General features: G+C 51.4%; 3 protein-coding genes across 3 annotated transcripts; 1 reads left to right on the forward strand and 2 right to left on the reverse strand.

The window, feature by feature from the left end:
- Positions 1 to 4,749: 4,749 nt before the first annotated feature.
- On the reverse strand, positions 4,750 to 16,225 carry LOC130043364 (poliovirus receptor-like). Its single transcript, XM_056135619.1, has 4 exons — positions 16,139 to 16,225; positions 8,896 to 9,258; positions 5,834 to 6,124; positions 4,750 to 4,793 (listed from the first exon to the last, which is right to left on the reverse strand). The coding sequence occupies exons 1-4, from the start codon at positions 16,218 to 16,220 to the stop codon at positions 4,750 to 4,752; spliced, it is 780 nt and encodes a 259-aa protein (XP_055991594.1). The 5' UTR covers positions 16,221 to 16,225.
- A 702-nt stretch (positions 16,226 to 16,927) lies between these two features.
- IGSF23 (immunoglobulin superfamily member 23) lies at positions 16,928 to 42,757 on the reverse strand. Its single transcript, XM_056135620.1, has 5 exons — positions 42,688 to 42,757; positions 34,046 to 34,321; positions 31,723 to 31,992; positions 28,814 to 28,961; positions 16,928 to 16,943 (listed from the first exon to the last, which is right to left on the reverse strand). Exons 1-5 carry the CDS (start codon positions 42,755 to 42,757, stop codon positions 16,928 to 16,930), a joined length of 780 nt encoding a protein of 259 aa, XP_055991595.1.
- A 17,478-nt stretch (positions 42,758 to 60,235) lies between these two features.
- On the forward strand, positions 60,236 to 69,805 carry CEACAM20 (CEA cell adhesion molecule 20). Its single transcript, XM_056135622.1, has 7 exons — positions 60,236 to 60,350; positions 60,672 to 60,950; positions 62,186 to 62,467; positions 62,557 to 62,841; positions 63,773 to 64,045; positions 65,904 to 66,009; positions 69,760 to 69,805. The coding sequence occupies exons 1-7, from the start codon at positions 60,236 to 60,238 to the stop codon at positions 69,803 to 69,805; spliced, it is 1,386 nt and encodes a 461-aa protein (XP_055991597.1).
- The last annotated feature ends 97 nt before the right edge of the window (positions 69,806 to 69,902 follow it).

A 69,902-nucleotide genomic window follows, 5' to 3' on the forward strand; every position in this document is an offset into this window, starting at 1 on the left:
GAGTCCTGAGAGAAAGATGTGGGTGGGACTCAGCAGAGCCTCAGCTGGTCCCCGGGACGCGCCTATGATTCTCCCTCTGCAGACCCCAATCCTACCCAGTCAGGTGAGGACCCACCTAGCTCTCCCGAGTTCCATGAGTCCTTCCAGCCATGACAGAGCCTGAGGGCAGTGCTGGTACCCCAAGCTCGCACCTGCCCACTGTGTTAGAATGCAGAGGGGAATCCTAAGGGATGGCTGGGGCAGGGCGGAGGTGGGGGGTGGGAGGTGGCCTGGGGTTAAGCTTTGTCCTCCGGATAGTGCCAAGCCTGGACCTCATCCTCCCAGCCCATCTCTCAAGTCTCCAGGTCGGTCCGTCTGTCCCCTGGCGCCATCTGTCGGTGGGTCCTGGGAAGCGCTGGCTTCTGTTTCCACAGCTATGTAGGAGACAGCCTAGAAAGGGAAGATTCGAACCTGACCTGCAAGTTCCTTTCAGACAAAACCAGTGACTCCCCATGAAGCCCTGCGACCCAGAGGTGAAGCCTGTGGGACCTTCTCCCGAAGGCCAGGCAGTTTCCCCAGAGCAGCATGAGGGACCGTCATGGAACACCCACTAAAATGCAGATCCCACGTTTGAGAGACAGTTCTGGGGTTGTATTTCTTGCTCACATGCAGGGAGCCTGGGCTTTATTCCTGGTTCCACCTGGTCCCTTGACCACCATTGGGACTCATTCTGAGCAGTTTCAGGAGAGGTGCAAAAAACACAACACAAAGCAGCCCACTGGGGACATCCTTGGTGGGAAATGTACCCTGGTGAACTGTCAGATGCTGGAACATTGTATGATTGAAACCCAGTCAGGAACAACTTTGTAACTGTCTCATTGTGGTTAAAAAAAAAAAAAAGCAGACCCAGGTACCACAGACCAAGCTGATGAGACTCAGGCTGTGACCACACAGGGGCATCTGCCCCCACAGGGGCTGGTTTTGGTGCAGCACAGGGGGTGCTTCTTGGAGAGCCCACCACAATGGAGCAGTGTTTTATGCAGATCCCTCGCCCCCACCTCAGCACCCCACCTCACACTTACCCCATTAGCTGAGTTTCTGTGAGGGTCCTGACCTGGGGACAAAAGGAGATGCTTCAGGAAATCGTGGGCAGTCACGGACAGACACCAGGCCCATGGGGCCCCCTCTTCCATTCAGGGTCCCATAGTTATAACACAAGGCCGGGGAGAGGCTTCATTCCTTTACTCCTTGGGATTCACTTTTCTTTGGGTGTTTTGCAATTTCAGGGCTCAAACCCAGTGTTTCACACATATGTGTCATGAGCTTCACCACAAAGCCCAGTTCGGTCTGCTATTATCAGTCAATATTCTCAATCCTGCCTAAGCCCCATCCTATCCCTGTCATTGATTATAAATCAATATAACCAATACTAGTTGAGGCTCAGCCAGTCTATTATTCATCATGAATCAATATGGCAGAGCATGACCTCAGGAGTCAGGTGGGGGTCCAGGTCTGGCCCTGATCCTAAGGAGCTGAGTGACTTGCACCCCGGGCTCCCCTACCTGGGCCTCAATTTCTTACTCCCAGGGACTCCCCAGCCAGTCCTGAGTGTTTCCTCCTGCTAGGGGCATTCCCAGGGCAGGAGACCCAGTTGGGCACTAACCCTCCATATCTCCTCTCCCTGCCCAGCTGATGCGACACCCAGAGAGTGAACATCAGAGTAACGCAGTTGGGGTGGGGAATGGGTGATAACATGCCCCATGCAGGGCTCCGTGCTGCCCCTAGTGCTCAGGGAAGCCCCACTTTACAGATGAGGAGACTGAGTCATAGGGAGCCCGTCTTCTGCCGGTGACTTATAAGTAAGGCTGGGAGTGATCGAGCACAGGCTGCTGGGCTCTGGGGATGACTCACGTGGGGTCACCTGCTACAACACCTGAGTTCAGCCTGGTGCTGGGATGCAGAGTACACAGACCCTGAGAGTCCTGCCCCCAGGTCTCACAGTCCATGGGAGACATAGACATGGGCCCACATAGAGTGACCCAGATTGGGCACAGTTGGGGTAAGCAGCCCAAAGCAGGCAGTTACACATTCTGGGACACCAGGGAGAACTCCATGGAAGAGGATGTCTCAAGTGAAAGTGAGAGAAGACAGTTTCATTGAGGGCAAAGGAGCACTGTAGGTCCACATATGATGGGACCTCCAGCTACTAATACTTCATAGGTCCCACTTCTTTCTCCTTGGCCCCTGCAGAGGGCTCCAGAGTTCCGGTTTCTGCTGCCCCCCTCCTTTCTGTAGGAGCATTAGGGGGTCTCTCCTAGCAAGGGACGTGAGGGACAGCTGGGGGTGTCACTCTGCCCTCGGTTCCCCTGTGTCCCTGGAGGCTGCCCAGTGCTGACAACCCTGGAATCGGGGGGCGTCCCTCCCTCGGGTGGGAGACCAGCCCCTGCCTCAGTGTCCATGTCTGCAGGGTCGGGGCCGCCCAGCTGTGAGGACACGCAGGACAAGCTGCCTGAGGTACGAGTACAGAGCCTCGCACGGGGTCGGGCTCAGGGATCGGGGCTCGGGATAATCAGTATCGAAACACGGGTGGGGAATGTTGCAGAGAGGAGACACTCACGGGCCTGTCTTCGACACCGGAAATAAACCAGGACCCCCACCACAACCACCAAGAGGATTCCCACAATCGCAATAGGCAAGACGATCTGGAGAGCGGGGTTTGAATGTGACGGCTCTCTGGTTTCTGAAAGAAGAGAAGAAAGGACTTAGGAGCGAAGACATTGAGGTCCCCGCCAAGTAATATTGACCCTCATTTGGATGGGTAGCCCCCACTGCCCCTCTGAAGAGCGCTACGGTCCAAGCCTAACCAATCAGAGCGTTCCATTTGTGAGGTTGCTTTGATAGGGTCCTGGTGGTCACGTGACCTCATCTGAGCCGATGAGAGGCACATTAGGGCTTTGGGCGAAGCTATGGAATGCACTGATGTCTTTCCCACTCCACTATTGAACCACCGTGTGACGGGAACCTGTAAAGCCCACAGGTCCCCTGCCTTGTGAGGAATGATCCAGAAGAATAAAGCTAGCATAGAGAAAATGGTGAGGAAAAAAAAAAAGATCCTTAGGGTACCTAGACTATGTCAAACCTGAAGCTGCATTTTAAATCATATGCCATTTTTCTGGACAATTTTGGTATTTCTAGCAAGTGCAATAACCAGAATTCTGCCTCAAAACCCTGAAAAGGCCTGTCTGAGTCTTTGGGGTAGAGGCTTCAGCAGGAGTTTATAAGCATCTCATGGGGCCCAGGCGACAGTACAGTAGGTAGGGCGTTTGCCTTGCATGTGGCCTAGTCAGGTTCAATCTCCGGCATCCCATATGGTCCCCCAAGCACCGCCTGTAGTAATTCCTGAGTGCAGAGTCAGGAGTAACCCCTGAGCATTGCTGGGTGTGACCCAAAAAGCAAAAAAAAAAAAAAAGAAAAGTAAAGAAAAGAAAAGCATCTTATGGCTGAGGGGCTCCACTAGGGAATCCCCATCCCTCCTCAGAGGCAATCCTATTTGGCACCTCCTGAGGTGTCTCCGTGTTCCCCACAGGTTCTCACCTGGGAGCTGGACTCTCTTGGCTGCCTGGCCCATCCCCAGGTCATTGGAGACACGGCAGATGAAGGTCATGTTGGTGGACTCCTCAGAGGGCTGGATCAGGAGCCGGGAGCCCTGGGGTACAGCATAGGGGGGCAGGGGGCCCGTGGTCCTGGGGGACACAGGTGGTTGAGAATGTGGCCTCTGCTGGAGCCCAGAGTGACAGGGACTGAGGAACCCCCCAGCAGCTCTCCTAACTATGACTCAAGTTGGGAGGTGCCTGGAGTCCCCCTGATTCTCCCTCTCACTCCCCCATAATTTCTCAGAGGTCCTGAGACTGGGCCTTCAGAATCCACCCAGAATGTTTCAGTCTTCAGGGCTTGTGTAGCCCCACCCTGACCCTCCTCCTCTTAGCTCCCCTGTCACCCTGCCCTCTGTCTCTACCCAGTGACCTTAGAGAACTTGCTAGAACAGAGCCAAAGGTCTTCCTCTGCTCAACCTTCCCTTGAGATCCTGCCTCACTCAGAGGAAGCCCAGCCAGCCCTTTGCTTGGGTCTCCAGAGCTGACCTGATCCCTCAGAGTCTGTTATTAGTTACCACCACATTTGCTCTTGTGTCAGGTTCTCAGGGCTCTGACTGAGCAGATGATTCACCCTTTGGGGTGCAGGTCAGCAGGTGATCTGTGACCTGAGCATAGCTCAGTGCTGAGAGAGGAGAAGATAAAGAGCAGGGAACCTGAAGCTTGGGCTGAACCCCCAGAAACGGTGTTTTTTATTGAAAACTTTATTTTATTAAAAAATGTTGTGCGTTGAGGAGGGTGAATAAATCCTAATATCACACCTGTGGGCATCTTTTTCACCACTGACCTTTGTTTTCTGCCCACATCAATGTAATTTTAGTGCTGGCCAAAGGTGACTTTCTCTAGGTCCATCCTGCTTTTCTCTCCTCCCTCAGATCAGAAGTCCATCTCCCAGCCTCCCCACTTAGACCCAGATCAGCCTCAGGACTCACGTGCTCCAGTCATATCTCTTGGGCTCCGGGTTGCTGCGGGCGTTACAGGTCAGGGTGGTCTTCCTGTGGCCCTCCTGCTCAATGTCAGAGAGAGAGACGGAGACCTGGGGGGCATCTGGGGAAGGGACAGGGATGGGCTCAGGGACAGGAGCCCCGAGGAGCCCACACTCGGGCGGGGGGCAGGCCCCTCAGGAACAGTTGAGATGGGAGGCCTGGAGGAGCTGGCAGTTCCCTGGAAGAACAGAAGCTCGAAGGTTGTGGGGATGGGAGACAGCAGGGCACAGAGGAGCTCGGGTCCCCACCCCAGGCTCCTGGGTAACATGTGGGGGCACTATGGCACAGTAAAGAAAGGCTAAAACATTCAATGTTCTGACAAGTCCTGTAGGGCCATGACTGCTTGTCTATTCCAAAGGTGACCTGTAGTGTGGTCTGGGGATGTGGGACTCTGAGACAGAGTTGGGTTCTGTGTGAGGGGGCAGGTGGGGCAGTCCATGTAGCCACTTTCCTCTCTTGGACCAGGGACAACACCCAAGTGTCCAGTGTAGACAGTGTCCATGAGAACAGTGAAGCCATTCCCACCCTCAGGAATGTCGAGTGACCAGTGTAGACAGTGTGGGAAGAAGTAGGTGGATAGTGTCCAGCAAAGCTGTGTAAACACTCCTGATGGATTCCATGTCGACTGGGGCAATGCAGGGAGTTGTTGTAATAGAGACAGTGGATTACGGCTCCCTGGAGAAGCTGTTGACTGCAGCAGTGTTTTTCTGGTTGGTGTTGGTGGCCTGGAGTGTTGGTGTTAATGGTGGCCAGTTATGGCTGTTGGCAACCATGTTGGTGGCAGTAGATGTGCATTTCTGGTTGGAATCAGTGGGGCAAGGGTGTCTTGTTACTATTATTGGGGTGTCGGCTTGGTGATGGTGTTAGTGGTGGTGAGTGGGTGTGTAGACAATAGTGAAAGCACTGGTGCAAAGAACAGGGATAAAGATGATAGTCGCCTGGGGTGTCTTTATAGACCAGAGGTTCCCACATTTATTTGGCGTCCTTGCCCCCTTTCAGGCCAACACCCCTGCAAAAAATATCCACTCAGTTGGTTGCCTATCCAAGAATCTACCTTCTTTAAGCAAATAAAAAGAAAGCAGTCCTCAATTGCTTCCAAGGCTACCACAGCCCCTCTAATATTCCAGTGCCCCCCTAACCCCCACCCCAGCATCTCCCACTGTGGGAAACCGTGGTGTAGACATTAGGGTTGGGGAGCGGCAAGCAGCACCCACTTACAGTGCACGCTGAGGTTCACCGGCAGCCGGGCAGGCGTATCCAGTGTCTCATGCTCCACCTGGCAGGTGACCGTCTTGCCGTCCTCCTGGCTTGAAGGAGTTAAGATTAAGACGCTGGTGACAGTGACAGTGCCGTACAGGTGCTCCTGGCTCTCGTTGATCTTCCCTCCCAGGTCCGGGACCCAAGAAATGCGAGGTGATGGGCGGCCCCCTGAGGAGATGCAGCGCGCCATGGGCACCGGCTTGGGACTCTGCTCGACCAGCAGGGACTCAGCCTCGTTCTGCGGCCGCGCTGCGGAGAAAAGCAAAGGGGACGGGTCATGCCTGACTGGTGGTCAGCGCCTGGGGTGTGGGAGGATTGGATTCCGCCCCAGCTCTGACCCTGTGCAGGAGGGTGGAGACAGGCAGGCATGTGCCTCAGTTTCCTTGTCTGTTCGCCAGGGCTGATGATAGGTCCTGGGCAAGGAGATTGTTGAAGGGTCCCTGCACGCAGAAGCTGCTCAGTCAAGGTCTCTGCAGAGACTATTCAGTACTTTGCCTAGTTCAGTGACTGGCTGAGGATGGGTGTATCCCTGTCCTGTCTTCCTGGGGTTTCCAGTCCAAGACAAAGGTAGTGAGGTCCCAGAATGGGAATGACTAGAAAAGGTACTTGAGTCTGGAAGAGTAATAGGAAGGGCTTCCTGGAGGTGAGAAATGCTAACCTGAGCCTGGTAGTTGAGGGGGAAGGAACTGGCCAAAGTTTATGTAGTTGTAAATGACTTTCTGCTGGGGATTCCCAGCCCTGAGACTCCACAAAACTTCTTCCCCGTCGTCCCTTTTACTAATTGGGTCATTATTTACAGACAATTCTCTTTACATTGATTTGATGTTCCTGGTTATTTTGGGGGGTTTGGGGTTTTTTTTTAGGTATGTGTGGTGGTGATGGTGGTGGTGGTGTGTGTATATGTGTGGGGGAATATTTCTGGTGGTGCTTAGGGGCTCTTACTGACTTTGTGCTCAGAAGTGACCCCTGAAGGTGTTCCAAGGATGGAGGCTGGCATATGTGATGCTGGGAAAGGAATCAGATTGGTCCATGCCAGGCACTCGCCTTCCATGGCCCTGCTGTTCCTGCTTTACCAACAGCCTAAATCATGCCACCTGAGGTCCCAGGTCAATTGGAATGCCAGGCGCTGCCTTTGGTTGAGGCCATGAGTCAGCACTGTTTCAAATGCTTAATCTGATGTGGGTTGTAGCATCTCCACTGCCTCCTTGGGGCCATGGCTCTCCCATGGTTTACACAGTGGTCTAGGCCCTTGGCTCTCGGGAACTGACACTTTCCCTGAGTTGTCCTGTGGTTCACATGAACACCTTTTACTGTCTCTGCTTTTTGTTTTGTTTGTTTATTCAGGGTGAGGGGGGAGCCCACTTGGCAATGCTCAGGGCTTACTCCTGGTTCTGTGTTGAGGAAATGCTCCTGGTGGGCCTCAGGGGACCATATGGGTTGCAGGGATAGAACCAAAGTTGATTGCGCGCAAGGCAAGTGCCCTACCCTCTGTTTTTTTGTGATTTTTTTTTAAATTGGGAGGGGGTGGCACACCCTGTGTGCTCAGGGCTTACTCCTGGCTCTGAGATCAAGGACATTCCTGGCAGACTTAGGAGACCCTATGGGGTTCTAGGGATTGAACCCAGGTCAACTGCCTGCTCTACTTATTATACTACCACTCAGGTCCCACCTTTCACTGTCTACTCTGAATATAGTGACCCACAGAACTGTCAGTTCATGCAAAGACCTGGGATGGTTCCAGGCACACAGTGGTTCCAGTACACACAAGAAAAGTCAGTTCTTAATAATCCTAAGCATTCCACAGAGGCACAGAGCTTTCCACTAAGGTTCCCAGGGGAGGACTTGTTATTTTTCTCCCCAGATCTCAAGAAAACTAGAGAGGCTGGAGAGAGAGTTCAAAGGGCTGGGTGCAAGCTTTGCAGTGAATAGGGCGCCCAGGTGCCATTCCTGGTACCTCGTGGTCCCTGTAGCTAGAGTAGCTGGAGTAGCCCCTGCCCCATAGCATGCAAGGTGCAAGGAAGGGAAGGATGTGGCCCATGTTTTGAAAACAATGCCAAATGCCAGGGGGCACTTTTGCATCCTCTGCTGGTTCCTCAATCTCTCTCTTCCAGATGGGTTTCAAGTCCCATCTGTTTAGAATTTTCCTTCCTCAACAAAGGGCATGTGACAAGGACTGAGCATGCACATCTCAGTTGTAAGCTTTTCAAATAAACTATAAACTTCGAGACCTACCTGGAGCAAGCATCAAACACAGGCCCCAAGTTTGTCTCCCAATAACTGTCCCAGCCTGAACCAAGACTAAAGAAAAAAATCCAGCTCTCAATATCCAATATAGTAGTATGGCCACCCCAGTACCCCATTGCCGCCCCATCTTCAGTGCACTCTTTTCTCTTTTGTACCCATAGAATCTCAGCAGGGTGACTGGAGAGATAGATAGTACAGCCGGGCACTTGCACGCTTCCGACCCGGGTTTTATCCTTGGCATCCCATAGAGTCCCCAGAGCCTTCCAGGAATGATTCCTGAGTACAGAGCCAGAAATAACCCCTGAGCAACGCAGGGTGTGGCCTCCAAACAAAAGAAAACAAAAACCTCAGCTGAGAAAACCACCTTTGCCCTTCCCATTGTGCATGCTGCCCTGACCAGGAGCCCATCCCACACGCCCACGCCCACACAACCAAACCATGCTTCCAACAACCACAACCAAGCCATGCCCCAACAACCATGCCCTACCTGATCCACATTTAAGCCACGCCTCTCTAGGCCACACCCCTAAAACTATGCCCTTGACACACCCACACCCCCTCAAGCCACACCCTAACAACCACACTCAGGACCTCTTCAAGCCACACCCCTAGCGCCCACTGTCACACCCCTAAAGCCACGCCCTAACAACCACGCCTCATCACACAAACCACGCCCCATCACACAAACCACGCCCATCAAGCCTTGCCCCCAAGCCCTGCCCCATCACAACCCCGCCCCTCGAGCCACGCCCCAAGCCACGCCCCCTTGCACTCACAGAACACACGGAGCCAGATGTGTTTGCTCCCACTCCCCCGCGGGAACGTGGCGATCTCGCAGGTGTAGTTGGCTTCGTCCTGGGCTCGCAGCCCGCGCACCATTATCGAGGCGTTCAGCAGATCCGTGCCCTGTTGGACGCCCAGGAACTCCACACGGTCGGACTCCGGGATGTGGGAGCCCTGCACTGGATGGAAGACCGCCACCCTGCTGAGATCCCCTGACGCTTCCCGCCGCATCCACGTTATCTGCGTCACTTTCGGGGGTTTGGACTCGGGAGATAGCAGCTTACAGGGCAGCGTCACGTTGTCGCCCACGAAGCCGTGCACTTGAGAGGGCGCCTGCACCGTCACCTTCTCGATCCCTGCGCGGGGTGGGAGGTGGGAGGGAAGGAGAGAAATGGATGGGTGAGTTGACACTCAGATCCCCACTGTCCAGTTCTCGATGGGGAGGACCCTCTGGGATCATCTGCAGGAAAGGAGGATCTAGAGAAGAGCTGAGGAATGGACTGGAAGTGAGTAAACAGCCTGTGTGCACTTGCATCTACTTGCAGTTACCATTTTTTAATCCTTTATCATTACAGTTGGCTGCGTGCAAGGAAAACACCCTACTGCTGGAGCGATAGCACATTGGTAGGGCGTTTGCCCTGCCCGCAGCCAACATGGTCGACCTGAGTTCGATTCCTCCGCCCCTCTCGGCGAGCCCAGCAACCTACCAAGAGTATCTCGCCCACACGGCAGAGCCTGGCAAGCCACCCGTGATGTATTCGATATGCCAAACACAGTAACAACAAAATCTCCAATGGAGACGTTACTGGGCCCGCTCGAGCAAATCGATGAACAACGGGAGAGCCTTTACTTTACTTTACTTTACTTTATCATTACAGTATTTCCTCGGTGACAGTGGCAACAGTATTTTATGTATTTGGTTTCAAAAAGTTCAGGGGTATGTGGGTGCTCTGGGATTGCTCCTGGAGGTGCTTAAGGTACTGTACGAGTCAGGGATCCAACCATTCCCCACCCGAGTGTGCAAATCATGCACCCAGCCTATTGAGCAATCTCTCCTGCCCTGTGAGAATGAGGTTAGTTTTTTAAAAATTAATTTTAATTTAACTCAGGGTGAATTGTCAAGCAAAAGAGGCTGCAAACCACTGAAATCTGCTGGCAGTTACTAATTGCTAGCCTGTGGACCCCTGGTGGCTGGCGGGTGTGTAAAGGACAAAACCACTGATTACAATATTTTATGCTCACAGTTAGGGGCAGTAAGTATATTCACGAGGTTGTGCTGTCAGAGGGTAACCCTGTCATTTACTGCAGATTTGGCACCCCGCCCCCACTTAAAGGTGTGTAAAGGGATGATTTGTTAGTTCTTAGAATCAATGACAAAGGGAATACCAGGAATGAAAGAAGGGTGGGGGGATCTTGGCACAAGAAGGGGCCGATTACAGCCTTCAAACTCTGCTGGGAGGCTGGAGTGACAGTACAGCGGGTAGGGCATTTACTTTGCACACGGTCAGTTGGGGTTCAATCCCCGGCACCCCATATGGTCCCTCAAGCCCACCAGGAGTGATCCTTGAGTGAAGAGCCAGGAGTAATCCCTGAGCACTGCTGGGTGTGGCCCCCAAACAACAACAACAACAGGAAGATTTCTGGTAACATAACACACAGAAGAGCAGAAGAATGGGGTTTCTTGATTGGTTAGTTGGTGACAGTACACTGAGACCAGAGGGGTACAGCATGACATTTCAATGGGGGCCCTTGTTGCTGAGAATTTTTGTGGTGGACACTTTCTGTTTTCAATCTCAATATAGACACTTAATAGTCTATGAGTTGTTTCTGTGGCCAGCTCTCCTTCTTGTCTAGGTAACAGGTTGGTTGGGTCCTTCTGTCCTGGTCAGTTTTATGATTTATGACTTACACATCTTTGCCCAGTTCCCAGAATGGTCCACTCTGAGCTCCTGCCTCTGTGCCTCTCTAGCCACCTGTGTTTAGCTACCAGCTTACGTTTCCAACTTTCCCATCACTATAACAGTACATCAAGATAAGGCTTTTTAAAAAATTATTATTGTTTGGGGTTCACACCGGCGATGCTCAGGTTGTTTACTCCTGACTCTGTACTTAGGAATCACTCCTGGCAGGCCCAGGGGACCATTTGGCAGACCAGGGTGCCACGTCTGATCAAACCTGGGTCAGACGCAAGGCAAATGCCCTACCTGCTGTACTATTGTTTTAGCCCCAATATAAGTCATTTCTTAATTCACAGGGTACAGGGAGATCAGAGCAAAAAATAGCAATTTAACCCTTACATATCATACAGTAGTCCACTTCCAAGATGCTCCCACAGATCAGGGCTATTCTGAGGGGTCCCCACATATCAGTTTGCCAGCAGCTCCTGAGCCAAGTTCTATTGTCAATCTTGCTTCATAGAGGGGGAAAGGAAACTTGAGGCACAATCTTTTGCTGCAGTCACACAACAGGGAAGGGCCATGGTGGATTTGAACCTGGACCATATGCAAAGTCCTGGGGCCTATGAAAATCTTCTTTGTAGCAAAACTCCACAGCATCAGTAGTGGGTAGGGTGCTTGCTTTTTCTCACTTCTTTCTTGTTTTCTTTTGTTATTGTTGTCATTGTTTATTTGCTCATTGAGTGAGGGTGCTGTTTTAGTTTCTGGGCCATTCCAGGCAGTGGTCAGGGGCTACCCCTGGCTCAGTGTTGGGGGTCATTCTCAAGGCTGCTCAGTAAGTATTGCAGTGTCAGGGAGCAAACTGGAAGTGGTCAGGACATTCACCTTGCATGTGGCCAGCCCCAGGTTTGATCCCTGGCATTCCGCATGGTTCCCCGAGCCCCATGAGGAGTGATCCCTGAGCTCAAAGCCAGGAAAAAGACCTGAGAATGTTGGTTGACCCAAATATTCCAAAAGAAAAAGAAAGAAACCATTAAAAAGTGTCAAGGAACGCACAACAAACACTTTCTTGCTTGGTTTTGGGTCTCACCAAGCAGTGCTCAGAGGCTGGCTTAGTGCTCTGGAGACCATAACATGCCGGAGTGCTCCAGGACCCCCAGCAGACACTTGTCCAAACAGATCATCCAGAAGGTCTGCAGACATGTGGCAAAATGCTCCTCATTGTGGATGGATTATAGGGAAATGCACATCAAAATAGCTCTGACCTATCACATCCCACCATGGGGGCCTGTAGCAGAAAGGTCAGTGGCAGGGCTAGATAGTACAGCGGGGAGGGTGCTTGCCTTGCACGCAGCCATCCCAGGTTCGACTGAGCACTGCCAGGAGTAATTTCTGAGTGCAGAGCCAGGAGTCACACCTTGAGCATCCTTGGGTGTGGCCCAACACACACACACACACACACACACACACACACACACAGAAAAAAAAAGAAAAAAAAAGAAAAAGAAAGGTCAATGACAGCTAGTGAAAAAGAAGAGAAAAAAATAAGGGAAAAAGAAGCCTTATTTCCACCGTCGGGCTTCTTTGGAAGACAGTAAGGACATTTCTCAAAAACTTAAAAATAGAACTGATTCAGCATGACCCGGGCATCTGGCCAGAGAACACTAGACCACAAATTGGAAAATCCAAACAGACACCTGTTCCCTGTGACTTTATTAATCTGATCTCCCAGATCTGGTAACACCTGAGTGTCCAGTCTTAGGTCTAAATCACAAAGCTCTGGTTTCTGGTTGCCTTGGCTCTGAGGAACCATGAACTCTTGCCCATTTGACAGGGATGGGGCTGGGGCTGGGGTGGGGGTGGGGAGGTTCATGCTAAGGGAACTAATCAGAAGGAGAAGCCAAATGGCAAAATGATAATCCTCATGTGGTGGATATAAATAAACCAAGCCAGGAGACTGCATCCATAGACACAGAGCCAGGGGCAATAGTCCAGAGGGTAAGGCATTTGCCTTGCATACGACCACTGGCTTCAGTCCTTGGGGGTCCCATACTCCCATATGTACTCCCAAGCCCTGCCTGGAGTGATTCCTAAGCACAGAGTCAGGAGTAAGCACTGAACACTGCAGGGTGTGGCCCAAAAACCAAAACCAAAACCAAAACCAAAACCAAAATCAAAACAAAGACACAGACCCTTAGTAAGACTTTTGCCTTACATGTAGCAGATCTGGGTTTAATCCCTGGTGGTTTAACTCCATATGGTTCCCTGAGTCTGTTAGGCATGATCCCCTGAGTGCAGAGCCAGGAATAAGCCCTGAGTACCACCAGGTGTGACCCAAAAACCCAAACAAAGACACAGACCTTCAGACTCAAACTACAGGATTGAGGTGGGAGGGGATTGAAAGGGTCTGTTGGATATTGTGGGACTGAAAGGGTCTGCTGGACATTAGGGGGGGCTGAGAGGGTCTGCTGGACATTGGCATTTTCACGGTGGGTGTGACGTGGATAGTAGGAGGACAGCAAGAGGGTGATGAGAGGCTGGGTGCAGAAGGAAGGCACACTCTCAACACTGGGGTTGATGGAATATGAGAGTGCCACCAACTCCTGACTGCTGTGCTGCTCTGAGCAAGTGAATCTTCCTCTCTGAGCTTTCTTCTACCCTAAGCTCCTCCCTGGCTACCGTGAGGATGTTGTTGGATGACATTTATTCCTTGTACTTCAGACACACTCCAGAAGCTTCTCTGCATCAGGCCCCAGCTGCTCCCTTCTCCTGGCCCTCTTTCACCACCCATAGCCCTCCCCCCACCCCGGCCAGGTAAGCAGTAGGGTTTAACCCCTTCACACAGAGCAGGTCTGGGCAGTTCTAATCCAGGGTTTCCCAAAGGTGGGGAGTGACTGCTCCCCTAGGGGGCACTGGAAGGGCCTCAGTGGTGGGAGTAGCCTCTGTTGCAATTGCAGGTGGGGGCACTTTCTGTGTCTTCCCTTAAAGCAGGCAGATCGGAGTCAGTGAGAGAGGGCTGGACTAAAGCGCTTGCCCTGCATGTGGTAACTCGAGTTGGTTCAATCTCTGGCACTGTATAGGGTCCCCAGAGCACCAGCAGGAGTCACTTCTGAGCATAGAACCAGCAGGAATAACCCCTGAGCACTGCTAGATATGGCCCTAACCACCCCCTCCCCCCCCAAAAAAAAAACATAAAAAATAAATTTCTGGGGCGGGAGCAAGATAGTAAAGCAGGTAAGGTGCTTGCCTTGCATGTGGCCCAAACCCCCCACCCAGCCCCCTCCCCCCAAAAAATGGAAGGTAGATTTCTAGGGGGACATGCTGAGTGATATTTTTTCTCTGATTTGGCTGGTAGGTCAAATAGTTTAGGGAACCTCTGATCTGATCACTCACCCAGACTGGGCTAGTGGGGAGCAGAGCCAAGACCCCTTCCCAGCTCCCTAGCAGTTTCCCCTGCTCTGCTAGAGGCTGTGCCACTATTTCATTCATTCATTCATTCATTCATTTCCCACTGTCACTGCCTGCTTGTGCATTTGAGGCAAGTAACTGTGCTTCAGTCTCCTCTGTAAATTGGGTTCATAGCAGGGCCCTAGTCTGGACACTGCACTGAGGGGGGATTAGGTTGGTGATTCTCTGTGAACTTTTTAAGCCCAGATGCCCCTTTTCTGGAGCAGCCCCCTTGGAAAGCAGCAGCTGGCACCAGGGAGCAATAATCATTTCTTCCTGGTTATTGGGGTCTGCACCTCTCCAACAGCTCAGCACCCACTCACAGCCCTATCCCAGCCTTATAAGGTCGGGTCAGTGGCAGGGGTAAGGGTGGGGCATCCTTTGGCTCTGCCATCAGGGCTTTACCTATCTACGTAAAAAGGAAGTGCTTGACTCACTCCTGGGGTGGTGACTCAGAGACACCCCCCCCCACCACCAGTCCTCCCCAGGGGGTGGGGGGTCACACGGGAAGGCCCAAGCTGAAGGCGTGCCATACCTCCCTGAAAAGAAGCCTGTCAGTCAACCTCAAACTTGCAAACAAATGACCTAAACTCACCTATGTCCTTTCTCAGCTAGGGAGGTGAGGGGGGTGCATAGGGTTCCCAGGAATGTCGAAAGGTGTCACTGTCACTGTCACTGTCCTCCCGTTGTTCATCGATTTGCTCGAGTGGGCCCAGTAACGTCTCCAATGTGACAATTGTTACTGTGTTTGGCATATCAAATACATCATGGCTAGCTTGCCAAGCTTTGTCGTGCGGGCGAGATATTCTCAGTAGCTTGCCGGGCTCTCCGAGAGGGGCGGAGGAATCGAACTCGGGTCAGCCATGTTGGCCGCTTGCAAGGCAAACGCCCTACCCAAAAATCATGGTGGCATTGGTGGTGGGAAATGGGCACTGGTGGAGGGATGGGTGTTGGGTCATTGTATGACTGAAACCCAGTCATGAACAGCTTTATAATTGTGCATCTCACAGCAGTGACTCCATTCTCACCTTGACTCCATTAAAAAAAATTAAAATTAAAAAAATTATGGTGTCAGGGAGGACATGGGCGAAGTTTAGGGAGCCAACTACTGAGACTGGGGTCCTTGGGAAGGGGCAACTGGTGTGGAAAGGGCAAGAAACAGACGCAGAGTTAGATCATGAGTTAGTTGGGGAGGGGGTGTCTTATTATTTTTTTTGTTTTGTTTTGTTTTGGGCACATACCTGGCAATGCTCAGGGATTACTCCTGGCTCTGTGCTCAGGAATTACTCCTGGCAGTGCTCAGGGCACCATGGAGACTGGGGTGTTATAAATTTCCCGGTCCTGAGTCATGGCCCTGAGCAAACATATCCCCCCACCCCCCCACACACACACCCTTGCCTTGGTTACGGGACCTGGCGCTGACCCCTACTCTCCAATAAGAGCGTCTGCATTAACAGTCTGGCTCTGTCTACACATCCTTCCCATTTCCCTGGAAACTACTGAGATGCTTTTCTCAAAACTGCTGTGAGCTCAGACTGATCCGGTGGCCCGGGTATCTGTCCCTTCTGGGCCAGCAGCAGGTGGCCACCGCGAGGGGTGACGGTAGGAGTGCATGCATGGCCACCCTTAGAGCCACATATTGGAGGGCAGAAGTGGACCGGAGTTCTGTGTCCCCCATACTCAGCGCCCGCGGACTTCGGGGAAAGGGCAGGGAATGCCCGGAGGTGACTCAGCTTCCACGGATTTTCCTCTGCTTACTGACCGAGGACTGGCCGAAGCGGCCGCGTCTCTCCTTCCCGGACCGGCGGCCAGGAATCTGGGGGGACCAGGAGGCAGCCCGGGGGGACCTCAGGGACCCGGTGCGCGGGGACACGGGGAGCGCGGGGTCACTCACCGGCCTCGGTGGGCGCCCCCATCAACGTCAGCGCCAGCAGCAGCGGCGGCCACAGCAGGGCCAGGGCCGGGACGCGGGCCATGCTGGGGTCCTCCTGGGTGTACGCACGGGGACTTCAGGCGTCTGTGATGAGTCGATCCCCTGGCAGGGTCTCGGGATTCGCGGGGCAGGGAGGGACGAGAAGGGGGCGGGAAGAGGAAGTTTCATTCATTCGCTTCCAGATGTGACGCAGCCGGCCAGGGCCGGGTCTCTGCAGCCACCGGCCGCACCCCCAGCTGGATGATCCTCACCCCCGCCCCGCAGTGAGTCAGCGAGGAAACTGAGGCACGCCGAAGGGACGAACCGGAGCCTGCACTAAACGCAGCTCCCACAGTTAATCGTCCACCAACTCACCCCGCCTCCCCACCCCCTGCAGCTGAGAGCTAGAATTACTCACATGGTTTCTGGGAAAAGACTGGCTCTCAGAGGAGTTTGCAAGGTGGAATTCCGCTCCTGGTCAGCCAGATGCTGGCCAGTGGGTCCCGCTTCGTCAGCTGCCAGGACCCCCCAAACAATCAGCCTATTGTCGCTCTGACTTTTTATAGACGTAGCAACTTGCTGAGGAGGAGAAGGGGTCATTCTGCCCAGGGGCATGGGGGGTGGCGGGAAGGGTTATGGGGGTGCAGCAGAAACAACCCAGGCTCCCTGGGTGACTCGGGGACGAACCCAAAACATTCCTAGGAAACCCACAGAATGTTTCCGAAGGTCAGGGGGAACAGAAAGCAGGAGACAGACAGATAGAAACGTCTCTCATGACATGAGGAAACTGAATGGGGACAGAGACTCATACTCAGCAACAGAACTGGGGAGATTTCCAGATGTGCTGGCTTCCTGGTTCTCTGTAATGTCCATCGTGCCCTTAGTCACTGACTAGGTCCACGAGAAACTCTGCCCTGGACTCTGGAACATCTATCTTTCTGGAATGTCCCCCCTTTGGACTCGGTACCGCTGGGAAGGTTCTGTCTCTCTCATTTCATTTCATTTCATTTCATTTCATTTCATTTCATCATCCTGTTATTCGTCGATTGCCTCGAGCAGGCCCCAGTAACGTCTCCTTCATCCTAGCCCTGAGATTATATTCAAGGCTCTTTAGGAGAATGAGACCCATCATTGTTACTGGTATTTGGCATATTTGGTACGCCACGGGGAGTTTGCCAGACTCTGCCCTGTGGGCAGGCTACATTCGATAGCCTGCAAGTTTGTCCAAAGTAGGAATGAGACAATAAGATGTCAGATCCCTCTTATTCAAACCCCATGGCCCCCTAGTGACACAAAGCCTGGGGTGGGCATCTCTCCCCCCAAAGTATTGGGGTGAATTTCTCAGTGAGAACGTGCGGCTGATCTCTGGGGAAGCTCTGGGTTTTCCAGACCCCGGTTCCCAGCTGCTGAGTGATCTCAGCACCTGGAAGGGGTAGCTGCGGTCCTGTTCCTCCTCTGGGCTATGTTGTCATCTTTGGGGTTTTCCCTTCCTCCTTCCCAAGAGGCCCCCAGTGCTGTGGCTCCAGTAGCCTCCTCTCTTTGAGCTGGATAGCCAGAGGCCGTCCCTCCTCAACTTATGCTCACACATAAGATATGGGCCCACCTTACTCCATTCTCTGCCTCTTGCACCCCAGACGCTGAGGACAAACTAGGCAAGGGGGGGTGAGTGGTCCTGTGTCAGCTATAAAAGATTGTGAGAGTTGAAAGATGTGGAAAGCACCAATGTAGACTTAAATGTAAGTGAATGAGGAGAAGAGATTTCCCTCTGTCAGAGGAAGGCATGTGCAAAGGCCCTGAGGCTGAGAGCAGCCTAATAAGCAGAGGTGAATCCCAGTGCAGAAGACACGGAGCTATTCAAAAAGTCAGGAGGAGCACCTACAAATTTTGTGGGTGTTTCTTGGTTGTTAGTTGATGGACTGCCGTGAAGTCTTTAGTTTTTATGGAGATGGGCAAATTTGAAGGTTTGAGGTAAGGATGCATCCTGAATTCATGTTTTACTTGTTTGTTTGGAGGCCACACCTGGTGGTGCTCAGAACTTACTCCTGGCTCTGAGTTCAGGGATCACACCTGGTGAGATTAGAGGACAATGTGGGGTGTCAGGGATTGAACCCAGGTCAATGACACACAAGACAAGCACTTTACCTGGTGTATTGTCCCCTTTTAAAAAATTATTTGGGGATGGGGCGGTCCGGTCAGCTGTTCCTGGAGCCCAACAAAGGAGCAGCCACTGGCTTTGGAGCAGGAGGCTGTGGGCTATTCCTGGCAAGCCAAACCAGCCAAGCGGGGCTAGGCTGAGCCAAGCTGAGCCACCTGTGAAGCCTGACACCAACTTTTCAAATATGAGGAAAGGGGGGGGGGAGTGAGAGAGAGAGAAAGAAAGAGAGAAAGAGAGAGAGAGAGATCCATAAATGAAAGATCAGAGGACCCAGAATCAGCGCACATCAGCGTACATGAGGCAAGTGTCCTGCTGGCTTGTAGTATCACTCCAGTCCAAGAGGCCCCTGGTTTGGTCCCCAACACTTCATGGTTTCTGATCAGCCATGAGAGTGACCCCCAAACACCAGGTCAGCAGTAGCCACTAAGCACTGCTTGGCATGGCCCAGAAACAAATTTTAAAAAGCCACCTCCCCCCACCAAAATATAAAATAAATAAAAATAAAATAAAGAGAAATGATGAGACAAAGCCAGGATGCAGAGATCCAGGCAGGAGGTGGCATCTCAGTTCAGTGGGGCCATGGAGGAACAGTATCAGGGTTGAAAGGGCCCTGGGAGGTGGGTCCCCAGCACTTGCTGACAGACAGGGTGCAGCAGGATAGAAATCCCCATTTCTCTGCCAGGAAGTTTAGGTCTGTGGTGAGGGAGGGTGAGGGAGGCAGAAAGACGTATGTCCCAGCAGGTAAGGAAGTCCAGCTTATGGGAGGGGTGATGGAGGAGGGGGGAGCATCCCCCTGGGCAGCTGCTCCTTTCCTGGAATTCAACCCATTGGAAGACACTCTCCAACATCCTGGTCAGAGGATCCCACAAGTGTGTGTAATTAATAACCCCAAGTCATTTCCCTCTCCTTCCTGTCCGCTTTGAAGAAACAAATAGAAGTATTGTTTTACTTGTTTCTGATTTTCAGCCTTCTACAAATCGCTGTTTTTCCCCAATACAGACCTGGCCCACAGCTTCATTCATTCATTCATTCATTTGCTGTTCATTTGCTTATTCCTTCAAGTGAATGCACCAGAATTGACCTCAGCAGGGGTGGGGTCAGGTGTTCCGGGGAGTTTCCAGCCCCCTGGGCGCTGGCAGTCTGCTCCTCCTGACCCTCACCCTCCCAGTCTTCCTTTCTAGGAGCTGATGGTGGGTAGCAGAACAACCTATGATAAACACCAGGGCTCTGGGAGGATATTGGTAATTTGTTATCAGCTACTCTTGGCAGCAAAGTGGAATGTGGTGGGTGTTTTCCTACCCAGGGAAACCAGGCAGCAGAACAAAGCTTTAGGATATTTCCGATGTGGAACATTGTCCTAAAGGAGCTCAGGGTGAAGTATGGAGGTATGAAGTATGAAGTTGGTGGGGGAGGGAGCAAAGGTGGAGACTGGGATCTGGGGGTGTGCAGCCAGCGGGGTGGGAGGATGCACTCCCGGCTAGTGACTCTGGGTTCAAATCCTGGTTTCACCCATCAATAACTGATGATCCCAAGCACTGGTGATCAATTCTCTTGCCTCTTTTCCTCTGAACCAGTAGGGCATCTTAAAATCTTCTGATGGTTGAAAGAAATGTCACACATTTATTGTTTTTTTTCCTTGTATATGCGTGTATGTGTGTGTGTGTTTGTGTGGGGTGTGTGTGTGTGTGTGTGTGTGTGTGTGTTCGGTGTGTGGGGGGGAATGCGCGCGTATGTGTTTTTTTGGTGTGTGTATGTGCTGTGGTGTGTGTGTATGTGTGTGCGTGTGTGTGTTGGACCACACCTTGGGGGTGCTCAGAACTTACTCCTGCCTTCACACTCAGGGTTACTCCTGGCAGAGCTCGGGGAACCCTATGGAATGCTGGGGTTCAACCCAGGTCAACTGTGTGCAAGGAAAGCGCCCTACCCACTGCACTATCTCTCTGGCACCCAAAACGCTGCACAATTTTGAAAAGTGCTTGATTGATCTGCTGGATAAATGGCAGCAATCATGAGTGGTGCCTGAGGCTGGTAAGATCCCCCAATAACTCCAGGGCATCCCGGCCAGACTGGGTAGGTGGGAGCCCTGGAGTGCCATGTGCAGAGCAAGACCCTCAGTGTATCCCCTCCTTCCAGGGAGCAGCAGAGACAAGCCTGGTCCTCCCCATGAGGATGCGGCAAGAGGGTGAGCAGACGCGAGGTGATGTGAGCACAGGTGAGACTGTCCCAAAGCTCCGCCACAGTTTTGGGATGGCAACGGAAGCCCAGGAGACAGTTGTCACTCCACTTTCATGTCACCCCACAGCTGGCTGGCTGCCAGGCTGACACTTCCTCTCCCTCCTGTCCCCTAGCCTTTGGGGGAGAGCCTCTTAGGGGTTGTTTCCTGCCTGATCTCCTTAGGAACCCCCAAAACCCAGGGGAGGAAGTAAAACCGACCTCCTGCAGCCACTATATTTTTTAAGTAAACAGATTTTATTTGGAGGTTTTTAAAGGTGAAGAGGGAGGGAAAATGAGAGAGTATAGCACTCAAGAGAGGTCGGAGAGAGCTCCTACACACATCCCAGTGTTGTGCTGCTGGGAACAGAGAGAGACAGTTCAGGATAGGATAGTGAGTTTATTAGAAGCTCAGCACTGAGGACCCCAAGTCAGAAGAGGAAGAGACTTGGAGCCCGGTTTGCTAGGAGGGTCTCTCTTTTATCCTCTAAAAGTGGTCTACCTCCTGAAAGAGAGTGCCGCAGAATCTCCTAACACCACTCCAGGCTATCTTCACGGGGGCACCTTGGAGGGGGGCAGGTTGAGTTTCCCTCCCCACCCCAAGCAGAACCCCAGCAGCCAAAAACCTTCAGAACCCAACCACACAGCCATGCGCAAGGCCACTCTCCACATGCTTGGACGGCCCCACCCAAGAGGGAACGAGCCTCACCCAAGATGGGAAGTACCTCATTTGAGAGCAGACCAGCAGGAAAACCCAGGTACGCGGGAACTCATGACTGAGACCTCCAAGACCACTCAGATCGGGACTGGGCCTCCTCCTCCCAGCTCCCCAGTTTTCCAGTAGCTTGGCAGTCACACGCACAAACCCCCCTAGCGCCATGTAATCTCATCTATGGCCAAGACCCAGAGACTATAAACTAAAGCTCCTGGAAGAGAGCTCCACAGAATTTCACGGAGCACACAGCCACATTTGTGGCCACGTGACCTCTTATACTCTACCTCACTTACTTATCAAAAGTATCACACATTTGTTTGGTTTCTAACATAACTTGCTTGTATTCTCTTACATTCGGGCTTAAATGGCTCCAGAATGAAATACAACAACTCTCACACCTTACCTCTTATTGTGGTGGGAAGGTGGTCGGTGGTGGGATTGGTGTTTGAATATTATCTGTAATGAACTATTGTGAACTACTCTTGGAGTGATGAAAATAAAATTTGTATTTAAAGGTAAAGGTAAAGGCCCTCCCGTTGATCGTCGATTTGCTCGAGCGGGCCCAGTAACGTCTCCATTGGAGACTTTGTTGTTACTGTGTCTGGCATATCGAATACTCTCGGTAGCTTGCCGGGCTCTCCGAGAGGGGCGGAGGAATCGAACTCGGGTCGGCCATGTTGGCCGCTTGTAAGGCGAACGCCCTACCCGCTGTGCTATCGCTCCAGCCCTGGGCTATAATCTATGTACATTATTATCAGTGAAACAGGGGATACAGAGGTAATAGGCAAAAGAAAACAACCAATGCATTTTTCCTTCATGGTACAACCTTCAGGTACCCCAGTGAAAAACAGTCAGTGTCAGTATCTCCTGCCCATTTGGTGCGGACTTCGGGTGCCATCTCCCGTGTGCTCCCATCAATCTGTTGGGCCCAGTGTGCTCCCATCAATCTGGTGGGCTGGTGGGCCCTTAACTCAGTTGACTGGGGTCATACAAGGAATGCTTCTCCCTCCCTTCTCTTGTTTAACTTAGGGGTCCGTTCCAGTTTCCCAGTCCCCATCAAATTTTCTTAATTCGCATTACAGTTTCATAATTCTCATGACATACAACTTCTTATTTGTCATTACATCCAGCATTAGATATGGAAGTGTGAAAGTACACACCTCAAGAGGGGAGATGCGGGTGACACATGTGCTGGGGTAACACATGTACTTGACCATGTGGGCACAAACAGTGCATGGGCTCAGACAGCACATGCCCCTACTGCAACCACTTGTACTGGGTGATATACCCCACCCTGTTTCTCCTGAAACTGTCCAAAGTTCACCTTCTGGAGCCCTGTCCTCAGCCTTGGCCCTTGGCCCACAGAGTCATGTGACACTCTCGGTAGGGCCATTCCTAGAGGCCTCGTCCTGCTTCACTATTAAAGAGGAAATGAGTTTTGGGTGCTAAGGAGATAGTACGGTTTGTAAGGCACTTGCCTTGCACACGACAGACCCGAGTTCGATCCCTGGAATCCTATGTGGTCCCTGAACACCCCCAGGAGTGATCCCGGAGTGCAGATCCAGGAGTAAACCCTGAGCACTGTTGAGTGAGCCCAAAAACAAGCAATCAAAAACCAAAGGGTGGGGAATGAATTTCATTTCATGAATAGCTTAGCTGTCTCTTTATTTTTTAGTGGGGAGGGGTCTGACCCATACTTTGCAGTGCTCAGGGGTGTGCCCTGCTCTGTGCTCTGAGTGACCCCTGGAAGTGGTGAGAGGGTCTTATGTGGTGCCAGGAATCAAACCAGGGTTGTCAGAACACAAGGAGAACACTCTACCCTCTATATTCTCTCTCTGCCTTCCCTTGTTCCCAAGCTTGGGCCTACGCAGCCTCTTCTGCCTCTGAGCTTTTGCATGTGCTGTCCCCTCAGCCCAGCACATCTCATTCACTTCATCACACCCCACTAATTCTCACTATTTATTATCTTCTGTGGAGGGAACCAATCCTGGAATTGCTCAGTGAACCATGCGGTGCTGGGATTCGAACCCAGAGTTCCTGCATGCAAAAGTACACGCCCCAGACTGTTGCACCACCTCCCTGATCACCACTATTTTGTAAAATTCCAACTCAGTCATCAGCTTCCCAGGTTTTCTTGGTTTGGGTTCTGCTATTTTTAAATTTATTTTTATTTAGTTAGTTTTGGCTTTTGGCTTTTTGGTCACACCCAGCGATGCTCAGGGGTTACACCTGGCTCTGTACTCAGGAATTGCTCCTGGTGGTGCTCAGGGGACCATAAAGGATGCTGGGAGTTAAACGCAGTTTGGCCACGTGCAAGGAAAATGCCCTAGTTGTTATACTATTGCTCTGACCCTTCTGCTATATATTTTTTAGGCCACACCTGGCCCTGCACTCAGGATTCATACCTAGTGGTGCTCAGAAGACCCTATGGGGTTCTGGGGATCGAGACCAGGTCAGGTGTGTGCAGACAAGCACCTTACCTGCTGTATTTTCACTCTAGCCCCAGTGCTCATATTGGTGGAAGTCACACTTCCTGGACCTAGCCCCTTCCCATGGGATGTTGAAATAATTTTTTAAATTTTGTTTTGGGGCCATACCTTGCTGTGCTCAGGGCTTAATCCAGGCTGCGTGCTCAGAGATCACTCCCGGTGGTGCTCAGGGGACCCTCTGTGGTGCCAGGAAAGGAACCAAGGTCGGCTGCATGTAAGGCAATTGCCTTCCTGCTGCTCTCTGGTTCCCATGTTGGGACAATCGTTTACTTGTTCTGGGCTCAGACTTTCCTTTCTAAATTTTTTTTGAGGGTCACACCCAGTAATGCTCAGGGGTTACTCCTGGCTCTGCACTCAGGAATTACCCCTGGCAGTGCTCAGGGGACAATATGGGTTGCTGGGAATCGAATTTGGGTCGGCCACGTACAAGGCAAACGCCCTACCCGCTGTGCTATCACTCCAGCCCCAGACTTTCTTTTCTAGTGGCTGACTCATTCATGCCTGAAATGTTCCCTTCCTGATCTTTGGCTACACAGTATTTGAAATCTTTATGATTTGTGGTTTCAGCCCCAGCACTCACTGTATAAATAAGGATTAGACCAGGCTAGGGCATACTACAGTGGCCTAAGAAGAAAATTTATTTCTTCTTCCACCTATAGGTGATCCACAGGGATTCAAGATGGAATGAGGGGCTGGGTAGGAGGCTCAGTGGTAGAGCACTTGCTTTGCTTGTACGAGGTCCTAGGTTCAATCTCTTGCACCACCAAAAATAAGTTAAAGACAGAATAGTTTGGGTACCTCAAGATATGTCAAGATGTCCATTTTCCAGGGGTGTGTTAGTAAATCAGCTATCTGAATCGGCATACACTGGTTCTAGCTCACTTCTGATTTATCATTCTGCTCCCCTCCATAGTTACCACATTACTCAGCATGGCTGCTTGGATTCCAGCCATCACATACCTATTCTTGCCAGTAGGGAACACACACACACACACACACACACACACACACACACACACACACATGGCCATGTGCTGTAAATCACACTTAGTGCTCTCACATCTTACTGATGGAATCATTCTTATTTTCTTCACTCTTGGTCATTATGTACCCAGTGCTGACCAAATGAACAATTCTACTGAGGTAACGGGAATGTTTATGTTTTCCCTGGGGATAGGGCAAGGGCCTCAGGCTGCCTACACCATTTTACTGCCAGAAAGAGGAAAGGTGTCTGGCACCCAAACTCTCCTTGTTAAACCCAGCTCAGAAATGAGTTTGTAAGCAAGTCATTGCATTGTTTTGTTCTTTGGATCTCCCAGGTAAAGTTCAAAATCTTGGATACCGCTCCAGCAACTCTGAGCTAACTGAGCCAGGACTGGTGAATGACATTGCTTGGACACTGCAGAACTGGAGGCCACTAGGAATACCTTGTTAGTGCTTGTACCCACATGGTAACAGAGACTGAACCTGGGGCCCAAGCAAATGCTCTGGCCTTTGGAAAATTTTCCCTGATGCCTACATCAATTAAAAAAAAATTGTTTGTTTGTTTGGTTGGTTGGTTTAGGGCCACACCCAGCAATGCCCAGAGGTTACTCCTGGCTCAGGAATCACTCCTGGCAGTGCTTCGGGATTACTCCTAGCTCTGCACTCAGGATTGACTCCTGGGGGTGCTTGGGGGACCCTACAGGATGGAGGGGATGGAGCCTGCATCAGCTGCATGAAAGGCAAATGCTCTACCCACTGTACAATTGCTCCAGCTCTCCTATATCAATTTCTGAGACTCTGACTTGTGGTCCTGTGGATTTAACATCTTATCCATCCCTCTCTCCCTCCCTCCAACCTTCCATCCCTCTCTCCCAATGTTTCTCTCTCTCTCCCTCCATCATCCTCGTAGCCTTTACTGTGCACACACAGTGTGACAGATACATTCTTGCTCCCGCAGAGCTGAGGGCCTGGGAGGCGAGATGAGGGGCTGGATAGCAGATGGCGCTCGCAAATGGGCCAGCAGCTGGATTCCAACCCAGGGACATCAACCCAGTGGCTCTCTGAAGTCACTGATGTTCAGGCAGGAGAACCATCTCATCTTGCCACTGTTCCAAGGGCTTGCCACAACTGACCAGTCACAAGTGGACACTATCTGGTCACTGCTTTGTCACTGCTGAGAACCAGGAGGACCTGGACTTGGCTATGGACACTCCCAGGCAGGAAATGACTAATTTCTCTGCTGGTAGAGGTGAGTGAGGAAGGAAGGGTGAATCAGCAAGCCTTATTCACAGAACTGCTCCTCCCCGTGCTCATGGGCTGCTCCTGGCAGTGCTTGGGGGACCGTGTGGGGATGGGTTTAAATCTGGGCCTTCAGCATGCAACCATCTGAGCTATTTCCCATGTCTCTAAATAACCCCTTTCTGCAGGACTTGCATCACACTTTACAGTGCTCAGGGGTTACTTCTGTCTCCATGCTCAGGAATCATTTCTGACAGTGCTTGGGGGGCCCTATATAAGTTCAGGGGATCAAACTGAGTTCTACTGCAATGCAAAACAAATGCTTCACTCCTGTACTCTTTCTACAACTTGAAATAATTTATATTTGCTTTCTTTGTTTGAGGGGCTACACCGGGTGGTGCTCAGGGCTTACTCCTGGCTCTGTGCTCAGGTATCACTTGTGGTAGTGCTCTGGGACCCTAAGGGATGCTAGGAATGGAGCCTGGGTCGGCTGCACACAAGGTAAATGCCCTTCCCACAGTACTATAATTCAGGCCCCAGTGGTTGTTTTTAAGATACAAAGTTTGGTAAGGAGTTGAGGGTGTGGAAGAGATGTGGTCACTCATGGCACAGCAAGAGTTAACAGATGACTTGCTGGAGTGATAGTAGAGCAGGTAGGGCGTTTATCTTGCAAGAAGCCAACCAGAGTTTAACCCCCAGCATCCCATATGGTTCCCAAAGTACCACCAGGAGTAATACCTGAGTGCAGAAACAGGAGTAATCCCTGAGCATTATTGGCTGTGACCCCAAAAGCAAAAAAAAAAAAAAAAAGAGTTAACAGATGACTCTTGGGTTCTTGGAGAACTTTCTGGACCCTTTGATTGAATTCATCCACAAGGCACTACAGTGTACTGCACTTGCTTGGAGCTCAAGAGATTTGAGACCCTAGAGGTGTGGAAGGGTGGAAGGATGTTGAAAGAAGCCATGCCAGCTGCTGTGACTAATCCCACTTGGGGCTGGCCCATCCTACAATTTTGGCTTCCTGAAAATTCCTGGGCTTTTTCTGAAAAATAGGAAGTTAACAATTGTTCATCATAAAATCTTGTCCCGATCTTAGGCTCAGAGGGAGACTAAGATAATGAGCAATACCCAAGGCAGGTGACCAGAAAGACAAACCAGCCAGACCACCCTGTAGGTTCCCTGCATTCCCTGTCACACAAAGACTTGGTTTTCCTATAACAATCTCACCAAAAGAGTCATAGTTAACTTAGTCCTATACTAAGTTCCTCCCCACTAGGCAGCTCCTTTTCTTTTCTCTTCTACGTTCCAATAAACTTTTCTACTTTCCAACTCTGAGACTGAGCATCTTTATTACTCAACATTTTCATTTTTGAAAATATTGAAGAACCTCGAAATAGCGAACAGAGACTCGCTGCTCTTTCTGCCTCACCTGCATCAGTGTTGGCAGCTGGCAAGAGAATCGACCCCCCCCAACCCCCAAGGAGATGGGGAAAAAGGATCAGTCAACGGCGGGGTTTGAGGGGCTGGCAAATCCCCCTTGCAACTTTATCTTGTCTCCAGTCCGACGTTTTTTTCCCCACTCTCACAGTGCAGACTCGCAGACAAGTGCTCCTGTTTCCACAGCACTCGCCTTATCTTCTGTTTCCCCTCCTGTGGATGGTGTAAGAGAGAAAGAATAAGACTCGTTCATCCCCACAGTGGGTTCACAGGAGCAGCCACTGTACCTGCACTGTCCTATGTCCCCTTACACCGCCCCTTTGAGATGCTATCACGAGTCCTGCTTCCAGATGGGGCATGGATCCATAAGACTTCCCTCTGCACCCCCCCAAACCCACAAGCCAGCAGATGGGCAGAGTTGGGGGGCTCCTGGGCTTATGATGAACCACAGGGATCGTTTCTGGTTTCACCCATGTAAGGCACGTGCCCTTCTCCTGCAGCCCTGTGCCCAGTTGGCTGAGGCTGATTTTTGTTTTATTCAACTTGGGGGTGGAGTGGGGCATGCCTGGCAGTGTTCAGGGCTTCTTCCTGGCTCTGCATTCAGGGATCACGCCTGCAGCTCGGGGGACCCTGTGAGGTGCTGGGGATAGAACAGGGTCTTCAGGGTGCTTGGAACAAATGCCCTCCCTGCTGAACTGTCTCTCCAGCCCCATCAAGTTATTGTCAGTATGAGGGGTGAAAGAAGATGGGGGAGGGGACTGTTGGTTTCCCCTGGGACCCCCACCCCATGGATATGGTGAACACAGTGCTTCCTGTGCTGCCCTCCTCCCCCCACTGCCCCCAAGTCAAGTCAACATCTGCTTCAGATGTTTTTCAAATTCATTTCTGGACTTGGGCGAGAGCTCGGCAGGCTGGAGCCTTATCCTTCCTGTTCAGGAAGGAGGCAGCAGGAACACCACTGGGTGTAATTCCAAACCAAAAAAGGAAAAAGAAATCTCCTTCTTGTGGCCAAAGTGACAGCACTGCAGGTAAGGTGTTTGCTTTTCTTGCAGCTGACCTGGGTTCAATCCCCAGCAGCCCATATGATCCTCTGAACACTGCCAGGAGTGATCCCTGAGTGCAAAACCAGAAGTAACCCTGAGCATCCATCACCTGGGGTTACACAGCTGGGTCTGACCCTAAAACCAATTAAGAGAAAAAGGAATAAAATCTTCATGCCCTGCCACAGTCCAGGAAGCAGGAGCTTTTAGTGTCATCCCCATTTTGCTGATGGGCACACATCGGTTACTCTTCTCCTCTGATCCCCTGGGACCTCATCATCCTCTCTGAGGAAGCCCCAAGGCCCTAGGCACGCCTTTGGCTTGGCTTCTGTGGCGCGGGGACCCCAGGGGAGTCTGGCGAGAGATGGTAGAGGGGGCTGGAGGTACCTTTTCCACTGGTGGGCGGCGAAGCCTGCGCTCACAACCAACGCCACAGCCCCCAGAATTCCCGCCACGAGTGTGCCAATGGCTGGTCCTCCGGTCAAGTAATAGTTCTCAAACGGGTCCGGTCCTGCAGGGTTGATGGGCTCGCCCTCTGCAGACAAAGCAGAGGTGCAACTGGGTTAGACTCCTTCTGCCAGCCCTCCCCCACCTGCTCTCCTGCCTCGGTTTCCCCCGCAGAAGCCAAAGTTTCATCCTGACTCTGTCCTCCCTCCCTAGGGAGAAGGTCCCTCGACTTTGCCTTCAAGTCCCTGCCACCACAAGACCAGTTTTGTCTCCCTCCATGCCTGCTCCCCCCACTGCCTTTTGTTAACACAACCCACCAGCCCTGTTCTACTGTGGCACTGCACTGTAGCACTGTCCTGTCGTTCATCGATTTGCTCAAGTGGGCACCAGTAATATCTCCATTGTGAGACTTGTTGTTACTGTTTTTAGCATATCAAATACGCCACAGGGAGCCTGCCAAACTCTGCCGTGAGGGCAGGATGATACTCTTGGTAGCTTACCGGGCTCTCCGAAAGGGGTGGAGGAATTGAACTTGGGCCAGCCGTGTGCAAGGCAAATGCCCTACCTGCTGTGCTATTGCTCCAGACCACCTGTTCTACTAAAGTCTCTAAACTCATTCCTTTTTCTTCTTACCTACTTCCAAGACTTTGGCTCCTGCAAGGACATGCATGCCTTACCCTTGACTTAGATAATTCTTATGTATTTTAAGCTAGCTTGATACCCCACCACCACCACCACCACCAGAAAGCCCTCCCTGACTTCTTTGTTGGACCCAGTGCTTCCCCATTGAGTCCCTCGATGGATCAAGAGTCTTCCAAAAGTGACTGGGGCCTTCTTGGTCACCAGAGGGTTCCAAACACCATGAATCGTAGCTGGGGTCATTTTAGCATTCAATAAACACTTTTTTTTGAGGGGTTGGCGGGTGGGGTGGGTTGGGATCACACCCAGAAGTGCTCAGGGCTTACTTCTGAGTCTGCTCTGGAATCACTCCTGGCAGGGCTCAGGAGACCATATGGGGTTCTGGAGGTTGAACCCAAATTGACCACGTGCAAGGCAAATGCCCTGCCTACTGTACTATGGCTCCAGGCCTCTATAAACAATTCTTGAAAGAATTATTTACTGAACAATGTGTGGGGGTTAGTCCTGGCTCAGGTGCCAACCTCAGAAATGCTCCTGAGGACCACGCGGTGCCTGGAATTGAACCTGGGCCTCCAGCATGAAAGTCTACACCCAGCCCACTGAGCTCTCTGCAGGCCCACTTCTGCATTATTTTCTCTTCCTCATAAGCACCCCGCAGAGAAATACATGGTGACCCACATTATACAGGGACACCCACTTTATGCACAGGAGGAAACCAGCTCCAAGAAAGAGCTGCACTAGTCTTAGGTCTCTGATCCGGAAAGGCACAGGCATGTAAACCCACTTTCAACCTGCTCCCCAATTTCATTTCTTTCCCTTTTTCTTTGCTAGTGACTAAACCCAGGTCTCACACAAGTAAAACATGCATGAATCACCGAGTCCCATCCTGGTCCCTCCAGGCCCGTTTCTGTGATGACTCAGGGCTCCCCACAGGCCGCTGCACAGGGTAACAGACGTGACACTGATAAAGACAATAATCTGGTGTGTGGTAGCAATGGCACCAGCTCTCCCTTACTGAGCCTGCTGATGTCTCTTCTAAGCCATGTCCTGTGGAGCTCCGTGGATGCTCCCTATTGCACTTTGAGGTGGGTGCTATTGTCTACCTGCCACCCTGCCCCCCACAATTTTGCAGATGAGGAGACCCAGAGGAGTCAAAGTCTGGAGTCACCCAGCCTGGAAGTGGTGGAGCCAGAACTCAGTCCCAAAACCGATGCTTGGAACCATGTGTCCAGGTATGATGGTCTGCATCTATACTTCCTTCTAGAGGCAGGGCTGACAAAGAGGGACCAGGGTCTTCTCAAGATCGCACACAGCCAGCACACGGTTGGGACAGGAGTCAAACAGCCAGGGTCAGTCCCTAGTCTGAGTTGTAGTTTTATCCTAGGCTGAGCTGTAGTTTTCTTGAGATCATCTTTTTGGACCACAGACTCCCATCTATAAAAGGAGCTAATAAACCTCACTGTCTCTTGAGTGGAAGGATCAGATTTCCTTTTTTAAAATTTTTGTTTGCTGGTTTGCGGGCCACATGTAGTGATGCTCAGGACTTCCTCCCCCTTTTTTATTTGTGGGGGGACACACCTGACGATGCTCAGGAATTACTGCTGGCTCTGCAATCAGGGATCACTCCTGGTAGTGGTCAGGGGACCATATAGGATGCCGGGGATTGAACCCAGGTTGGCTGCATGCAAGGCAAGTAAGTGCCTTACCTGCTGTACTATCACTCCAGCCTCCTCAGGGCATCCTCCTGGCTCTGCACTTAGGAATCATTCCTGGTGGTGCTCAGGGAACTATATGGGATGCCGGGAATTGAAACCTGGGTTGGCCACACGAAAGGTAAATGTCCTTCCTGCTATCCTATCTCTCCAGACCCAGGCTGGGGCGATTTCTGAGTTACATTGGGTCTCATGGGCAGCTGTGTGGCTCCAGGGTCCAGCCAGGTGAGAGAGAGGCAAAATCACAACTCCCCAGAATTTGATCCCCACCATTCCATGATCGCCTGAGTCTCACCAGAGGGTAGCTCCGGGGACCCCTGAGTACTGTGGGGTCCAAGAAGCATTGGCTTCTCAGGTTCTTGCATTAAATCTCTAACCCAGTGGGCTGGGAAAGGCCTTCAGCCCCCTAAGCACCATGAGAACCCCCAAGTAAAAGGCCCTGGCAAGCTGGTTCTTGGCCTGTGTGTTGCAAGGGTCTGGGTGGGGCTGAAAACTCACCCAGCAGCATGAGGTTCAGAGGGGCTGAGGAAAACTGCTCCATGCCATTCTTGGCCTCACACACGTAGCTTCCCAGATGCTCCTGGGTCAGCCTCCGGATGAGCAGAAGCCCACCGGTCTGGCACAGCCGCCCATTCAAGGTCCACTTCAGCACGGCCTGGGGGCCGTTCATGAGCTCACATTTCAGCACCACTGTGTAGTTGGCCTCGCTCTGGATGACGCCATTGACATTCTTTGGGAATGTTGTCAGGAAAAACCTGGATGAGGAGGCTGTGCCCACAGGGAAGACACAGGATTGGACAACACTGAGCACTCTGCCAGCCCTCATCATTCATTCATTCACTTATTCATTTATTCAACAGAGTCAGAGAGAAAGGACGGGGGCGGGGTGGGAGTAAGGCACTTGCCTCACAGGGAGCGGACCCTGATTTGAACCCCAACATCATACATAACCCCCTGAGCACTGCAGGGGTCACTTCTGAGCACAGAGTCAATAACATCTGAGCACTGCTGGGGTAGCCCAGGCCCCAGAATCATTCATTCCGTACACCCGGGGCCTGGAGTGCCTCTGAGGCTAGAGGTCAGTTACAGCAAAATGTGTGTATATCTGTATGTTTGTGTGCATGTATGCACATGTATGTGTATATGTGTATATATGTGCATGTATATATGTTTTCATGTATGCATATGTGTGCTTGTTTGTATGTATATGTGTGTGCATATGTGTGTATGTACCTATGTGTGCATGTATTTGCATGTGTGATATGTGTATATGTGCTTGTGTTCATATGTATGCATGTAAACATATGCATGTGTGTGTGCATGTTTGGGGGGTTCTTGCCTCACACCCTCCCCCTATCACTTCCAACCCCCAGCACTGCTTCTGTGAACCGAGGCCTGGTGCTGCCCGCAGAGTCCCTCCACTCATGGAGCAGTATTCAGTGTGGTGGGGAATAAGCATCAATTGGTGCACATGGGCCGGCAGGCAGACTTCCCAAGGACTGACCTGGGCTGGTGTAGCAATACCCTGGCTCCCCGCCCCTGGCTGGACTAACTCTACATGTGTCCTACCCAGGCACCCTAAGGGTTCTGGTAAGTGCTGTGATGAAAAAGGAAGAGAAGGCAGGGTTGGCCAGAGGTGGTGTAAGCCTGTCATAGGCAAGGTGGATCAAGGAGGACTTCTTGTAGCAGGTGGCATTGGTGCAGATTTCTTCTTTTGTTTGTCTTTGGGTCGTGCCAGTGGTGCTCAGGGCTTACTCCCTGCTCTGCACACAGGGATTACTCCTGGCAGTGCTTGGGGGACCACATGTGATGTTCGGGATGGAACCTGGATGGTCACATGCAAGACAAGTTCTACCCACTGTACTATCTTTGGTACTCTGGCAAGGATAGATACTTGTAGATGGTGTAAAAAAAAAAAAAAACAGGGGCCCAGGGCTGGAGGGAGCTGGGAGCTGAAGTGTACAGAGACAGGAGAGGGATGGGGGAGAGAGCATCAGCAGGGAGGGGACCAACTGGTCAGGACTAGGGGGAACAGCAGGACCCAGACACAGAAAAAGGATTTTACCAGCTTCAATGAGATGACATCATCTGCAAGCCTGACAGAGTTCCCTGAGGAGAGCAAAGCAGCCAACACCCCGGTCACTGGCAAGCATGGTGGGGACGGGAACACCAGGACCACAAGACTGTCCATGGCAGTTGTTTAGGTCACGCCATCTGTGGCACAATAGGAGGATGGTGTGGGGGACTTCGGGGCTTTGTTTTACTGACTCAGATCTGAAAGCTCAAGTCTAGGATCAAAGAGGTCTTAAAAACGCAGACGAACTCAAAGGCTACTCCCCACAGAGAATGAATAAAAGTTAATTGATTGCAAATTGTGACAGAGGCGCCCCCAAAGGCCCTGGACACTTGGAAACTCACCAGGGGGTGGAGCCTACCCCAACCCCACCCACTCCTCCCTGCGGGGCCAATCACGTAGCTTGTCTTGGGCCAATCAGGGATGGCGGATGTGACGTCATGCCACCACTAAGCCTACCAACGAGGCTCGCTGGCTGGAGGCGAGGTCACGTGCTCTGGTCACTCGGGGCACGTGAAAGAAGACGTGCAGTCCAGCCAGCACGCAGGCACACTGGGGCTGAGACATGTGATTAACGACGGATGAAAGCTGCTGGGCTGTGGTGCTGAGAGGTGAGCTCGAAAAGTGGGTTCTGCCTTGGTGAGATTGGGGTGGGCCGCCCTGGGGACACGGATCACTTGGGCACAGGCTGCATCCGGGTGGGCCTGCTGCCCGCGAGCCTGCGCTCCCCGCCCATGCCCCACTCACCACGAACATGGGGCTGCGCCCTGGCACTCCTGCGTGCCCTCCGAACGTCCACGCTCACCGAGTCACTCTCTGGGTCTTGAGCCGTGCGGGCATCAGGAATGAAGAAGGTGGCCGGGAGCTGGGTGTCGTGCCCTTGGAACCAGGCTCCGGAGAGGGCGCCATCGAGACCGCCAGGCAGGGGCAGGTGGGCGCCGGCGCCTTGGCTGAAGGGGGTCAGCGACCCGGGGTTGGGCAGGTCGGAGGAGACGCAGCAGGCGCTGACCGCCAGCAGAAGGCCTTGGAGGAGGTGGGAAGAGAGAAAAGGAGACTTTTTCAGGTCTGGCGAGACCTTCCTGGGGTTGCCTTTGAGATCTGAACCATGGGAACGTAGACTCTATTCACAAAGGTAAGAGACTTTTGAAAAAGGGTACGAGTCTAACCAGGTAATCTGGGCCTTTTTATTTGACTCCCCGTTCCCCCCATCCCTTTTTCTTGCTGTTGAGAGATTGGAGGTCAGAGGTTGCACACAGTTGCTGTGTCCTGTGATCCCTGCGCTTGGTGGTGGGACTGGGGAGCCCACATGGCAGTGCTGGCCTTGAAGCACTTGTCTTGCATGTGGCAGACCAGGGTTTGGTCCTAGGCACTGCATACAGTCCCCTCTGCTGGGAGCGACCCCTAAGCACAGAATCAAGAAGAGCCCCTGAGCACTGCTACTGTGGCCAAGCCTCCCCCCCTCCCCATCCTCACCCCAATAAATAGAATGATCAAAACTTATGGCAGTGCTCAGGCTTTTGACAGACTGTACCAGAGTAAGCCCAGGCCCTAAAATAGGTTCTTTATTATGTTGTTGTTTTTCTGTTTGGGTGCCACACCTGGCAGTGCTCAGGGCTTAATCCTGTTTCTGTACCCAGGGGTCATTCTTGGCAGGTCTCGGGGGACCATCCAGGGTGCTGGGGATCAAACCCAAAACAGCCACAGGCAAGGCAAGCACTCTGCCCACAGTACTATTGTTCCAGCCCACTAGATTCTTCTTTTTTTTTTTTTTTTGGTGGGGGAGGAGGGGGTCCCTCAGCAGGGCTAACCCTGGTGGTGCTTGGAAGGTCAGGGGGTGCCGGAGATTGAATGGCGCCCTGTGGATGCCATCCATGATGCCCAGCCCTCTGAGCCTTTTCCTGGCCGCCCAAGCTAAGTTATTATTATTAAAAGGTAAAGGTAAATGTCCTCCCGTTGATCGTCGATTTGCTCGAGCGGGCCCAGTAACGTCTCCATTGGAGACTTTGTTGTTACTGTGTCTGGCATATCAAATACTCTCGGTAGCTTGCCGGGCTCTCCGAGAGGGGCGGAGGAATCGAACTCGGGTCGGCCATGTTGGCCGCTTGTAAGGCGAACACCCTACCGCTGTGCTATCGCTCCGTTATTATTTTACTTTGGTTTGTTTTCATTTTGAAGTCACACTCAGTAATGTTTAGGGATTGTCCTGGTGGGCTCAGGGCACCAGGTGGTTTGTCCTACAGATAGTAAGGAATCCAGTCCTTTGAACTGTCACCATCACAGGCAGATGCTGGGCTAGTCCTTTCCCCTCTTTAGTTGTCTTTTTGTTGTTTTCTGTTTGGGGTCACACCCAGTGGTGCTCTGGGCTTACTCCTGGCAGTGCTTGGGGACCATATAGAATGGCAGGGATCAAACCTGTGTCAGCAGCAAGCAAGGCAGGTTCCCTACTTGCTATGCGGTTGCTCTGGCCCCTCTTTACTAGTCTTTTACACACACACACACACACACACACACACACACACACACAGGCGCTTGCCCATACAACTGCATGCACTGCAGATTGTAGACTCCAAATGGATTAACTCTGGGGACTTTGGGATAATGACTCCCCCTCTCTGCCTCTCAGAGCCTCAGTCACCTAGACAATAAAATGGGGATAATAGTGTGGTCACCTTCAGTGACTCTTAACCAGGGACAATTTTATCACTCTGCTCATCTACCACCAAGTCCCACTGGACTTTGATGCAGTGACTGGCAATCTTCTTAGTCATCACATGTGTATGTTGATGTGTGTGTGTGTGTGTGTGTGTGAGAGTGAGAGAGAGAGAGAGACAGAGAGAGAGAGAGAGAGAGAGTCTGTATGTGTCTGAGTGTTGTTGATCTAGTTGTTAGAGTTTGAAGATGTCACAAACAACATTTCTTTTCCTTTTTAAAAAATTTTTTATTTATTTATTTTTGACTTTTTGAGCCACACTTGGTGATGCTCAGGGATTAACTCTTGCTTCTGTGCTCAGGACTCACTCCTGGTGATGTTTGGGGAACCATATGGGGTGCCAGGGATCAAGCCTGGGTCAGCCACATGCAAAGCAAGCTATACTTACCTGCTGTACCATGTCACTCTTCTTCCTTTTCCCTTTTGGCTTCCCAAGTGGAATTCAGAGGGCACAGGGGCTCCCTTAGCTGTTCTCAGACAACTGACAGTTCAATGCAGAGACCCAAGGCCATGGAAATATTTGGGTCCTGTGGTGCCAGAAACCACCAGGGTCCCCCTTGCAGTGCCCTGTTTCCTCCAAGGCAGAACTCATTGATGTCCATGGGGGTGGATATAGAGCTTGGGATCAAACCCGGTCCTGCCCTAACCCAGTGCTTCATCTCCAGCTCCCCAAATCTCCTTCCTAGACTGTGGATCAAGAATATGAGGGAGGGGTCAAGAAAAATTTTGCAACAGAAAGTTTTTCTGAATAAGAAGCAACTAGAAAAAAAATTAAAAATCTGCCTTTTCATGCATCCTAGCTGTTTCTGGCACCACTGGACCCTATTGCATCTGTTAGGTGAAAAGGGGGTCTCAGCTCCAAGTGGAAAAGGTTTAAGCTGACCTGGTCCCTCTTAACAAGGGATTCTTTAGCCCAGAAGGTTAGTGATGTCAATGTGAAATAGCCCTGATGCAAAACAATACAATGCTTTGAAGTACTTTGAGCAGGGCTGGAGCAATATAGTACAGCAGGTAGAGCATTTGCCTATATGTGGCTGCAGGTTCAAGCCGCTACACTCCATAGGATCTCCCAAGCACTGCCAGGAGTGATCCCTGAACACAGAGCCAGGAGTCAGATCTGAAACAAACAAACAAAAAAAGGTTTCAAAAATAAATTGAATTAAAGATAAAGTAATTTGAGGGGCTGGAGTGATAGTTTAGTGGTAGGGCACTTGTCTTGCATGTGGCTGACCCCGGTTCAATTTCCAGCATTCCATACGGTCCCTCAAGCAATACCAGGAGTGATTATTGAGTGCAGAGCCAGGAATAACTCTGAGCACCACTGGGTGTGCCTCACCCCAGAAAAAAAAAAGTACTTTGAACAGTGTCCTGAGAGATGGTCTCCAGAAAAATGCCATATCGTAATGAGCCTTTGATCATGCTGGGTCCATAGAAGTAGGGTGGGCACATTGTAAATATGCCCTTTGAGATAAAAGGGCAATAGAAGAAGCTGTTTGCATGAGCAGGATCAGAAGTTCCCATTTGGAAAACAGCTGTGACCATGTCAGCTTGGTTCTGGCAACCGAGCAGGATCACCACTGCTGGGCGTGGCATTAAACAGCATATAAACAGTCTGGCAGGCTCTGGAGAGGGGTGTGTGGGTCTCAGAGTGGGGTGGGGCTCCTTGGGAACTACTGACTGTCAGGGACTGTGCCAGACATTCCCCCTGCCATCAGCTCCACCATCCCCTCCACATGGCTGAAGTTGGCCACAGGCAGGGAAACTGAGGCATGGCAAGCTTGAATTTTAGATCCAAGAGTCTAAGGGGGATGGATAAGAAGTGCATGCTGGTAAAGGTAAAGATAAAGGCCCTCCCGTTGATCGTCGATTTGCTCGAGCGGGCCCAGTAACGTCTCCATTGGAGACTTTGTTGTTACTGTGTTTGGCATATCGAATACTCTCGGTAGCTTGCTGGGCTCTCTGAGAGGGGCGGAGGAATCGAACTTGGGCCGGCCATGTTGGCCGCTTGTAAGGCGAACGCCCTACCCGCTGTGCTATCGCTCCAGCCCTGGTAAAGGAATAAATATGATAGCCTCTGAGTATCTGTATTGTAAACCATAATGCCCAAAAGGAGAGAGAGAGAGAGAGAGAGAGAGAGAGAGAGAGAGAGAGAGAGAGAGAGAGAAGAAAAGTGCCTTCTGTTGAGGCATGCAGGGGGTGGGGGTTGGGATGGGCTGGAGGGAAACTGGGGGCATTGGTGGTGGAAAATGCACGCTGGTGAAGGGATGGATGTTGGAACAGTTGTATGACTGAAACCCAATCATGAACAGCTTTGTAACTGTTTAACTCATGGTGGTTCAATTTTTAAGAATAAATTAATAAATATACAATTTTAAAAGTTTAAATGTAAAACAAACAAAACTAATAAAAAAGAACCTTGTTCCATTCGAGGTGCCCTGTCATCCTTCCGACCAGCCCCAACTGCTATGCGCTGGGCCCCACCGCTGCCTGACTCATGGGCCAGAGGAGACAGGCAGCGTGGCTTTGGGGGAGGGCACCCGAAGTATATGGGACAGTGAAGATGAAGAGACCAGTGGACGCTGCAGAGAGTAGAGGGGCTGAGACGGGACTTTGGACCAGGGGTGGGGCTTAGGGCCAGGGGCCGGGCGTGGGGCTAGCCATTTCTAGGGTTGGGGCCACAGCAAAGGTGTCTGTGGGGTTCCCAGGGACCAGGGCCTGGGCAGTCTTCAGCCACCCACTTCCTGGCACTTCGGGAACCATCTCTGGTGACAAGAACCCTGAGCACCCTCCACTCTGGGGGTGTTGTCTCCTGAGCCCCAGCAAAACCAAAATTCTTGCCCCCACTTCCCAAGCCCTGCAGACAAGCTGAGACTTTCCTGGCCTGGTTCTTGCTCATCACCCCGGTGCCCAGAGCGGAGGGGCACTGGCGCAGCTCTGTAGAAAAAGACTGGCACGAGAGAACTAGAAACAGGGCCCCGGATGGCCGCGGCCCACCTGCAGCAGGAGCTGGGGGAGGTGCATTGAGGTTCGAAGCTGCCTGAATTTAGGGTTGTGCCATGTTACTGAACTGGGTTTTTTTTTTGGGGGGGTGTATATACCCAACAGTGCTCAGGACTCATTTCAGGCTACGTGCTCAGGGGTCACTCCTGGTAGGCTCAGGGGACAATATGGGATGCAGAGAATTGAACCTGGGTCAGCCTCATGCAAGGCATGCCATTTACCTGCTGTACTATCTAGCCCCAAACTGGATTTTTAAAAGTGGATAGCTGGCCGGAGAGATAATAAGAGAGTCTGGTGCTTCCTTGCATGCAACTGACTCCATTTTGATCCCAGGAACTGTAGAGGGTCCCCAGAACATTGCCAGGAGTGATCCTTGAGCACAGTCAGGTGCGGCCCCCCCAAACCCCCCCCCACACACACACCAACAATCCCCAAACAAATAAAAGTGGATAGAAAAAGGCTTCTTGGAGAGGTGGATGCATGTGGTCTGGAGAGTATGGCCTTAGAGTCAAATCCTCTTTTTGCTACTTCCAGCCTTGTGGCCTAGGGAGAGCAGTGTGCCTCAGTTTCCCCTGCGATGGAATGGGACTCACATAGCACTGCTGGGAGTGATCTCTGAGCATAGGTGGCTGTGCCCTGTAGGATTAAAGTTCTAAGCATTCTAAGAAGTAACATTGGTTGGTCCTTGCGCCTCCCGCAGGGAGCTTAGATTTATGAATTACACCCAGTGTAGTGCTCCTGAGGCACACCCAATTCCATAGGGCACTCCCAGTCCTCTGTGTTTCTCTTTAACTTCTCCTTTGTGTTCTTCTTCCCCTGTTAGTCACAAATACCCCCAAATCAGATCCTGTAACCTGTAGGTCAAATCTTCTGAGGGCTCTGGATTTTGTATATGTCAGTGAAATACTGCTTTTCTCTTTCCTTTGTATCCTTTGCATAGTTTAGAACATGTCCCCACATGTAGATGTTTGTCTGTATCTTCCTGTATAGACACAGAAAGTCAGTGCTATGCTTTTTTTAACTTTGGAGTTAGTTGACTGAAAAATATTTACTCCTGGGCATTCGTCACATTTACTTGACTTAAGCCTCCATTGCCCTTACTTCTTAACACCCCCAAAAGGAGGGTCCTGGAAAGGGACTTGGATGGACTCAGGGCAAGCTGTAAGCCAACATAAAAAGGAGACAGGCTAAGCACAATAGAAGTAAAATAAGTTAAGAGCATGGTCATGGAACAAACTCTCTTGTCACCCAAAAAGAGGTAACTGAGTAAGGACCCTCTGGGATTAGGAAAGACTAACCTGGCCTGAGGACTGTAGTCTGGGATCTATAGCGAGATGTCCCCAGGAGAGACACCCTTTAAGCTTAATATAGCTCTTACTGTGTCCATACAAAATGACTAGAAATATTATTAAGAAGTAAATTTAAGATGATTGTTTAAATGGATACTGGCTAAGGAGAGGAGAAAGCAATACACCCTAGATGGAATTCTGCCCTTGGGCAGGTATCCTAGCATGAATCTAGAGTGCTGAGAACCTATATTAGATTTGTCTTTGAGTATATATCCTAGAAGAACTTCCCCTGAAGGAAAGACTTTACATATGTTCATTGTTTATGACAATGTTCTACCACACCTATGTGTGTGGGTATGGTAGAACATTGCTACCCCAGCCCTTCATGATTTCTCTGTAGTTAATGCTGTGAGACTTGAATAAATGGCCACTGATTACCAACCTGCCTGGTATCCCCCATTCCTTCATTCACCCATCACCATCAGCCAGCCAGGGGGACAGTGATTCGGTCCCAAAAGCATCAAGTGGACCCTCAGGTCACCGTGGGCAAGCCAGTGATCATCCCAAGAACAGTGACTGTGCCCCCAAACAAATAATTTAATATGAAACTATTTAGAGCCCAGAGGGATTGTGCAGAGGCTTCAAGCAGGTGCCTTGCAAGTGTTTGATCTGAGTTCAAATCCCTGATGCCCCAAATGTGCCCTACATTTAATCCTGGCAGCTCAACCACCTGTGATCCCTAATCCCTGAGAGCATTCCAGAGTATTGGAATTAAATGTAGCACTGTAGCACTGTCCTCCCGTTGTTCATCTATTTGCTTGAGCGGGTCCAGTAACGTCTTCATTGTAAGACTTGTTGTTTTGTTGTTACTGTGTTTGGCATATCGAATACCTCACGGGGAGCTTGCCAGTCTTTGCTGTGCAGGCGAGATACTCTCGGTAGCTTGCGGGGCTCTCCGAGAGGGGCAGAGGAATCGAACCCAGCTTGGCCGGGTCGGCCACGTGCAAGTCAAATGCCCTACCACTGTGCTATCGCTCCAGCCCCGGAATCAAAGAATCAAATGTAAGCATTTTTTAAAAAAGGGTGGGGTGCAGAGGCTAGAGTGATAGCACAGCAAGCAGGATGCTTGCTTTGTACGCGATTCACCCATATTTCATCCTTGGCACCTCATCTGGTTCCCTGAGCCTTGCAAGGAATGATCGCTGAGCACAGAGCCTGGATTAAGTCCTGAGCATAGCGGGTGTCCCCAAAACAAACAAAAAAAGGGTGCAACTCCTTTGGAGCTGCACAACTAAAGACACTGACACGCTGAGCCAGGAATTGAGCACCACAGCCAAGAGGATGACCCTTGATGAGCAGGTGTACAAATAAGGGGATGCAAGCCCGGGTGAGCACCATGACTGAGGGTGCAGGCACTACAGCCTGATGTGCCTGCGACCCTGGGCATCACCACAGTAAAAAATAAGTGTCTGGGCAGGAGAGATAGTACAGTGGGTAGGGCGTTTGCCTTGCACACAGCCAATCTGGGTTCAATCTACATCCCATATGGTCCCCCAAGCACTGCCAGGAGTAATTCCTGAGTGCAGAGCCAGGATAACCCCTGATCATCACTGGGTGTGACTCAAAAAGAAAAAAAAATAAGTGTCAACACCTCCTCCCATCTGAGGTGCAACTTGGGGAAGGGGAGCTTGAGTCTGGCGCCTTAGACCACTCAGTCATCCTGACACCCTTGAGGTGCAACTTGGAATCCTCACCAAATGACAATGGAAACGGCAAGGGGAGAGGAAAAATACCTTAAAAAAAAAAAAGTAGTGGGCCATGGACTTGCATGGCTTAGAAGATTAGAGCTCATGCCTTGAAATCGAGCATCTTGAGTTTGATCTCTGCACTGCATGGTCTCCCAGCATTGCATGGAGTGACCCCTCCCCACCTCTCAGTACAACTGGGAATGGTCCCAGAGAAGCAAACCAAAAAAGCACTTAAGGGAAGCTTGCACGCGGAAATCCTCCGTCTGTATGATGGCTAAGTGCCTGTTACTAGACACCCCCCCCCCCGCTCCCCTTCCCCCCCATCCTCATTGAGTGTGGTGGGCCCCAATAGACCAGGAAACCCAGGATGCTCTGGGAGCCAGGAGGCAGTTGATCCTGATTCTGATACTTCTCGGGCCAGCTCTGTGTTTTGGAACCAGTAAACCTCTCACGTCCCTGAGCCCCCCCGCCCCCCGCGCCCCCTTTTTTTGGCGAAAAAAGGTCAACAGCATGGTCCCTTGCAGCTGCCGAGTGCCTGAGCTTTTCATAGTCCAGTGTCGAACTCGGATGCGGCTTATCAGACGTCCTGGGCGTCCTCTCCCGCTTCCCGGCCCTTGGGGGGACCCCCTGTCCCTCACGCACCTGTGAGATGCAGCCGCTTCCAGGCAGGGCTGGAGCCGTAGTAATCTGCAGCTTCCAGAGACCTCCACATGCCGTGATCAGTCCAGGGACAGAATGAGCCCGGGCTGGGAGGAGTATGCAGCCTGGCCTCGCCCCGCCCCGCTCTGGCCCCGCCCAGTCTCGGCCCAGGCTCCAGCTATTGGCTGCGATGTTGCCTCCAGCCCTCCCCCTTCTCTCTAAGAACCTATAGAAGTGGCGGGTGGGGAGTGGGCTGGGCCAGGGCTCCAGCTCAGGGCGCTCCCGACTCTGCTGGGGCTGGCAACAGGAAGGGAGGGGACAGAAGATGCAGATGGTGGGGACCAATTCTCCTGCTCCTCGTCCCATTAGCTGCAGGAGCAAAGGCCAAAGGTCCTCAGGAAAGAGGGAACAGCGCTGATCCAGGAGTTTGCTCGCCGTTCTCTAACAACCAAGCCACGAGTCTCTGTTTACACTCCCATTGATGAGTGGGATTGTAAAGAGAAGTGCTCCTTCGGGAGAGAGAGGGGCGGTGAGGTGCCACCCTGTGCAGCGTTGGACGTATAGTGGGTGCCGAGTGAATGAATGGCGACAGCTATCAAAATCATGCTTATTGAGGACGCAGCGATATACAGCGGGGAGGGCGCTTGCCTTGCATTTGGCCAACCTGGGTTCTATCCCCACCATCCCATATGGTCCCTTGAGCCCCTCCAGGAATGATACCTGAGTGCAGAGCCAGGAGAAAACCCTGAATACTTCCAGTTGTGGTCCTTTACCTATTTTCAACATTCAGTGCCTATGGGCCGGAGCAATATTACAGTAGGTAGAGTGTCTACCTTGCATGCGCTGACTTGGGTTCGATCCCTCTGCATCCTATATGGTTCCTTAAGCACCACCAGGAGTAATTCCTGAGTGCAGAGCCAGGAGTAATTGCCTGAGCATTGCCGGTGTGACCCAAAAACAAACAAAAGAATTCCCAGTCAACATTCAGTGCCTGTCCAAAGTGATCACTTCCAACTATTATTATCATACTGATCCCTTCTCTATCCTAACTGTCTTTCACCCCTCACATACTGTGGCAAACTTCCAACCATTGACCAGTCCTTCTGGCTCCTGTTTTTCCTGACCTTAGTATAAGGTCAGGAAAAATTCCTTTCCTTAATTAGTATATTAATCTAATACTGTTGTTTTTATATCCCACAAATGAATGTAGTCATTCTATATCTGTCTCTCTCCTTCTGACTCATTGTACTCAGCATGATAATCTCCATGTCCATACATTTATAAGCAAATTTTACGACTTTAGTTTTCCTAACAGCTGCTCAGTATTGCATTGTGTAGTTGTACCATATTTTTCTTTACACAGTTGTCTGTTCTCAGGAACTCAGGTTTTTTTCCGGATTCTGGCTATCGTGAATAGTGCTGCAATGAACATAGAAGTGCAGGTGATGTTTCTGCTGCGTGTTTTGGTCTCCTCCTTTGGTTATTTCTGGGTCAAATGGGAGCTCAATTTCTAATTATTTGAGAAATGCCCATATTGTTTTCAAAAAAGACTGGAGCAGTTGGCATTTCCACCAACAATGAATGAGAGTTTTTGTTCCTCTCCCTGCATCTGCGCCAGTGCTGGTTGTTCTTATTCTTTTCGATGTGTGCCAATCTCTGTGGTCTGAAATGGTATCTCATTGTTGTTCTAATTTGCATCTCCCTAATGATTAGTGATGTAGAGAATTTTTTCCTGTGCCTTTTGGCTATTTGGATTTCTTCTTTGAGGAAGTTTCTGTTTATTTCTTCTCCCCATTTTTTGATGGGGTTGGATTTTTTTATGGAAAAAATATTTCTTATTGCTTGGCTAATAAAGTCAAAATGTTGGTCTCTTGTTGCTCCTTTCCTGCTGTATCTGTCTGTCACAGGCTTCATCTACCCAGGAGGGAGACCAGCTCTGAGTTTCCCTGACCAGTTGTAGAAAGTTAAAGGGTTTTGACTGGGAATTTATTGGCTCACCATTAGGTATTCCTCCTCCTGGAGGTGCCTTCCCATGCTATGAAGCTGAAAAACTTTGATTTAACAGCCCCACCTCTGTTCAAGCAAGGGGTCTGCTGATATGACATATAAGAATGTAGGAAGTGACTCAGAGACTCAGACTGTCTCTGCCACTTACTTTGCCATAACAATTGAGGAGGGGGGCCTTGTTTCTCTTGGGCTCCTCTGGGTACAAGCTCTGTGTGTGTAAGTGCACATGTGTGTGTGTGTTTATACATGTGTATATGTGTTTATGCATGTGCATGCATTGCGTGTGCATGTGCATATGTGTATTTGCAGAGAGGCTGTTCCCTGCATGTTCCCAGCCAGTGCGGTGTGGTTCAGTCTGCAGACCAGGTGGGGCAGTTCTGGGTTTCCCCACCTTTCCAGGATGCATAGGCACGAGCTCCCCAGGAGGGTCCATCCTGCAGCCTTGGGCCACTCAGAGGGCCAGAGGGACTCAGTGATCTTCTTCTCAGTAAGAAAGAACCAGCACTGACCTAGCCCATTTTCCCCATGGGTCAGTCTACTCTGCCACTGAGTGAAATGAATACAGGTGGGCACCCAAAAATGTCACAGGGCCAGCGTAGCTGAGATGGGGAACTGTGGCTCTGCAGGACTGCCGATGCTTCCTGGAAGCGGAGGTGGGTGCAGGACTGCCGATGCTTCCTGGAGGCAGAGGCAGGTGAGCACTCTAGGGGTGTGTGTGCATGTCCAGAGGAGCAGTGCTGGATCTCCTATCTCTGGACAGCAGTTTTCTGGAGGGACACTCCATCCATAGCTCTGAGGGTAGCAAGTAAATGCTGGATAGGCCCCCGGGGGGTGGGAGGGTGTGAGTCAGGCAGAAACCTTGCCCAGGGTGGGGCAGGAATAATTGTTCTCCTGTTAAGAAGGGAGAGGCCAGGGTCGCCAAGGAGAATAACAGCTCTCATGGGCTTGCACCTGCTCCTCAAGAGCACCTGCCCAGCCCTGCTGCCATCAGAGCAGGCCCACTGTTGGCAGAAACCCTGTGTATCTCAGGGTTGGAGATACAGCCTACCCTTCCCCCCATACCCTCATCAACCACATCTTTGTCAAAGAAATAGGTTTTGGATGCACCCCCACCACCCACTCCCGATATCCATATATTATTATTCTTTGGTCCTTAAAACCTCAAATTTTATGAAATGAAAAAAAATGGGGGGCCGGGATGATAGTACAACAGGGAGGGCATTTGCCTTGCATGCAGCCGACCTGGGTTTGATCCCCAGCATCCCATATGGTCCCCCAAGCACTGCAAGGAGTGATTCCTGTGTGCAGAGCCAGGAGTAACCACCGAGCATTGCCAGGTGAGACCCTCCCCTTCCAAAAAAAAGCAAAAAATAAAAATAAAACAAAATCTGAGGGGAGGCGGCAGAGCAATAGTACAGCAGATCCGGCGCTTGTACCAGTCAACCTAGGTTCAGTCCCCGGCACTGCATAAGCCCCCCGCTGAATCCCTTCAGCAGTAACCTCTGAGTGCAGAGCCACGACTAAACCCTGAGTATTGCCCAAAAACCAAAAAGAAAAAAGAAAAAAAAATTTTGAGCTTCTCAAGACAGTGGTTTGGTGCAAGAGCCCAAGGAGGCGATGGTGCTTGGGCCCACGGTGTAGGTATCTGGCTCACTTCCTGGCAGTGATGGGGGCCTCAGGGGCTGCTCCTGGCACTACTCTGGGGACCAGGGAGGTTGGGGGGACTGGGAATTGAACCCAAGGCAGATGCATACCAGGCTGGTGTGCTAAGTGTCCTGGACACTTATAGTGTCCTGTTCCTCACTACAGCCTTGCCTTCTTTACGATCCCAAGATATGGAAACAGCCCAAATGTCGAATCATGGAGGGATGGATAAAAAATGGGAGTCCATTTACCCCCACTCACAACGAGATCCCATTCAGCCATTCCAAAAAAAAAAGTTAAGTTCTTGTGACAAGTTTGAACCCTGAGATCTCTTTCTCTCTCTCTCTCTCTCTGTCTCTCTCTCTCTGTCTCTCTCTCTCTCTCTCTTTCTCTCTCTGTGTGTGTGTGTGTGTGTGTGTGTGTGTGTGTGTGTTATGGAGCCACTTTCAGCATTGCTCAGAAATATGCTCAGGTACTCAGGAAGGTGTTCAGGGCCACTCCTGGAAGTGCTTGAGGGATCGGATGGGATGCCTGGGATCGAACCTAGGTTCGAACCCAGTGCAAACACCCCCCACACTGTACTATCACTCCCACCCCCAAACCCCTGAAATCTTTATACTGCATGAAATAGAGATACAGTTGCTGTCCAAGCTCACATCCACACCACGTCAGGTCCTTTGGTACCACCAAGCGGCTCATCGAAGCAGAGAGCAGATTGGAGATTGCCAGAGGTGGATGATGGGAGAAATGGGCCTAAGGGTGCCAGAGGGTCGTGGCCTCCAGTTGTCAAACAGGTAAACCTGGGGTGGAATGTACAGCATGGAGACAGAGCTCATGCCTAGTGTACATCTGAAAGATGTTAAGACCGTTGGTGTTTTGAAAATTTTACTTTTACTGCAGTATCATCATTGCAGTATTTGGGTGGGGGCCCACACCGGCTATGCTCAGGGCTTACTCTTGGTTCTGAGCTTAGGGATCCCTCCTAGAAGGGTTCAGGAGACCCTAAGGGTTGCCAGCAATTGAATTCAGGTTGGCCATGTGCAAGGCAAGTGCTTACCCACTGTACAATCTCTCTGGACCCTGCATTCATTGTCTTAGTGTTCCAAGACCCCTACATCAATCTCTCTACCAGTGTTTCACTTAATCACTTAACTTCCCGTTAGTCGTCGATTTGCTCGAGCGGGCGCCAGTAACGTCTCCATTTGTCCCTGTCGCGTGCTAGTGTAGCCCAATGGCATCTCTTCGCTCCGGGAACATGGAGGGCCTCAAACCGATCGTTCATGATCTTGACAAAGAAGTCTGACCATCTGGTAGGTGGGCGGCCACGCGGTCTCTTGACATCCCGTGGAATCCAATCAGTAACAGCTCTAGTCCAACGGTCGTCTTTAAATCTCATTACGTGACCAGCCCATCTGATTTTCGACACCTTGGCATATGAGACAGCGTCCCTGATCCTTGATCGTCGACGGATGTCAGAACTCCGTATTCGTTCTCTCATTTGAGTAAAACGTGATATTCCAAGCATAGCTCTTTCTATTCTTCTTTGGGAGACCTGAATGGCGTTCTCATCTTGTTTGCGTAGGGCCCAGATCTCTGAGGCATATGTTAATGCAGGAAGAACAGTGGAATCAAAGAGATGTGCCCGGAGCCGGAGGTTCTTCGTCCTCTTAGCTATTTCTTCGACGTTCTTGAAGGCGTTCCAAGCCGCTCTCTTCCTCCTGCGCAGCTCGGGTGCCAGGTCATTTGTCATGTTGACCTCTCGACCTAGGTACACATAGCTGTTGCATTCGGAGATGGTCGTTCCATTGAGAGCGAATGGGGCGTCAGGAACAAGGCTGTTTCTCATAAACATTGTCTTCGTAAGATTCAGCTGTAGTCCTACCTTTCCACACTCACGGTCAAAGTCAGCCAGCATTTGTGCCGCTTGGCTGATGTTTGGTGTTATTAAAACAATGTCATCAGCAAAGCGGAGGTGGTGTAGTTGCCGACCATCTATCTTCACTCCCATTCCTTCCCATTCCAGTCGTCGCATGATGTTCTCGAGGGTGGCACTGAAGAGTTTCGGTGAAATGGTATCACCCTGCCGCACCCCTCTCTTGACATCAACGATCACTTCTTTGTAGAATGGTGAGATCCTGGTAGTGAATCCGCAATACAGCTCACGGAGGATCCTGATGTATTGGGCTTGAATGCCCTGATTGGCTAGGGCTTCAATGACCGCTTCCGTCTCAACAGAATCAAAGGCCTTCTTTAAATCAATGAACGTTAAGCAGAGCGGCATCTTGAACTCCCGAGAAACCTCAATGAGCTTGGTTACCGTGTGGATATGGTCGATGGTGCTGAATCCTTTGCGGAACCCTGCTTGCTCGCATGGTTGTCCTTCATCTAGTGTTCTGCCAATCCTATTGAGGATGACTCGAGTGAACAGCTTGTAGATGACAGACAATAGGCAGATCGGGCGATAGTTGCCAATGTCATGGATGTCTCCCTTCTTGAACAGTAGTACGGTCCTGCTGGTTTTCCATTGGGACGGAACCTTGCATTCAAACAGGTAGCGAGTGAAGAGCCGAGCCAGTGTATTGATGAGTACTGACGGCAGGTTCTTCAGGTGTTCAGGTCTGACCTTGTCTGGGCCGGGTGCTGTTTGCTTCTTTACCAACGAAATGGCGTGTCGGATTTCGGAAGGGAGAACGTTAGGAACGACATACCCATCCTGTGGAATTTGGTATGTCGGCAAGTGGACATGGCTATCGAAGAGATTTGAGTAGAAGTCATGGATAATCTTCTCCATTGCCGTTCTGGAGGATGTGATGGATCCATCAGGACGTCGGAGGGCAGTCATCTTAGTCTTATAGTTGGCGAAGGACAGGCGGGCGTTACGAATTTTTAAAAAACGGTTCTCATTACAAGAGGAAAAATGAATGTGGTGGTAGATGGGGACTGCAGTGGCCACTTTGACTGTGTGCGTCAACTCTGACTCAGTCTGTACACCTGGAACCCATACAGATCTCAGTCGCGGCTATATCATTATATCTTTTATAATGATAAATGAGGGGGCAGTTTAGTTTTATTTTTTTATTGGGCTCACGCCCAAATGCCAGGGCTCTGGGGTCATCCTGTCAACACACAGCCCACAGGGCCTATGGTGCTCAGGTTCTGTGGTACCCTGGTGACTGGGCCCCTCTGGTGACGGGGTGGAGGGGCATGTGTAATGACAAATAAACTGTACGTAATGAGAGTTTTGAAACTGTAATGAAAATTAAGAAAATGTGATGGGGACTGGGAAACTGGAACTGATCCCTAAGCTAAACAAAAGAAGGGAGGGAGAAGCATTCCTTTTATGACCCCAATAAACCGAGTTAAGGGCCCACCAGATTGATGGGAGTACACTGCGCCTGACAGATTGATGGCAGAGCATGGGAGATGGCACTTGAAGGCCGCACCGAATGGGCAGGAGACACTGACACTGACTGTTCGCCTTTTGAGCACCTGAAGGCCGTACCATGTGGGAACGATGCATTGACTGTTTCTCTCTTACTTATTACCTCTGTATCCCCTGCTTCACTGATAAGAATGTGCGTAGATTGTAACCCACCTTTAGAGGATAAAAGAGAGACCCTCTCAACAAACGGGGCTCCGAGTCTCTTTCTCTTCTGACTTGGAGTCCTCAACACTGAACCTCTCATAAACTCACTGTCCTATCCTGAGCTGTCTCTCCCTCTCTCTGTTCCTTCGTGGCTCATGCCAGCACAACAGTGTGCATGTCAGGTGTGGCCCCCACTCCAACCATGTCTCTGCTACTTAGAGAGTCAGTTTTAACTCGTTGTTTTCTTTCTGGGCCACCTCAGGCAGTGCTCAGGGCCGCCTTCTGCTTTTCAATTTCAACGCTGAAGGAGTTGAAAGCGCTTCTCCCCCTGTCTGGCCCCCACCAAAAAAAAAAAAAAAAAGGTACCTGGCTGCCACTCTTTCTGGGTTTTTTTTTTTTTTTGGTTTTGGAGTTTGTTTTGGATCTCTTTCTCTTCTTCTTCTTCTTCTTCTTCTTCTTCTTCTTCTTCTTCTTCTTCTTCTTCTTCTTCTCCTCCTCCTCCTCCTCCTCCTCCTCCTCCTCCTCCTTCTCCTCCTCCTCCTCCTCCTCCTCCTCCTCCTCCTCCTCCTTCTCCTTCTCCTTCTCCTCCTTTTTTTTGTGTCACACTCAGTAATGCTCAGGGCTTACTCCTGGCTCTGCTCTCAGGAATTATTCCTAGCATTGCTCGGGGGGGGGGGGGGGACCCTATTCCCATAGGATGCCGGGAATTGAACCCGGGTTGGCTGCGTTCAAGGCAAACACCCTCCCTGCTGTACTGTCACTCCGGTTACTGTTACTCTTCCTGACAAAGCACTCTGGTTTCAGTGTCTCCTGTCCTCTCCCATGGAATTGCTATTCTAGAGTCAGTCCCCCCAATGTTTCCAGGGTATCAGTAAAACAACGGAGCCCCTGGGAATAAATTTGGCCCAGCTCAGCCTCGTGGAGTGGAATATTTTCACAGCCAGAACACAGGCTGATAGTGTGAGAGAGGGGTGGGCAGCCCCGACACCCCAATGTCCCAGCACGTGCTCCCTACCTGAGGCCTCCTGGTCCTCAAGTAGACGTCTGGGGGTGGGGGAGAAGGGGTGATGTGCCCACCTGAGTGCAGGTGGTTCCAGCGTACTAATGCCAGGGAGGGCAATGTATTAACATCTGGACAGGGGGTGGCTGCCCAGGAGAATGAATGCAGCCACCATCTCCCAACCCCGCACAGGGCTCCCCCATCCTGTGTCACTAGGTCTTTTTGTGGGGATCTTTTCAGAGCATGCGGCAAGATGTTTTTACCATTCTGAGGCTCTGGCTTTTGGTACATGTATGTTTCTTTCCAATTACTAGTCTGTTTTTGGGGGGGTTCTCTTTATATCAGCAGACCGAGCCCATTATTCGTAAGGACTTTGTAATAGTCCATACTAGGAATTTACCAGTTTATGTCGCCACTCTGCTCTCAATCAACATTTAGTGTGATATTTTTTCTTTCTTTCTTTCTTTCTTTCTTTCTTTCTTTCTCTTTCTCTCTCTCTCTCTCTCTCTCTCTCTCTTTCTAATTAGTGAATCACCGTGGGGTACAGTTACAAACTTACGAACTTTCATGTTTGCATTACAGTCATACAATGATTAGTGTGATTTTTAATCCTTTGCCATGAAGAAAAATCACTCAACGCTGGATAGATGCTACCAAGAGGTGGGACGCTTGCCTTGTGTTGTGGAGAAGCCTGCTTCCATTCCTGGCACCATATGTGGTTCCCTGAGCACTGCCAGAACTGACTGCTGAGCACAGAACCAGGAGAACCCCCTGAGTACTGCCGTGTGTGCCCCTTAAAAAAAAACTTCATTGGTCATCAGGGTTCAAATATGTTTGTGTGTGAATATTTCTGTTTCCTAGATTGACCCCCTATTCTGTGCCACGGCCCCATTGATGCAATTTACAAGGGATCCCTTGAATTATCCTGGCATCTACCTGACTGCATGTGACCTCAGATGAGAAAAGCCAAGCTAGACTCACAGCCATATAATTCCTGATACTCTGGGGTCCACGTGATGTGTATGATGTATGTTTAAATTTAATTTAATTTAATTTTGGCTTTTTGGATCACATCTGGAAGTACACAGGGTAACTCCTGGCTCTGCGCTTAGGAATAACTCCTAGCGGGTTCCAGGGACCATATGGGATGCCAGGAATCAAACCCTATTCACTGTACTATTGCGTTGGTCCCAGTGCATATTTTAATAAGTACTATCATCTCAAAGACTTAACCCATGTAAGCGTCTATGGAAACACTTCTTTTCCCATTGTAGTTTAGCTAATTAATGTCATTGTTTGCCTTTTATTTGCCTGCCCGGGCAAGAACATGGATGTTTCAGTTCTGCTTTTACTGCATATTATTTTTAGTTTTAATTTCTTTTGGGGGGGGGTTATTCCCCCATCGATGCTTCAGAGTTACTCTGCATTCAGTAATTACTCCTGGTGGTGCTCAGGGGACAAAATGGGATACTGGGGATCGAACCCAGGTCGGCCACATGCAAGGCAAGCGCCCTGCCAGATAAACTATCACTCCAGAAATAGCCTCTTCAAAGCTGTATGTATCTTCTTAGGTTGACAAATCAGTTGTCAGTGAGGTCTTTTGTGAGTGACTTTTCCCCTAATTGCCCATGTAAGAAATTGCTTCTCTGGGACCAGAGAGAGAGAGAGAGAGAGTACAGTGGGTAAGGCGCTTACCTTGCACGTGGCTGACCCAGTTTTAATCCCTGGCATCCCATAGGGCCTCCTGAGCACTTTTAGGAGTGATTCTTTTTTTTTTAATTTTTTTTAAATTTTTTCCCAGTGGTATAACATTAGATTGCAGGCTATCGAATGTAGCCTGCCCACAGGGCAGAGTCTGGCAAACTCCCCGTGGCATACCAAATATGCCAAATACCAGTAACAATGATGGGTCTCATTCTCCTAAATAGCCTTGAATATAATCTCAGGGCTAGGATGAAGGAGACATTACTGGGGCCTGCTCGAGGCAATCGACGAATAACAGGATGATGAAATGAAAAAAAAAATGAAATGGTATAACATTTATTTCATCATTTCAGTCAAATTACTTTTTTTTAGACTTACAAATTTTTGTGCTTGGGTTTCAGTTATACAATGATCAAGTACCCATCCCTCCACCAGTGCCCATCCTCCACCACCACGGGTCCCAGCATCCCTCCCAGCCCCCCATTCCCCCATCCCACCCTGCCTCTGTGGCAGGGCATTCCCTTTTGTTCTCTTTCTCTCCTTTTGGGTCATGTGGTTTGCAAGAGAGACATTGAGTGGCAATCATGTTTGGTCTATAGTCTACTTTCAGCATGTTTCTCCTATCCTGGGAGGATCCTCCCAACACCCTTTGTTTGGTGCTCCCTTCTCTATCTGGATGCTCCAAATTCCAGTAGGCGGGGGTCACACCCACCACCTGGCCCCCTGGCGCCGTGTAATCCCATCAATGGCCAAGACTCAGAGACTATTAAATCCAGCTCCCGGACGAGAACAATGCAGTCTTCTGCCCCCGCGCCTGGCTGTTCCTCGCCGGGGCCCGTTGGAGGGGAGCGGGTTGAGCTTTCCTCCCTGCCCCGACCAGGGCTCTGGCAGCCGAAGACCTCCAGGACCAGCTACCACCATGCTGAGACCACTCTCCGCACACATGAAGGTACTGGCAGAGGGACAAAGCCACGCGGGTTCCGGGGCCGAGACCTCCAAGCCTACTCGAATTGGAGTCGAGCATCTTCCATCCAGATCCTCCAAATTCCAGTAGGTGGGGTCACACCCACCACCTGGCCCCCTGGCGCCGTGTAATCCCATCAACGGCCAAGACTCAGAGACTATTAAATCCAGCTCCCGGACGAGAACAATGCAGTCTTCTGCCCCCGCGCCTGGCTGTTCCTCGCCGGGGCCCGTTGGAGGGGAGCGGGTTGAGCTTTCCTCCCTGCCCCGACCAGGGCTCTGGCAGCCGAAGACCTCCAGGACCAGCTACCACCATGCTGAGACCACTCTCTGCACACATAAAGGTATGGGCAGAGGGAAAAATCCACGCGGGTTCCGGGGCCGAGATCTCCCAGCCTACTCGGATTGGAGTCGAGCATCCTCCACCCAGATCCTCCAAATTCCAGTAGGCGGGGTCACACCCACCACCTGGCCCCCTGGCGCCGTGTAATCCCATCAGTGGCCAAGATTCAGAGACTATAAAATCCAGCTCCCGGAACCGCGAATGCGGCCGTGCGACATCTTATCAGGACATCTTTTATGACATATTATCATCTCATTCCTACTTTGGACAAACTTGCAGGCTATCGAATGTAGCCTGCCCACAGGGCAGAGTCTGGCAAACTCCCCATGGCGTACCAAATATGCCAAATACCAGTAACAATGATGGGTCTCATTCTCCTAAAGAGCCTTGAATATAATCTCAGGGCTAGGATGAAGGAGACGTTACTGGGGCCTGCTCGAGGCAATCGACGAATAACAGGAAAGAAGAAGAAGATTTCTATCTGAGCTTCCTTTTCCCCTAGCACATGTGGCTGGCCTCAGCAGTGATTCTTACTGCAGAGCCGGAGGAAGCCTTGAGCATCCCAGGTGTGACCCCCAAACCAAACAAAACCAAACAAATCACTTCTCTTGGAGTTTCCCAGTTTTTATGTAGCAGCACTTGCACTGGCTGGGGCAGTGCTGGAAAATGGCCACCAGGTGGCGTAACTGCCCATTGCCAAGTGGTGTTGGGTCATGTGGTTTGCAAGAGAGACATTGAGTGGCAATCATGTTTGGTTACTGATTACTGTCCTCCCGTTCTAAGTGGTGTTTGCTGATTACTGATTACTGTCCTCCCGTTGTTCATCGATTTGCTCGAGTGGGCCCAGTAATGTCTCCATTGTGAGACTTCTTCTTACTGTGTTTGGCATATTGAATACTCTCAGTAGCTTGCCAGGCTCTCCGAGAGGGGCAGAGGAATCGAACCCCGCTCGGCCAGGCTGGCTGAACACAAGGCAAACGCCCTACCGCTGTGCTATCACTCCAGCAAATAGTGGTGTTTGCTATTGGAGAAAAAAACTTAGGGATGATAGTATGCCAGGCTTTGGCTGAGGGACTAAAAGCCTTTGCTCATGTAACTAGTTAACTGAGGGATTGCCCAAGGGCATTTTTCCTGGGCCTTACTACAACATCTCTAGGTGCTCTGTCAGTTTTGCACAGTGGTTAAGAACTGGGGCCTTCAGTAACTGTTGCAAGCCAGGGTGCCTGTAAGGAAAAAACATGGGGGAAAAGAGAGAGAAGAAAAGTGTCTGCCATAGAGTTAGACTGGGATGGAGTGAGGTCAGGGAAATGGAGATGGTGGTGGTGGGAAATGTGTATGGTGAAGAGATGGGTGTTGGAACATTGTATGACTGAAAGCAAATCATGAACAATTTTGTAACGGTATTATTTCACAGTGATTTAAAAAATAATAAAAGGAACATAGGTATCCCTGGGGTGAAGAGATATTATTGTGAAGGCACTTGCCTTGAACACAGCTAACCCTGGTCCCATCCCCAGTATCCCATCTGAGCACTACAGGGACCGTTCCTGAGTATCACTAGGTGAGACCCAAACTCTCTTCCTCCTCCCGACCCCCCAACAAAAAAAAAACGACAAAAGTAAGGGTTTTGGAAGACAACAGAACTAGAGAATAAGTCTAGAGAACTGAGCTTACAAGTGGGGAGGGGATGGAGGCTAAGGGGGTCTTTGGGGCGTTGATGAAGGGAAGCAGGCACCTCGCGGTGGGTTTGGTGCTGGATAGGTGAGTGCACGAATGGTTGTTAAATGATGTGTGCAGGAAACGGTCATGAACGGTGTGTGTCTGAAATGGTCACTATCATTATTTGTGCTCAGGGCTGACTCCTGCTTCTGCGCTCAGGAATCACTCCTGGGGGTGCTTGAGGGACCATTGGAGATGCCAAGGACTGAGCCCAGGTCAGCTCTGTGTGCTTGTCAGCTCTTGCCGCTGAGTAAGTGCCCTACCCACCGCCTTATTGCTCAGCCCCCTCATTAACAGTACTGTAAAACAGAGTACTGCAATAAAAAAGAAAACAAATGGGCAGGAGGGGGTGGTAATCAAATGGAAACCAAAACAGAACATGAGCTTTGCCTTGACATGGCTCCCGCTCCTGATTCCAGGTTCCTCCAAGACACTGTGGGCTGGAAAGTGTCGTGGCCTCATGCATCCCACACTCCTGCCAAGGTCCCACTCATGTGTGAGTGATGGACAGAGGAGGCACCTGCGTATGCTAGATGCCGTCCTGGGCCTGGGGTTCCCCCAACAGGCAGCGGCACTAGCACAGCTGTCAGGGGAGATGAGTGGGTGACAGCTGCAGATGGAAGGAAGGTGGGGACGGGCCCGCCAAGGCTCCCACAAGCTCCAGCTGGAGCAGGAGGGCATGAGCAGGGATTTGGGGAGCCGACTTCCTCCCTGTGCCCCAGGCCCCAGCCAGCTGGGAAGCCTGCGTCCCCCTCTACCTCCGTTCCCCCATTTATCCTAAGTATTACTTTTACCATATGGTCTCATAGGTGACTGGGAGTAGAAAAGGGCATCTGTCCTCTGCTGGGAACTGGCCAAGGACGGGATGATAAGGGACAGCTGTAAACAAGAGCGGCTGGGCTAGCCTCTCCCTGGCCAGCAGCCAGACACTGGGCACAGCTTCGTGTGGGGTACAGACGCCTGGGGTGTGCCTGCGGTTCTCACCGCCTCCCGGGGCACTTGATGGGGCAAGTCAGCACCCAGCTGGGCCCTGGACTGGGCCCTGCTGACAGGAACTCACAGAGCAGGGCAGGGAGGCACTTCTCAGGGTTTTGGTCCCCCAACCCCAACCTCCAGCTCCCGGGAATCTGCACACCTAACCGACACTCACCTCTTGTCTAGCAAGATGCCAGGAGGGAGTTTTTCTCTGCTGAGTGACCTTTTATTGGAATGTCTGGGGAGGGAGGGCACACCCGCCTTGCTTAGGCCTGATTCCTGCTTGTGCTCAGGGATTACTTCTAGCAGGCTTGGGGTCTGTATAGGGTACTAGGGATGGAACTCGGGTCAGTGCATGCAAGGCAAACGCCCTCCCCGCTGTCCTCTTGCTCTGGTCCTGATTTCTCTTCGTTGGGGTCACCATGGCTGGATGTGCACTATTCTTGACTGTGATGCTCCCACTGGGCCACAGAGCTCTCCGGAGATGGTGATTTTTATGTGTGTGTGTGTGTGTGTGTGTGTGTGTGTGTGTGTGTGTGTGTGTGAATCACTCAGTGGTGCTTATGGTTGACTCCTGCTCTGTGCTCAAGGATCCCTCCTGCTGGGACTCAGGGGACCCTCTGCAGTGCAAGGGATGAGACTTGGGTTGGGGTGTTGGCTGCAGGTGAGGCAAGTGCCCTTCCTGCTATGCTATTTCTTGGCCCTGGAGTCTTTTACACTGTGGTGCTCATAGCTCCAGTGCTCAGAGTTGGGAAGCTCTAGCTGCGGTGCTCACACACACCAGGCTGAAAACCGAGGCTCTGCACTCTGTCGTTGCCCAGGGGTTCCCAAACTGCAGAAGTCTGAGGGCGATGCTCTGTGCATGTGGGCAGCATCAGAGATCAAACTCACACCCTCAGGCTCACAAAGCCACTGGGTCAGCCTCAGCCACTCCCACCCCAGGTAATTCTGTGTTTTAGCTCACTAGGCTCTATGACCTGAGATAAGTTACTCAACCTCTCTCATCTGCTCGGTTCATTCCCATGTCAAATGGTGCAGTGCTTGTGCCTCCCCTAAAGGCTCTTGCGGACGTGGGAGCTGTTGTACAGGGGTTCAGGTATATGTATTGCATGTGAGTAACCCTGGTTCAAATCCCCGAGCACTGCCAGGAGTGCCCCCTGAACACAGAACCAAGAGCAAGCCTTGGCATCGCTGGGTGTGGCCCCCAAAGCAAAAAGTAAATAAATAAATTAATTAAAACAAAAAATAAGAATCAACTCAAGGAGGACCCTCCATTCCTGTTCTTGCTGCTCTTGGCCTGGCCAGCAGAATCTGGATTCCTGCTGCCCCACCATTCCTCAGCCTCTCTCCCATCTCTCCCCGGACTGGCCCACACAGACAGAACCTTCCAGGGCACCCAGGGCCAAAGGGCAGGTGTTTGCTCTTTTCCTCCTCCTCGGGGAAGCCCCTGTGATGTTCCTGTGATGTTCCTAGGCGGGGCGGAGAAGGTAGGGCGACTCGGAGAGGGCAGCAGTGGGGTCAGAGTCCCTCCACCTCCTTGCAGTGTGGAGACTCTGTGCCCAGTTTAGACACTCGCCACATGCCAGGAGAGAGGGGACCACAGTGCTCGTCATCTCTGCGTGCAGGCAGGAGACGGTCGAGCACCCAGACATTAGGGCTCCCACCCATGGAGCTCTTCAGGCTGGGATTCCTGTTCTTGAGTGAGTACCCAGCTCCCTTTTAATGGAAGGAGTGAAGGTGTGCGTGTGAATGTGTGTGAGTGTGTGTGAGTCTGAATATTGTGAATGTGTGAATGTGTGTGAATGTGTGTGAATGAATATGTGTGAATGTGTCCATGTGAGTGTGTGTGAGAGTGTGAGTGTGTGAGTATATCTGAGTGTGTGAATGTGAGTGTGTGAGAGCATGTATAAGAGTATGTGCAAATGTATATGTGAGTCTAAGTATGTGTGTATATGTGCATGTGAGTGTTTATGTGTCTGTGAGTGTGTGTATGAGTGTATGTGAGATTGTCGGTGTGAGTGTATGAGTGTATTTGTGAGTGTGTGCATGTGAGTATGTGAATGTGTTTGTGAATGTGAGTGTATGACTTTGTGTATGTGTGAGTGTATGTGTGAGTGTATGTGAGTGTGTGTGTGAGGTGGGTGCGTGTGTGTATGTATGTGAATGTGTGTGAGTCCATGTGTGGGTGAGGGTGCATGTGAGTGTGTGTATGTGAGTGTGTAAATATGAGTGTGTGTGTGTGTGTGTGTATGGAGGGGAAGATGGCGAGGGAGAGATAGTGCTGTGGGGCGCTTGGGCAAGGACAGGAGGTCCTTGGTCTTGTCTGGCAGGTCAGATGGTGGCTGGGAGCAGGACTCTCTGGGAAAGAGACCAGGAGGGGCACCGGGGGGCATAGGGTGCCTGTCTCAGGATTCAAACCTCACCTTGAGCTTTGGGCCTGAGGCCTCTGCCCTACTCAGCCTGGAAGACAGAGATGTGGTCATCTTCCCAATGATCACACTGGTGGGCTCTGCAGGCCTCAGGAGTCCTCCGAATAGCCTGATGAGCCACGTCCCTGATTCTTGTGGGCAAACCCCGACACTCGGGATGGGGCCCAGGCAGGCACCCGAGCCAGAGTTTGCTCCACACATCCCAGCTCCAGCCTGCAAACATTGACTCAGAGGCAGGGGTTGTGACTGGGGAGTTGGGATGGGGAGGGGCTGGGCACACACCATGTTATCTGGTCTGACGGGATGCATGGGAGCGTGGAGCTCAGTTCCCGTGGACATGGGGCATCCATGGCCACACAAACTTATGGCTTCAAGACTGTGCCAAGAGGTCAAATTCAAGGCAAGTGCTGCCTCTTGAGTGAGGAAGAGCCAAAGGGCCAAAGGTCAGCTTCTCCCAGGAGCGTAGAGGAAAGCACAGAGCCATAGTCCAGCAGGGAGGGCATTTGCCCTGCATGCAGCCTATACATTGTTCGATCCCTGGCATCCCATAGGATCTCATGAGCACATCCTGGAGTGATTCTTAAGCACAGAGCCAAGAGTAAGCTCTGAGCATTGCTGGGTGTGATGCCAAAACAGAACAACATGTTGCTGAGAGACAAATAGACTTCTATACTCTGGGTTCCAGAAGCTTCTGCCCAGGCTTTTCCAAGTGACATTTCCTCTCAGAGCCTGTTGGCCTCTGTGTAGGCTTGGATGGCCATGCCAGCGAGTGGGGTGATCCATGTGGGCGTGCCCATGAGCCCTCCCCAACAATCCTAGGCTGCAGGTAACGTTATACTCATGTGATACCTGTGGAAACTGAGACTCAGAGTCAGGCCAGGCAGGGGGAGGGACCACATTTACAACTCAGATCCCCTTCAGTGCACCTACCCCTCTGAACCCCAACTGTCGCTTCTCTTCCAAGCAGCCTCCCTTCTCACTGCCTATGGCCTGCCCACTGCTGCCAAGACACCCCAGAAGCTGACCTGCTCACCATCAACCAAAATGAAGAGGAGGATGCTCGGACCTTGGTATCCCCCCACCTTCAGACCCCTCAGATTCGTGAGGAAGTGGGCTCAGGAAGATACAACTTGTTCAGATCCATATCCCCAATGTCTCAAGTACCCAGAAATACACAGGGTATGACTGATGGGACCCAGTGTGATCAGTTCTCCACGGGGCCCAAGGGGCTACATAGCCATGGGTGGGAGGTGACTGAGAAGGAGGTGGGCTACACAGCTGGCATCCACATTACCAGTTCCAGTCTCTTCGCAGCTAATTTTTATTTTGATGGGGGGCAGAGGGCCGGTAGTGCTCAGGGTTAGGCTAAGGGGATGCCATGTGCCCTCGGGCACATCAAGAGCCTTCCCCTTGGGACCATCTCTTCAGTCCCTGCAGCTGATTCCCATCCCATACCCTCTGAATTCCGTGGTGCATCCCCTGAGTGGGGTTTAGAGAGGGGCTGCCAGAAGGGTGACCCCAAGAATGAGCTCTGGGGGCCTCTCATCCACCCCCGCCTCTCCAGGGTCCTCCAGGGCTGTGCTGCTGTGTCTCCACCATCTCCTCTGTCCCCCGCAGTGCTGCTGGCCAAGCCGTTGCTCACGGCCAGCTCGTCCTTGGTCACGGAGCATAAAGGGCCACTGAATCTGCTGTGTGAGACCTCGGACACCATGGTCACCATCCACTGGCTCTTCCACGACCGCCCCTTGATGCTGGGAAGTCACATGAATCTGTCAGCCGATAACAAGAGCCTCACACTCATAACCGTGCTGCGCACAGACTTCGGCCCTTACCAATGTGAAGCCCGCAGCGGGGGTCAGTCCGAGAAGAGCAACCTCTGTAACATTGCAGTCAACTGTGAGTTCCTATCTGCCTCCACCTCCCACTGGCCCCCATGTCCTGGATCATCCCAGCCCGGCTTCCAGCTTGAGAAGCCATTGGAGTGTGTCTGGGAGCCCCAGTCCTGCAACTCCCTCAACCCCATTTGTATGGTGGCTGGAAATTTCCCCCTTACTTACCGCCTCCCAAACGGGGCTTCTTTAACTTTTGCCTGCTGAATGCAAAATCCTGCCTGGGAAAGAGCTGTGGTGGGCAGGCTTTGTTTGTGGGACTTTGGGGGACCCCCATCTAATGGTACTCAGAGGCTATTCCTGGCTCTGTGCTCAGGGCTTACTCTTGGCAGTGTCTAGAGGGGAGAATGGGTTGTAAGCAATGATGTGGCTACAGACAAGGTCAGCACCTGACAGCGCCCCTTCCCCCCTCTCCAGCCTCTGTGTGTGTGTGTGTGTGAGAGAGAGAGAGAGAGAGAGAGAGAGAGAGAGAGAGAGAGAGAGAGGAGAGAGAGAGAGAGAGAGCGAGAGAGAGAGAGAGAGATACACCTGGCAGTACTCAGGGCTTACTCCTGGCTCTGAGCTCAGGGATCACTTCCAGTGGCTCAAGCTACCCTGTGGGCTGCCAGGGATAGAACCCAGGTTGGTTGTGTGCAAGGCAAGCGTCCTTTACTGGACCTAAGGCTGTGTCTTCTTTTTCTTTTTAATTGTCCTTTTCTTTTTATAAAGTCGCAGTTACAAAGTATATTTGTGATTGAGTGTCCGGCGTCTATTGTTCTAATGCCAATCCCTTCCCCAGCGCCCACTGCCCTCCACCAATGTGCCCCATTTCCCTCCTGCTTCCCCAGCCTGCATTTCCCTCTCCCCCATTGTCCTCCTGTCCCCTTCCCTAATTTATCCCCCTCCTCCCTGCCCCAGCACCAGGCTTCCTGCTGAAGGCACATTCTCCTGCTCTTTGACCCTATTGCCATTGGGGATATGATCTTCCCTGGGGTTTCTACCACATGAGAGATTACCCTGAGCTTCTCCTTCTGGCTGATTTCCCTCCAGAGCCACCCATGTTGCAGCTAATCTCATGAGGCTCTGTCTTCCCCACCCTACGCATACCTCAGGGCTAATGCTAACATCCCCTCGCCCCACCTCAGCACTCCCCTGGGCCCTGGGTCATGGATCCCTGGCACAGCCATCACCGCAGGAGTCAGTGTGCAAGCCAGGAGTCCGGGCCAGCATCCCAGTCTCAGCTCGTTGCTTCTTGTATCCTAGATGGCCCCGACCCTTTTACAATCACGGTGGACATGAGGAAAGCCAACCAAAAGGTGCAGGAGATACCTAGGGGTGCCCATGTGACCTTCTCCGTGCTCATTCAGTCCTACCCGATCCCGAATTACACTTGGACTGTCCCCAATAGCGTAGAACAGCCGCGTAACACCAACACATTCTCCATCTCCCGCATGACCAAGGAACACAGCGGCACCTACAAATGTGTAGTCACCAACCTTGCCACTCAGCAGACCCAGATGGACACCCTGGAAATCCAGGTGCTGGGTGAGTTCTCTCCTCCCCAAGCTGGATGTCAGGGTGGGAAACGGGAGAGGCGGCCCCCTGAACCCCAGCCTGAAGCTCCGCGTTTGCAGAGCAACTGACCCCACTGTCCATCACGGTGTCCAGTGACTTCCTGATGGAGAGCGAGACTCGCCCACCCGTGAACCTGATCTGCAGGACGAACCACACGGGCGTGAGTGTCCGCTGGCTCCTGCAGGGCCAACCCCTGCAGCCCAGTGGGCGCCTGGTGCTGTCGGCTGACAACTGCACCCTGGCCATATTCCGGCTCCAGCGCACGGACACAGGGCCCTACCAGTGCCTGGTGTGGGGCAGTATTGGCGAGGCCCGCAGTGAGCCTGTCCTCCTGAACATCTACTGTGAGTGACCCCTTCCCCGCCGCTATTCGTTCGGGATCTGGGAGAGGAATAGGAGTTGCCCCTCTGTGCCAGGTTCTGTGGGCACTGAACACACTCTGGGACCTGCCCTCCATGGCATTTTATCGTATCATGGAAAATAGGGGGAGAACTTGGGTTGGATGAAGATAAGGGTCAGGAGGATTCTCTACCTAGAGTGGGATTGGGCAGGTTGGGGGGTCTTAGCTGGAGTGACAAGGGGAAGGGTCTTTGTGCCTTGGATAGGAGGAACTCAGGAGGGTCAACACATCAGGGAGGGCATCAGAGGGTCCGGAGGTGGTAAAGAGGCATCCGGGGGAGTGGACAGAAGAGACCAGGAGATAAGGTGGGGGTGAGAACATGACTCAGGGCCCTATGGGTCATGGCAGGTGGCCGGTGGGGAGAGACCCAGGAAGCACTCGCCAGAGGAGAGTGGACTCCCTAAAAATCTGGATCTTGGGTGCAAGGTGGAAGAGCTTGGAGTGGGGAGTACGGAGAGTTAGTATCCTCCCACGCCCCTGCAGCAACTTGTGACCTAGGGTCCCCAACCATGGGGCGAAGGGGATGATGGCCAGCAAGGGTTTTATTAGGGGGAATGAAGTGGATCTGCAGGGAAGGGGAGGGCGGGAGCCAGGAAGGAAAGTCTGCAGCCAGAGTGGGAGTCCAGCAGCTCGGACAGTTGCCTGGAGTATGGTGGACCTGGGTATGAACCCAGCATCCCATGGGATTACCCAAACAGCATCAGAGTGATTCCGGAGTGCAGAGCCAGGAGGAAGGCCTGAGCACCACCGGGTGTGGTCCCCAAACAAAACAAAAATAGAAGAAAAGAAAAAGGAAAACAAGTTCACTCTGAGGGTTTTTCTGGGGACTCTGAGCAGACCCCCCACACCACCACCTGTGCCTGCCCTGCACACAGACGGCCCTGACAAGCTGAACATCAGCAGCAGCACACAGAACATGCCCGGCCCCATCTTCGAGGCTGCCCTGGGCTCCTACCTGATCCTGAACTGCCAAGCGGACGCCCACCCCAGCCCTCAGTATCGCTGGACCTCCAGGAATCGGACATTCAATACCAACCGGCTCATCTTTGTGGCCCTATCGTGGGAGGATGAGGGGGTGCATACGTGCACGGCCTCAAACCCTCAGACTGGCAAGAGCAGCTCCACACTGGTGGTGCTCAGACTGTGGGGTGAGTCCCCCCTCCCCCCCACCGTGGTGGGTGTGGAGTCTCCTAAGGAATCACTGCAGGGCTGCAGCCAGGAGCAGCTCACGTGGGCAGACAGCCAAACCCATTTCCGGTCCTATTGATTTATTTCATTATTAAATGGATTCTGTATCACATTTATTAACTTAGATCAGTTTTTTTTCTTTTTTTTCCGTGAGAGTCACACTCAGCTCAGGGGACTCTGGGTGCCCTTTTGTAGTGCTGAGGCTCAAATGGGGTTCAGCCCTGGGCAAGGCCAGTGCCTTAATCTTGATCTTATTATTAAATAATAAATAGCCTTATTAACTTAGGGTTGGTCCTTTAGCTCTTTTATTAAGCCTTTTTGTTTGTTTGTTTTTTGCTTTGGGGTCACACTTGGCAGGCTCAGAACTTACTCCTGGCTATGCTCAGGAGACCATATGACTGGGGACTAAACTCAGGTCAGCCACCATGTGCAGGGCAAAGGCCCTCCCCCTCCCAACCCACCCCCATCCTATCTCTCTGATCCCTTTCAACCTTTTGTTGTTTTGTTTTGTTTGGGGGCCACACCCCGCAGTGCTCAGGGACTACTCCTGGCTCTGTGCCCAGGGATGTGCTGCCATGGGGGTTATAGACCCAGGGTCAGCCACACCCAAGACAAGTGCCTTCACCCTCTGGCTGGCTCCCACAGCCTCCTATCCTTAGTGCTCAGACCCTTAAACCTCTACTTCCTGGATGTGGGCTTGGCAGAGCTCTCCAGTTTCAGTTTCCCTTCCTGCTGTGGGATGGGTGAGGCTGCCTCTCAGAGTGGCTGAGAAGGGCAGCATGTTGGGGGATGACACTGCTGAGGAGGGATTCAGGGATGATATTAGCAGGCAGCTGGGATGAACAGCCACTACCTGCATTTCTGCCCAGGCGGGTAGGGCAGCTCATTAACTGGGTTCCCATCCTGGGGCTGTGTGACCTTGGGCATGTCACTGCACCTCTCTGCGCCTCTCTTGGGGTCTACAAACTTTACCTTTGGGACCAAAGCCATGGCACAGAGGGAGGACACTTTCCTTCCAGGAAGTCCACCTGGGTTCAATCCTCGGCATCCCTGTAGCACTACCCAGTCCCAAAAGGGGTGATCCTGAGCTCAACGGCAAGAGTGAGTCCTGTACACTGCAGGTGTGGCTCCAATATAGAATAATAATAATAATAATAATAATAATAAATAGCACAGCGGTAGGGCGTTTGCCTTGCATGCAGCCAGCCCGGCCGAGCCGGGTTTGATTCCTACGCCCCTCTTGGAGAGCCCGACAAGCTACTGAGAGTATCTCGGCCACATGGGAAAGCCTAGCAAGCTACCCGTGACGTATTCAGTATGCCAAACACAGTAACAACAAAATGGAGATGTTACTGGGCCCGCTCGAGCAAATCGATGAACAACGGGAGGACAATGTGACAGTGTTTAATAATATATTAATAATAAATTTATCTTTGCTGGTGCTACTGAGACATCATTTAAACGTGAGCATGACCAGGAGCTGGGTTATGCATTGAGGTTTTTGACTCTAGAAAGTTGAAATCAAGACATTTTGGAGGGGACAGATTTGGGGATCACACCTGGCTGTACCTGTGATCATTCCTGGAGGTGCTGGGGGGAACTAAGGCAGTACCCGGGATGGGACCAGCACTATGACTTCTGTCCGATCTTCTGGCCTGTGCAGTCCCCTGCGGTTCCTCTGACAGCTGCCTCAGGGCATGAAGACAGGGGCAAAGGAGACAAAGCCACAGAGTAGAGAGGGGGTGCAGGGTCACCCAGGAACGGGCGGGCAGGGAAGAGGGGTACCCACTGGGGTTTGTGTTGCTTGTCTCTGCCCAGATCCCTCCCTGGCCCTGTCTGCAGGAGCCATCGCTGGCATCGTCTTGGGGGTCGTGGCCGCTATTGCCATTGCCCTGGGCTTGCTGTACTTCTTCTACTTCAGAAGGTAAAGCTGGGAATTGGGGTGGGGATGGGGGTGTCCTACTGTGGGGTGGGGTGGGGGCCATCAGGCAACAGTGTCACGGACTTTGGCCCCCAAGGGGACTCAGGGGGTTGGGAACATTGCTGGAGTGTGGCTGGTGGGGCTGGGCAGGTGCCACAGAGCAGAAGAGTGAGAGTTTTGGGGTTCTCTGACTCCAGGAAAACAAGAGAGAGTTCACCCAGAAGGACAGAGGAGATCCACTCGGTATCCGGTACAATGGGTTTAAGTAAGTGTCATGTGGTGGCCTCAGGGAGCACTGTCAGGCACCCCAGCTTCTACTCCCACCTGTGACCCTCACCCCAATGTGTGGCCATGCTCTGCTCCCTCCAAACCACAGGCTCCCCACCTGAGAAATGGGTGAATGAAGTGAGTGGCCAACTTCTGTCCATGGGGCAAAGGGCTCTATCCTCTTCCTCTCGACCAGCTCAGGAAAGTCGCCTGCTGGTGACTTTCAAAGGAATCCATCCCAACACTCCTCCCCTCAGTCTCCAAACCCAACCTTGGACCTTCCTGGTCTTGGAAAGGCAGAAAGAAAAATACCTTTGTCAGCTCAGGCTGAAGATCTTGGAAGAACAGGAAACACCAGCTCAGGACTGCAGCGAAGAAAACCAAGGACAGGAGGAGAAGGACAGATTCATGGCCCAGAGAGATAGTTCTGGGCTTCAAGTGCTTGCTGCATGTTGCCACCACCCAAGTTCCATCCCTGGTACAACCTAGGGTCCCCCAAGGACTGCCAGATGTGCCCCCCCAGGCCGCCAAAAATGGATAGACACAGATTCCAGCCAGGGGCTCCACTGGCAAGATTGAGCACCTAATTTTATTTTTCTTAATTTTCTTTCATTTGTTTATAGTTTTGAGGCAATACCCAGTGGTGCTCACAGATTACTTTTGACTCTTGTTGGTGCTCAGGGGACTCTATGGGATGCTGGGGATCAAATCTGGGTGGACTGCCTACACTGCAAGTGCCCTCCCCACTGTGTTATGGCTCCAGCCTCTGGGCACTTAATTCTAGCATTCTTGTCTCTCCACACCACTAGTCTTGTCTAATGCAGAAGCAGACTTCCAGAACATTCCTAGGTCAACTTTGCTGGAAAGGTGATGGGAGGTCATGGGGGAGAGAGGAAGACTTTTGTCACCTCTTCACTGACCAGAGCATGTGCTGGAAAACACCCCCCTTCCTTCCTGTCACCCCTAACTCCAGCCCGTGATTCTCATTTACTCTCCCTCTCTTTTTCTAGATAACCTGGAGCCCACCAGCATCGCTGAAACCCAGAGACAGACCCCACAGACACAGGTTGGTGATGTGCCAGAGGCCCCCTGACCTTGCACCTCACAGCACCCAGGAATACTGTTCAGGTTTTCCTCTTGGGGGTTGGGGGTGGGGGTCAAGCTTGTTCTATGGAGAACCCTCCATGCCATTTGAGTCTCTGCTCTGGGCATTCCAGCCCCTCCTTTGCCGTCCACCTCTTCCTTCCTTCCTTCCTTCCTTCCTTCCTTCCTTCCTTCCTTCCTTCCTTCCTTCTTTCCCCTCCCTGATGAACACGGATACGAAGATTCTCAATAAAATATTAGCAAATAGAATTAACAACTCATAAAAAAGATCATACACCATGACCAAGTGGGATTCATCCCGGGGATGCAAGGATGTTTTAACATTCGGAAATCAATCAACATAATCCATCACATCAACAAAAGAAAAGATAAAAATCATATAATCAATAGATGCAGAGAAAGCATGTGACAAGATCCAGCACCCCTTTATGATGAAAACTCTTGCCAAAATGGGAATAGAGGGGACTTTCCTCAATATAGTTAAAACCATCTACCAAAAGCCTACAGCAAGCATCGTCCTCAATGGGGAAAAACTGAGAGCCTTCCCCCCTAAGATCAGGGACGAGACAAGGATGTCCACTCTCTCCACTACTGTTCAATATGGTACTGGAAGTACTTGCAATAGCGATTAGGCAAGAAAAAGATATTAAGGGCATCCAGGTATGAAAGGAAGAAATCAAGCTCTCACTAATCGCAGATGATATGATACTATACTTAGAGAACCCTAAAACCTCTACCAAGAAACTCCTAGAAACAATAGACTTGTATAGTAAAGTTGCAGGCTATAAAATCAATATCCAAAAGTCCATGGCTTTTCTATACACAAACAGTGAGAGAGAAGAAAGTGACATGAAAAAAACAATCTCATTCACAGTTGGGCCCCAGAAAATCAACTACCTAGGAATCAGCTTAACTAAGGAAGTAAAGGACCTGTACAAAGAAAACTACAAAACGCTACTTCAGGAAATAAAAGAGGATGCGAGGAAATGGAAAAATATCCCCTGCTCATGGATGGGGAGAATTAACATGGTCAAAATGGCAATACTTCCCAAAGCACTGTACAAATTCAATGCGATCCCTATTACGATACCCATGACATTCTTCAAAGAAATGGAGCAGACACTCCTGAAATTTATATGGAACAATAGGCCCGCACGAATAGCTAAAGCAATTCTTGGGTAAAAGAAAATGGGAGGAATCAACCTCCCTAACTTCAAACTCTACTACAAAGCAGTAATAATTAAAACAGCCTGGTACTGGAACAAAGGCAGAGCTGTAGACCAATGGAACAGGGTTGAATATACTGACATCTCCCCCCAAGCATATGATCATCTAGTCTTTGATAAGGGGGCAAGAAAAGTGGAGTAAGGAAAGCCTCCTTCCTTTCTTTCTTCCTTCCTTCTTTCCTTCCTTCCTTCCTTCCTTCCTTCCTTCCTTCCCTCCCTCCCTCCCTCCCTCTCTCTCTCTCTCTCACTCTTTCTTTCTTTCTTTCTTTCTTTCTTTCTTTCTTTCTTTCTTTGTCTTTGATCTACATCCAACAGTGTTCAGGGGCTATTCCTGGCCCTGTGCTTAGGAGTAACCCCTGGGCATGCTCAGGACCCTACACAATGCCCAGGGTAGGCCCAGGGTCAGTCACATGTAAGACCAGTGCCTCCCCCACTAGTGTTCAATGGCTAGTTTGGAACTCCCTCTGTGCCCCGGGGGAGACAGAGCTCCAGAGAGGCCCAGGCGATCCCTGAGAATAGCCAGGAGTAGCCCCAAGACCAAGCCCCACCACTTCTCTGTCACATTCTTTCCCCACAAATTCTTCTGCTGTTGGTCCCTGTTCTCTGAAAGCTGTGAATTTTCTGGATTTGATTGAGATGCAGCAGCAGGAAGACGACCATGATGGAGAACATTCTGTGTATTTGGCAGGAATCCCTGGAAGTTGGAGATGAGGACAAAGGGACTAGGGTTCTGCAGGGATCTGGGGAAGTTCTGAGGACTCTGTCCCCCCACCCCCATGTATGGGCATTTCATGCATGGCCAAGGAGGTGGCTCCAGCCCCATAGAAGCTGAAGAGGTGGCCAGGTGGAGGGAGAGAGCTACTGGTTGGGCCGGGAGAAGGCGCTGGGGCCTCATCCTGCTTCTGCCTCTTGGTCTCCTTTTATTGGCGGGAGGGGGGGGGGGACACCTGGCGATGCTCAGGGGTTATTCCTGGTTCTTCACTCAGGGATCATTCCTAGTGGGGCTCAGGGGACCCTATGGGATACCAGGATGGAGCCCACCCTCCCTGCGTGCTGTCACTCGGCTTTCCTCACTGGGTCTTTGCAGGAACATGGGGCCTCTTGCTGTCGGGGTCCCTGTACTGATGAGCCCTGATTGCACTCTGTCTCCTTGCAGAGGTCCCACATATTTGTCTTCAAGGTTCCTTTTCATCGTGGACTGAGGCCAGAGCCCCCCCCTCCGCTAACCGACGAATCAGCATATGAGGTACTCAGACCCCTTGAAGAGACAGGATGGGGTTAAGTCTCGTGCTTTGCACA

Source organism: Sorex fumeus, unplaced genomic scaffold, assembly GCF_029834395.1.
Source record: "Sorex fumeus unplaced genomic scaffold, SorFum_2.1 ptg000122l, whole genome shotgun sequence".
In the NCBI taxonomy this organism is placed as follows: domain Eukaryota; kingdom Metazoa; phylum Chordata; class Mammalia; order Eulipotyphla; family Soricidae; genus Sorex; species Sorex fumeus.

Bases quoted from the DNA above. Each gene is read 5' to 3' on its own strand.
- CEACAM20 (XM_056135622.1), top strand. From the start codon at position 60,236: ATGACTGATGGGACCCAGTGTGATCAGTTCTCCACGGGGCCCAAGGGG. The intron at 60,951-62,185 runs GTGAGTTCCTAT...CTTGTATCCTAG, and splicing joins CTGTAACATTGCAGTCAACT to ATGGCCCCGACCCTTTTACA. The intron at 64,046-65,903 runs GTGAGTCCCCCC...GTCTCTGCCCAG, and splicing joins GGTGGTGCTCAGACTGTGGG to ATCCCTCCCTGGCCCTGTCT.
- IGSF23 (XM_056135620.1), bottom strand. From the start codon at position 42,757: ATGTGGAGGTCTCTGGAAGCTGCAGATTACTACGGCTCCAGCCCTGCC. The intron at 34,322-42,687 runs GTGCGTGAGGGA...ACCTCCTCCAAG, and splicing joins GAAGCGGCTGCATCTCACAG to GCCTTCTGCTGGCGGTCAGC. The intron at 28,962-31,722 runs GTGAGTTTTCAG...CTTTGTCTGCAG, and splicing joins TCTGAACCTCATGCTGCTGG to AGGGCGAGCCCATCAACCCT.
- LOC130043364 (XM_056135619.1), bottom strand. From the start codon at position 16,220: ATGGCCCGCGTCCCGGCCCTGGCCCTGCTGTGGCCGCCGCTGCTGCTG. The intron at 6,125-8,895 runs GTGAGTGCAAGG...TTTTCTCCGCAG, and splicing joins CATCTGGCTCCGTGTGTTCT to CGCGGCCGCAGAACGAGGCT. The intron at 4,794-5,833 runs GTAAGTGGGTGC...CTGTTCTTCCAG, and splicing joins GGTGAACCTCAGCGTGCACT to GGAACTGCCAGCTCCTCCAG.